At 33.5% G+C, this 63,962-nt stretch overlaps 2 protein-coding genes across 2 annotated transcripts; one reads left to right on the top strand and one right to left on the bottom strand.

Moving 5' to 3' along the window:
• Nucleotides 1–4,978: 4,978 nt before the first annotated feature.
• On the bottom strand, nt 4,979–29,124 carry LOC123556362 (uncharacterized). Its single transcript, XM_053533462.1, has 3 exons — nt 29,010–29,124; nt 28,595–28,699; nt 4,979–9,791 (listed from the first exon to the last, which is right to left on the bottom strand). The coding sequence occupies exons 1-3, from the start codon at nt 29,082–29,084 to the stop codon at nt 9,477–9,479; spliced, it is 495 nt and encodes a 164-aa protein (XP_053389437.1). The 5' UTR covers nt 29,085–29,124; the 3' UTR covers nt 4,979–9,476.
• A 26,726-nt stretch (nt 29,125–55,850) lies between these two features.
• Nucleotides 55,851–56,372, top strand: LOC128552428 (uncharacterized). The gene has a single exon (XM_053533463.1). The coding sequence runs from the start codon at nt 55,851–55,853 to the stop codon at nt 56,370–56,372; it is 522 nt and encodes a 173-aa protein (XP_053389438.1).
• The last annotated feature ends 7,590 nt before the right edge of the window (nt 56,373–63,962 follow it).

The following is a 63,962-nucleotide window of genomic DNA, read 5'->3' as shown; positions in this document are numbered from 1 at the left end:
GATCATGTTTCAGCAAAATTTGATAACCTTAAAAAAGAAATTAATTCTAAATAGATGACTTTAAAAAACAAATTCGAAATTGGATTAGTATTTTTGACAACCCCTCACAAATTTAAAATATGCAGAATTAAGTAATATTACAAAAAAAAATTTCAAGAAAAATATAATGAATTTAAAATAAAATTAAAAAAATAACAAATGATTTTGGACTCTGTAGTTGAAAAATCAGTTAAACAAGGAGAGTTAATTACTGCTAATACTGAAGCAATTTAAAATAATTAATGATAAAATTAAAAAATAACAAATGATTTGGACTCTGTAGTTAAAATATCAGATAAACAAGGAGAATCAATCACTGCTAATACCCAATAATTACTGCTAATACTAAAGCAATAACCGCTAATGTCGAAGAAATTACCACTAATGCTGAAGAAAAATTTCAAAAGTAAAAAATGTTTTCTTAAAACAAAAAACACAATTACTAGAACAAAAAATACTGTTGATAGTTATCTGCTTTGAGTTGCTACAACAAAACAGGTTGTGATTTAGCTGAAATAATTCTTAAACTTAAAAAGAAAGACAGGAAAAAAGAAAAAAGGGTAGAGGAAGTAAAACATGAAGTGTTCTCTTTGAATACTATTATAATCATACTTTTGATTACATACAAATGAAAAAAATATTTTTACCGTCGTGGTGCCTGGATACATTCAACATAATAAAAATAGGCCGATCTGAACTATTTAAATATATTGAAATAAACCCGGAATTTCCGTAGATTATAAAGATTTTATACTCATAGACCAAAATATAAAATAGTTTTACTAGATATGCTTTTTAGTGGTGTGTTTAAAAGTCGAAAAAAAATGGAACTTATATAATAGATATTTTAAAATTTTATTAAAGGGGGCGAGCTCCCGGGGGAACCGTAAAACCGACTAAAAGCCCAAAATCAAATTTAAAATTTAGGTGGCGAAAATAGACCTCAGGATGAGTTTTATTTTTTGATATATTTGATAATGTAAATAACAGCTGAGGCAGCTGAGGAATTTGACATGATAAGTTAATATCTATGTATAAGAAAAAAATTAAAATTTTCTAAAACAAGGAACAATGTTTGATTTCACCCGTTTGACGATTCAGCATCTACAGAATTAACATTTATGCTTTGATGGGTAGTTACATCAGATTCTACATATCGGACGAACCTGTATCTATGATATAAACAGACTTTTGGATTAAAAGCTTTAAATTTAAAAACTTAATTAAAAGTTTAATTAAAGTTTTAATACTATGTGTACCTGATAATATACTTACTAATGAAAATAAGATCAAAGACCATAGACCCACCTTACATTTTATTAATAAAAATAATCTGCCAAAGTTTTGCCAAAGATTCGGCCAAAGATTCGGCCAAAGTAAAAGCAAATGACAGTTTGCTGCCAACTTGGCAGAAAAATGGCAGGCTTTTGATTGGTTGAATTTGTGTTTGCCAACGTTCTGCCAAAAGTTTGTCAAGTTGGCAGACACTGTCACATTTGCTGCCACTTGGCAGGATTTTGGCAAAAATTTGACAGAAGTGTTTAATCATATTTTACTATAGGTTTTCATAAAGTACTATGAAATTTTTTTTTAAATTTGTTGAAATTGGTTAGCATTGATCGGTTTAGGTCAAGGGTTAAATGTTAAATTAGATTAAACTGCGCCAGAAGCGGTATTTATATAACTACTACTAACTGAAACAACCGCATAACATAAGTAAAGTTCTAATACTTTGGAATGTAATTTAGTAAACAACAATTTAACAATGCGACTGGTTATCTGCCAATGCTGGGAAATGTTACAGAACAATAAACTGTGATTTAACAGTAGCTGACACATAGCCTGACAATTTTAACATCAAAAATAAAAAAAAAACTACTGATTGGCGGTAAAAGCAAAACAAAACAATTGCATGAAAAGAAGGTCGTGAGGCATCATGCTTCACACTATTATCTTCCCTTGTTTATTAAGATCAACGCTATACACAGTTGTCTCCCTTCCACCATCTAACTCAATAAACAGATCAATATTGGACAAGTCAAATGGTTTATCGCGGCCAGAAATTTGTACAAACCGGACAGAAGTTGCGAAATTGTCATTTGTGGAGGAAAGAAGCCATAAAGTTTACCATAATGTCCAGTACTGGACAGGTATAGTGACCATGCACGGACACAGCCAATTTTCTCAGAGGGGGTCCGATCCCCTGCCCCTCCCCCCACCCCCCACACCCTGGAAATTTTGAAATTTAGGACTTCATTTTTTGCATTCTGGAACAGTTTTATGGACTAACCTGTTAAATTTGGGAAAATGATAAAATCAAGCTTTCTTGAAGGTTAAATTCTTAGTTTCTTTTAGATAAATAATATGAATTATGTCGGGGTCGTATGTAGCAGCAGCCACATATACTTTACATGCAGTCCTAATGTTGCCTTTTTCGAAAAACATTTTCTTTCCTTCTTGTCTTCTTTCCTTTTTTAAAGATTTTCCAGAGGGGGTCCGGACCCCCGGTCCCCCCCCCCCCCTGGATCCGCGCATGATTACATATCATGCTTTCTGTTTATGCAGGTAAACTTGTGTTTGGTTAAATTGTCTGAACAGTGTACAAACTCTTTACTGTTTTTTCAGGCAAGGGTGGAAAAAAAGTGGTAGACAATGAAAGCAGTAACATTTTTATTTAAACAAGAGGGTCATGATGACCCTGGATCGCTCACCAGAGTAATATGAGCTACATGTTTCAAATGTCAAACTGATGATTTTTAGAAATTTTTGGGAAAATTTTCCGATGTACAATCAAGTAACCCCTGGGGCGGGGCCAATTTTACCCCGGGGGTCATGATTTGAACAAAGTTTGTAGAAGTCTATTAGGCAATGTTACATATCGAATATCTAAGATCTAGGCCTTCTGGTTTATTTTAAGCAAATTTATGAAGATTTCCCTATGTACAATCAAGTAACCCCTGGGGCTGGGTCAATTTGACCCTGGGGGGGGGGGGTCAAGATTTGAACAAATTTTGTAGAGGTCCACTAGGCAATGCTACATGTCAAATATCTAAGCTCTAGGCCTTCTGGTTTATTTTTAGAAAATTTTGAAGATTTTTCTATGTACAATTAAGTAACCCCATGGGGCGGGGCCAATTTGACCCTGGGGGTCATGATTTGAAGAAATTTTGTAGAAGTCTACTAGGCAATGCTACATGCCAATATCTAAGATCTAGGCCTTCTGGTTTATTTTTAGAAATTTTTTGAAGATTTTCCTACATAAAATCAAGTGACCCCTGGGGCGGGGTCAATTTTGACCCTGGGGGTCATGATTTGAACAAATGTTGTAGAGGTCCACTAGGCAATGCTACATGTGAAATATCTAAGCTCTAGGCCTTCTGGTTTATTTTAAGAAAATTTTTGAAGATTTTCATATGTAAAATCCAGTGACACCTAGGGCAGGGTCAATTTTGACCCCGGGGTCATGATTTGAATAATTTTAGTAGAGGTCCACTAGGCAATGCTACATGTCAAATATCTAAGCTCTAGGGCTTCTGTTTTTTGAGAAGAAGATTTTTTAAGATTTTCCTATGTAAAATCAAGTGACCCCTGGGGCGGGGTCAATTTTGACCCCGGGGGTCATGATTTGAACAAATTTTGTAGAGGTCCACTAGGCAATGCTACGTGTGAAATATCTAAGCTCTAGGCCTTCTGGTTTATTTTTAGAAATTTTTTGAAGATTTTCATATGTAAAATCAAGTGACCTCTGGGGCGGGGTCAATTTTGACCCCGGGGTCATGCTTTGAACAACTTTAGTAGAGGTCCACTAGGCAATGCTACATGTCAAATATCTAAGGTCTAGGGCTTCTGGTTTTTGAGAAGAAGATTTTTTAAGATTTTTCTATGTAAAATCAAGTGACCCTGGGGCGGGGTCAATTTTGACCCCGGGGTCATGATTTGAACAAATTTGGTAGAGATCCACTAGGCAATGCTTCACACCAAATATCTAAGCTCTAGGGCTGCTGGTTTTTGAGAAGAAGATTTTTAAAGTTTTTCCTTTCGGTTGCCATGGCAACCAGAGTTCTGCATGGAATTCAATTCTTTGAACAATTTTTAAAGAGGACCATCCATGGAACATCCCTGTGAAGTTTCATCAAAATTGGCCTGGTGGTTTAGGAGGAGATGTTGTTTAAAGGAAAGTGTGGACGGACGGACGGACGACGGACGGACGGACGACGGACGGACGGACGGACGGACGGACGGACGCCGGACGGTGAGCGATCACAATATCTCACCCCGAGCACTTTGTGCTCAGGTGAGCTAAAAAAATAAACAATGAGACAAACATTTCTAGCATCTTTGGACGGTTCAAAAATCCCATGTTAAACATACGATAAAGCCCGAAACGCGTGAAAATGCTCCGAATGTAAATCGGGTGAAGTAAGCGCTCTATATATAACAGTTAGATTATGCGTCTAGATTGATTAAACTGGGCGAGTCTACTTACTTATTACTTGAGGATGAAAAAAACGTGTTTTTAAATGTTGCTCTTAAACAAGGGTGGCGGTTAAACTACTAAAAGTACAACAACAGTTAATTCACAACAAATCGTACGGTATGTTTTATAATCAGTAGAAGCTAGTCGTATTTACGCTTATGAGACCTGTTTCACCCACAAGTAAAGAATTGACAGGTCCATCATGAAATATTTTCCCCAGCGTGCAAATACTTGTCCTATTAGCAAGGAGCGCAAACATCATGCTTCGGCTATTTCCGCTTAACATCTACGGGAGGTGCCGAACAGAAAGACCTGTCAAAACCTGAGAATTGAGAATTCATTTTATACCAATATTTAGTACCGGTACAAAAACATCAAATACAGTCTTCTTTAAAATGATTTCTTTAATTCGGTTTCACAATAATATATAATACAGAACGGAAGAAAGAAGACACCGAACGATAGATTTACGTTACTTTATTTGGCATCATATATAATCAGTATATGAAATATGATCTTTATTATCTTTTTTCCTTTTGCATTAAGAAACTAAGTCATAAAAAAATCAAAATCAAAATCATATATGTTAAGCGATTCAAAACAGGTAGCGTAACATACATGTACATGAAACATATAGTACTATAATCTTGAAAAAAAAGAGAAAATAATAGAAAGCAGGAAAAGTTTATAATTTGAAAGGTGCTTACAAACCTGCTACTTCATTTTCAGAGATCATACTTTAATGTGAGTCTGTTGCGTACTTTTATTTCATTCAATAGAATTTTTAATTAATTCAAATTTAATGAATTAGATTTAACTTGTCAAAAGAAAGTTACGTAAGTAATAGCTAATTGTCAAACACAAATGAGAATAAACAGAAACAACAAACTAACAAACACACAGTGCATATGACAACAGCGCCTGTTATTAAGTCATTAATAGCAAGTGTGACCTGTTTGCCCTTGAGCCAGTCATGAAGGGTAAAGTAGATGCGAATTATGATTGACTGAATTAATAGATGTTAGATTGTTAAAACAAGCGTTTATCTCAGCATTGAAAAAGTCCAGCAAAAATTGATTTATCTTAAGGGAAATGAAGCTGTCGCATCGACATTTTCGGAATACAAGGAAATGCCAATGTTACACGATTAATTCTTTGTTACATGTTACTCTTTAACAGCCCAATAAGTTTTTCCTTTTTGTAGCGGGGAAAAAAAGGAATAATCGTTATCATCATCATTAATGTATTATATGTATAAGGATTTTTTCTTTTCTCTTAGCGCGTGCTATACCAGCTTATGATTAGCTCTGCGTATATCTCGTACTAAATCACTGTCACATTATCCTGAACTAAACGGTAATTAATACAGACTATGTATGCGTTGTGTGCACTCCTGACTCATACAGTGTATACACAGTCTAAATATTAGTGGATGTATATCAGGGTGTAAAAGGGTGGAGAAGACTATTCGAGAATGAACCTCATCCTGCAATATTTTGGCTTTTTAATACAGTTAATCCTGCATTCTGCTGAGTTTTTAAGAGAAAGTCATTTCTATCATTATCCGAAGTTTTACATGTTTTTTACTTTTTAACCTGAAGAAAAGTTTATATTTTAATGATTTTTTTATCATAAAGCTTAGAAAATATAAATACTGTTACTCACATTCTTTGATCTATATGTTTAAGGGCTGTTTTCAATGTAATGGGTATCTAATTTTGAAAAAAATGTATTATTTCTGTGTTAGCTAGACACAGGGGTCCTCCCCGTAAAATTTGCAATGTTTGCATGTCAGATCCTGAATTCTAAGGGGATTTCAACAGGCAAAGAAAAATAGCTATCAGTGTAATAGAAATCAGTACTTTCGTTAATCTGACTTGGAGCTGATTGTTTTCAGTGAGTTGGGGGTCATAATTTTATTTATCAATATGTTGGAGCCATTTTTTTTTTCAGGCCAAAACAAACATGCTTTCTCTTTCATTTTTTTCCAAGGATTTATACTCTAAAATGGTTCTAACTCTGCGAAAAGTGTTAATTTCATAGAAAACATATAAAGTCTAATATTTAAGTTCGTATAATCTCTACGATTACTTGCTGTCAAGCACCTATCTGTAAATGTATAGCAAAGGAATATAAATTTTCATTTTCCATTAAAACACTTCAGTGCAATTCTTTCTTCAAAACAACAGTAGTTGATAAAAAAACAAACGTTCTGAAAAACGTATAGTTCGAATTTCTGTGTTAGCTAGACACAGGGGTCCTCCCCGTAAAATTTGCAATGTTTGCATGTCAGATCCTGAATTCTAAGGGGATTTCAACACAGAACTTATGGTACATGATGCTTCATCATTTGATCACAGATGTATATGAATCTGGATGTAAAGAGAATTATATTACAATAAGGGAAAATGTAAAATTTATATATGAGTTTAAGACAGACTAGATTCAAATGATCGTTGGCCATCAGTCATAATATGGAGCGCCGTAGCTGTCTTACGTTTGGACATTTCATGTTATCATGACAGAGCGTGATGTTAACTTGTCAAAACAGTGTCTTGTTACATGAACCAGCCATGTTATTTTGTCAAAGTTTGGTGTTGACTTGTCGAAAAAGCGCGTTATCATTTAAAAAAGATAAATTATCACGTCAAAGTGAGCTGTAATTTTACCCAAATTGTGCCTTATTATATCATGTTGCCATATTATTATGTTAAAAAAGTGAAATTGTCTGCAGAGTGTCTTATTATGTTAAAAAGCTGTGTTTCGTGATAAATTATCGCATGATCCTATCTATAGAGCCTGTTATTATTCAGAAGAATATCAAAGCTTTTAGACCACACTTTGACATGATAATATAGATTTTGTGCCCACTCAAATGATTTTATTTGTGGGGAGGGTATTTAGAGTTGCCCTTATGCGTCAGTCCGTCCGACATTTTGTTGTGCATATCTCAAAAAGTATATACCCAGAGTCATCAAACCTCAGGGGATTGTTAATCAGCACGTGACGTTGTGCAACTGGTGTTTTCATTTGGATCGCACACAGTCAGACGAGAGTTATGACCCTTATATAAAATATGCATGAAAATGGTCTTAGTTTGTGTTACAGGTATTTCCAAAGGTATCTAAAGTATTTGACCTAGAATTATAAAACATTACAGGAATAATAGTCAGCATTGGAAGTTGTGAACCTGTGGTTTTGGTAGAGAGTACATTAATCCAGAACAGAGTTATAGCTCATGACTTAGTCAAAACTAGGCCTAAAAGTTTGTGTCGTACATATCTTAAAACGTATTTGACTTTGTTTTTGTGTGGGGTTTCTTCCCGTCAGACAATTTTATGGCCCATAACTCAAAATATAGATAAATTGCATACAAGTTTGTGTCACTTGTATCTCAAAAGGTATTTGACTTAGAGTCATTACAGGATGGTTATAAAGCATGTGAAGTTGTTAACCTGGTGTTCTGTTTGGGATTTCATCTAGCCAGATCGGAGTTATGGTCCTTGACTTAGTGAAAAATACACATAAATTGTTCAACAATTTGTGTTTCTTATATATCTTAAAAAAATTCACCTAGCGTCGTGAAATCATGTAGGAATATTATTCAGCATGTGAATTTGTGCACCTGAGATCATTTGTGTTTATTCCACTTTGCAAGATCAGAGTTGTGGCAACTTTCCCGATTTGATGGTGGAGGAAGACCCCAGGTGCCCCTCCGTGCACTCTTTCATCAAGAGCGGGCACCTGGGTAGAACCACCGATCTTTCGTTAGCCAGGATCTCAGGTCCAGGGTTCTTATGATTTTGACCGAAACCACTTTTTATACTTTCAGTCACTGTGAGAGAAATGTGAATCTCAAGTTTGAAAATTGTAGGCCAAGGGGTTTTTAAGATATTGAACAGAAACAGTTTTTGTACTAAAAGTCACTGTAAAAATGTTCCGTAAAAATTGCAAATTAAGCACAAAAAGAAAGATTACTCTTAGGTTATAGCTAGATTGATGATTCTTTCAGTGTGCATGCTAAATAAAGTTAAGTTCTATTAAAATATCTGAAATGTTAATTAAGTAAAAAAAGTTAGCTTATTCAAATACTTTTGAAGAATATCGATTATTCTTGTGCTGTACACTTTCTCTGATTACCACCTGTCATTGAGGACCATCTAAGAAGATTCCTGGTTGAAACTGAGTGAATGGTTTAGGAGATGCGATTTGAAAACAATTCAACTCTGTACTCTGGTGAGCAAATGGGGGATACTACTAGAATTATGCAAGATAAAGTTGTAGTTATTGTGATCAACACTCCGTTGCAATCGGTCATTTTATCAGGTTATTCTAAATTCCCTTCATGATGTCAAAATTATTGTCATTGCGGGACAAACAGAGAGCTTATTAAAGCCCCACAGCGAACCATACTAACTCGTTGCAAGGGCCTATGATAATGGTTCTGCTTGGACAACGAAGAAATCCCATGTAACATGTCCTTAACCTTTACCATGTAAACATGTGCAATAACAAGAAAGCATTAAACGTTATGCTATTTTCATTGATAATTCCCTCGATTCAAACTCGCATCACGTTTTCTTTCCAACAATTCAAAGAGGTTCTGCTATGCCTTTAGCCAAAAGTTCACCATCTTTACCGTTAAGAATAGGCGGCTATACAAGGAAGTCTATGGTATTTCCACAGTTATCATTCGCAACAACAAAAACGATAAAATGATGTGCATTATAGAAAGCATAAAGTGTTAATGCTGTTTCCATTCATAATTCACTTATTTCAAACTCACATCACTTTTTCTTTGTAACAATTCTTTGAGGAAATGTTACACCATTGGCCAAAAGTCCACCATCTTTACAATTAAACAACATTTAGCAACAACATTCATCATGACAAGATGTGTATTATAGAAAGCATTAAGTATTAATGCTGTTTCTATTTATAATTCACTTTCAAATGTGCATCACTTTTTCTTGATAACAGTTCTCAGAGGTTCTGCTACACCCTTAGCCAGAAGTCCACCATCTTTACCGTTAAGTAGAGGTGGCCATACAAGGAAGTCTATGGCATTTCCAGATAAAGAATAAACTGTATAGACATTTGGATCAAACTTTTCACCAGGTTTCACATCCATCTTCATGTACAATGGTGGGTCATGCACAGCCATCAGCCAACAAACCTCGGCGCATTTCTGTATGTAAGGTGCACACGCATCTATATGTTCCTTATCATATCCTTTCTTAACTTTAGTCCAGGACTTGGCCTCCGAAAGAAAACTCTAAAATGTAAATCATATTTTGTAAAAACTGTCAATTAAAACATAATAAAAAAACATTGTATTAAGAGAACTCTCTCTCCATCTCTCTCTATCTCTCTCTCTCTCTCTCTCTCCCTCTCTCTCTTGTGTTTGATAATATACTGAACAGCAAAAGAAACTATCCACAAGTATAAATGGTGTACTTTTATAGAAAAAAACTTAGATTTATCAATTTGACTTTTTTTCATTGCACATTACATGCAAGGTGGTTCACGTGTTTAATTTAGAAAAGTTAATCATTCGTGAAGTCAGTATACTCGGTTTGCACGAAATTCTGCGCGACAGTTGCATTGTAACATCCCAGTTACGCGCTCGCGCAGAATTTGATTCAGTCCTGCCATGCAACCAACAATATTTTTTAAACTTTATGCTGTTAGTAGTTTAGAAAGTAAGGCGATTAAAACAGTATGACCTCGTTTGACCCCTTGCCCGATTCTGTAAGTGCACTTTGGCCTTACCCTTAACTTTAGTAGAAACTATGTTCTGTCTTAAAATACTAACTTGGTATCCTTGATACCCTGAATATCTTTGGTTAAACCAAATGAAAACCTCCGGTTTAACCAAATGAAAAAAACATATATTTAAAAATGAAAAAACCCAGAAGAAAAATTTACATGTCCTTATTTATTAAAATAATTTATAATTGTTTGTTCATTATGTTTTACATTGTTTACTCTCAGTGTTTTATACAATAAATCATAAATGTTTATACCATTTTGTAACATTTTTATGAAAAATAAACAATAATAACCACAGAGCGTACTTGTTTTGTCTTGATATTGTATGTTGTTATACTTAACTCCGGGTATATATTTAATTACTTCTTTTGGTGGAGGAAGCCCAAATGGATCAAAGTACATGTTATTTACATAACAAACACAATCTGTTCCAGATCCAACAGAGTCGTCCAAATTTATAATTCCGCACTCGTCCTTTGCTTTTGTTTTTGGTAAACCTGGTAAATTATTTCTACTAAATACACCCCTAAAGTTTTTAATATCGAGTTGTTTAACCCATTGTTCAATTTCAAAGTTAGAAATAGGTTTGTTTATAATTTTTTTTTTTTACTATAGGAATTCGTCTGTAAGGTCTCCGTTGAGAATCAATCTGTATACCCTGACCATGTCCCTTACCACTTAACAAAGATGTAATCAAAGGTATTCCAAGACTAGCAGCCAACATGCCTAAAAACCCACCGTCTTGTTTTTGTTTTTGTGTTAATTTAATCACTCCAGATCCCACTAGTTGTTTTCTTTGATTAGGTGTAAGATATGGTGATATCATGTTTCTCTTATTATTAGCTACTGAAATCATACCATTTCCAAGTATTTTACTTACACCAGTACTGGCAAGCCCAGACAAAGCGCCGATGTCTAGAGGAGTAATATTTTTGCAACTATTTTTGCTGCCATTGGAAGAATTGTTTTTCCTAACAAACCAGCTAAAGCTCCTAAAAATCCACCATTTTGACCTTGACTGGACATTTGTTTTTTCGAAATTGTAATTTCTAATCCCTTATTATTTCTAAAAGACTTTTCAATTTGATTAATTTGTGTTTTTGTTAAAAGTAAAGGAAAGTTTCCACGTAATTGTTCATGTTTTAATCTAAAAGTATGTGGAATTTTATTATTATAAGCTTGTGCAAAATTTTTTTTCTGTCCATCTGTAAGGTTGACTTTATATTCAATATAATTTGATGCCATTATATACTTTATATTTATTTTAATTTTTACTTTATTTTAATTTAATTTTATTTTAAACGATAACAAGTTCATTTCCAATAGTATTTATTTCAGCTGTTTCTTCATACAATACAATTGCGTAAACACGAATATTAGCTGCTGGTGGAATATTTAACTTAAAGGTCCATTACTAAGGGAAAGTGAGTTGGCAATGTTTTTCATAGCCAGTGCATAGACTTCTGCAAGACACTAAATAATGAAGATTGGCAGGTCAAAATTTACAGAAGGTCTTTGGAACTCAAAGAAATGTATGTGTATTATGTTGAAATTTCAATGAATCGACAGAATGACCCCCCCCCCCCCCAGTTCTTTTTAACTTTCTTCATAATTCATAGAAAAATAATTGTACATAAAATGCGATTTATTTCGAATTTCTACATACCAACTTTCATTTTCCAATAAAATGAAATAGTTTCTGTGCTTTTTAAAAGAAATTAAAATGTTCACTTTCCTTAGTATTGGACCTTTAACTGTTAATGTAATATGCTTAGGATCCTCTGTTATTACTTCCTTTTTATATTCTAAGTTAAAATGAACAAATCCAAACAAACTTTGAAAATTAAATCTATTTAAGAGACTTCCAGTAGTTTTGTTATTTTGTTTATAATAATAATTAATTACATCATCATATATTCTTGATATACTTGTGTATTCTGTTTCTGGATACAAAACACCATTACCAACGTCAAGACGACAGGAGCTCAAAGTGCAATTATTATTTGCTGCATTAATTGTAAATGTATCTAATAAATGTGGGTTATGTTCTTGTGAATTACTTTTGTCAGGTCGTTGTAAATAAACAAATACATGTTGTGGTTTTGTTATACCAGCTGTTATTTTAAAGGTTGTATTATTTTGTTGTGTATCAGTTGATTATGTCACCATTTCCCGAAGGTATGACCATCTTGCTTTTGTAAATCTTTCAGCAATTAGATTAAGTCCAAATTCATTGAAACTAAAACGCGGAACCCATAGAATTAATTTTGTTACAATTACTCTACCAGCATCAGCAGCATTAGCTCTAAAAATTAATTCATCATCATCCGTCAGCTGCAGTGTTATTTGAATTTGACTTGGAGGTATAATATTAGTTTCTAAACCCTGAAAAAATGAATAATTATTTAACGGAATTTTAGCATTTACCTCTTTACCACCCTGGATTAATCCTTTTCTATAAGCAAAACCTTTATTATCATCAGTAAGAGCAGTAGCAGTAGTATCTAAATAAATAAATTCATTTGTTCCAGTTTTTTCTGCATAATCCTTAGATAGTTCAACTAAATCCTTACATTTATTACTTTGTATAAATTATTACAATCATGTACAATTTTTCCATTTTGTTTAACCACTAACTGATCAATTAATGAAGCTGCATTATTAATTAAAGCAATTTGATCTCCGTCAGCATAATTATTACCATGAGCAAGCTTATTTACTTTAAAACTTACTTCAAAATAACCATTAAACCAATCAAAATATGAGCTTCTATCATTAATTGTAAAGTGATATCCGTTTTTTTGTTGCTTAACATTATTTCCCAAGACAGATATTAAGGCTGTATCTAATTGAATAGGAGTTAGTTCGTATCTTTCACAATATTGTTTTGTTCTAAACATGTATATATTATATATTATTTTATTTTGTTATAAATTAATCTGTTTATATGTTTACGCCGAGCTAAAGTCCCAGAACCTGACAATAATCTATTTAATGTTATATTAATATCCTCCTCCTCATTATTTGAATTTGTTTTTTGTAATTCCTTAGCAATTAAATTACCAACTGCCGGAGCAGGTTTCTTTTTAAGTTTTTCAACAATTTTATTAGCAGCTAAATTTCCAACTTCCATTCCAACCTTTTTTGTTCCACTTTCAAGTGCTGCTTTTCCTGCTGTTTCCAGAGCTTTTTTTCCAGCTGTGCTAATTGAAGATGCAACTCCACTTGAAAACAATTTCGTTAAAGTGTCAAAGATACCTGAGCCTTGTATATTTTCTTCTCCCGTTTGAGTATCAACATAAATAAATATTCCTTTATTTTTATCATAAACTTTTTTGTACATTATATAAAACTAAAATTTATAATTTCATATTTCTTTTAAAATTAGTGTAAAACTTGTTTCAACCCCATTAAAATTAATTATTCTACCAAATATGTCTGTAATATATATTCTTATTGAATTTATAATATATTTATTAATTTCAGAATATCCAACTCTTTGTGGTTCTTTTGTAAATGGATAAGCTTTTGTTAAATCTGCAGTACTTAAAGCATAGATAATATCACTAAAATTACCATCAACAAGTGAATTATCAATAAGGTCACAATGAATGTAAATTGTATCAACAGAGTTAGTTATATTTGGTGTTGTAGTTCCCCATTCAGTATCGTTTATTTTTTTTTCTCAAATCCAAGCAATGTATGAAAATTTGATATTTCCAAATCCAACATAAATTTATCTTTAATTGAAATTAATATTTTAAAACTACTTAAATCAAATTCCAAACTTATTGGAGCAATGTCTGATTTATCAAATTCATAATCACCATTACTATTTAATGTTTCCCTTATATAATTATTAATATCTGTGTAACTGTAAGAACCATTTGTAAATATAATTTCTTTCCATTCTTTACCATTATTGTAACAAATTCTTTTATTGTCATATTCGTCACTAATATTATGCCAAGAGTAGGTCATAGTGTTAATACTATCCAAACCAACAACATAAGTTTTATTTTTATCTAAATTTAAAGAACGACTAAATCTGATTGTAAAATCACTTGGAGTATTTTTATTATCTTTAACTGTTTCAGAACTTAATATTAGTTTTTGTTCCATTTTATATATAATTAAAATTTAAATTCAAGAAAAATATTTTTTATATAAAAGTTTGTGTTGTTCTGGTAACAATTCATTCATTTTTAATAATTCATCAATTATACTAATACCTTCATTTTTTAGTTCTTCGTTATTATTTCCAGCATCAATTGAACCACAAATTAACTCCAAGTCATTAACCAATTCTTCTGGATTACATGGACAAACGTCATAGCTCTGTCCCCTAATTACTTTTTTAAATTTCATAGATCTTTTATTGATAGGTAATCCTGACTTTTCTGTTAATTCTTTGAATATTTTTCTAGAATGAATTGAATGCTTTTTATTATTATATCTTTTGACTATAAATTTTATTTAAGTTAATAATTAAATTACCATATTGTCCATTTGGTGAAACTTTATATGAATTATGATGTTTTATTCCCTTTCCAAATACTTCTGAGTCATTAATCATTTTTGATAAGCGTTCGCCATATCTTTTAAGAGTTTCTTTGTCTGTTTTTAACTCCGAAACATACTCACCTGCAGTCATAGGTTCTGCATCTGTAAATTCAATTATTTCATCTGAATTTTCTTTCTGTGTTTATTTATTTTACGAGTACATTTCTTTATCTTTCGGTAACCTCTTTTCTTGTTTCTATCCAATCATCTTTATCCTTGTTTATTGCTAACTCTGATAATACAGGTAAGTTCCAATCTGATAATACATCTTTATCGATATTTATATCTAAATTTGCCTCAGTTTCTTCAGGAAATTCTTCAGGAAATTCTTTAGTGTCTTCAAACTCATCATCTTCATCATCCAAACCCATATGATCTTTCGGCGGTAATAACGGTAGCGGTCCTTGGAATAGCTGTGGTAAACCCTGGTATGTTTGTATGTCTTTCATTTCATCACCTAGTAACGCTTATTGTTCCTTAATTCCAGGTAATGCTTTTAACTGACTTGTTAATTTTTCTTTTTGACTTTCTATTCCTTCAGTAATTGGCTTATAAATTTCATTATACATATCCCGATTTGTAGCTTTTTTAATTTTTTCTCTCATTATTTCTTCTCTAAGAGCTCTCATCTTTTGCCCGACTAAGTTTTTTCTTATTCTCATTTCATTAAGTTTTGATTGCATTTATATAATAATGTAAGATAATGTAAGATAATGTAAAATAATGTAAGATAATGTAAGATAATGTAATATTATTATATAATGGAAATTCCAAATTATGATACAAAAAGTGATAAATCTAATAACTTTAAACAAATTAAGCAATATCCTTTTATGCCAGATTCATGTTTTAGAATGTTAATATGCGGATCTTCTGGATCTGGAAAAACAAATACATTAATGCATATGATACGAAAACCTCTTATATATTATGATAAATTATACCTATATGCTAAAAACCTAGAACAATCTAAATATCAGGATTTAATAAATGACTTAAGTCAAATTGCAAAAAGAAAAATTAAAATAGATCCAAATGAAATACTTGAATATTCAGCGGATCCCAGCCAGAATATAAATCTGAACTGGAAAAGGCAGCTTCACAAAGAGGTGATGACCATGACACAGCATTAGATAACCTTTAAAAAGAGCTTAATTCTAAAATAGAAAATTTTAAGAAACAACTTCGAATTTGGATTAGTACTGTTGACACACGTCACAATTTAAAGTATGCAGACTTAAATACACTTACAGGTTTATTACAAAAAGATATGACGCAGCTTAATGCTAAAGTTGAAAAACATAAAAATGAACTGGACTTTGTAGTTGAAAAATCAGTTAAACAAGGAGAATCAATTACTGCTAATGTTAAAGCAATTAATATAATTAATGATCAGCTAGAAAATTTTAAGAAGCAACTTCGGATCTTGATTAGTACTGTTGACACACGTCACAATTTAAAGTACGCGGAATTAAGTACACTTACAGAAATATTACAGAAAGATATCAACGAATTTAATGATAAAATTAAAAAAATAATAAATGATCTGGACTCTGTCGTTGAAATATCAGCTAAACAAGGAGAATCAATTACTGCTAATACCCAAATAATTTCCACTAATGCAGAAGAAATGACAAAAGTAAAAAATGTTTTTCTAAAACAAGAAACACAATTAGCCAGAACAAAGGGTGTTGTTGACAATTTGTCTGCTTCTGAAGTTGCTACAACAAAACGACTTGATGATTCAGCTGAAGTAATTCTTGAACATGAAAATGAATACAAGAAAATAGAAGAAGAACTAAAAAAAGTAAGACGTGAAGTGTTTCTTTTTGAATACAAAAGTAATGATGATCATATAATATTACGCGGCGTTAAAAGATATACTCGCATATTAACAACAATGAGAAAGTATTATGATAACCACGGTGTCTGGATATTATCATTATATACTTTGTTGGATGTGGATTATATTGAGGGGAATGGTCTGTTTGATGTGGGCTATTTTGATTTATTTAATTTGGAATCTGGAAATATCGTAGATTATAAAGATTTTATAAACATGAACCAAGAATATAAACTAGCTGTACCGGATGTACCTTTAAAAAATGTGTTTTCAGTCAAAAAAGCCGGAATTTATATAATAGATACTAGGTTTTACTGAAAGTAGGGAAGCATGCCCAATATCACATTTAGTTTTTAGGTGGTGGCGAGAGGGTTTTATCGGTGAATTTCCCTCTGGGAGTGTAAATATAACACCCGCGGTTAGTGACATCAGTAACATCAATGACCTCAGTGGCGATGATGCGATAGTATATATGTTCAGTAACAATCCGTCAGTATCTGTGTATGAGAAAAAAATCAAAATTTATCTAACAGAAAAGACAATGTTTGACATTAATCCTTATAACGGCGATCCAACATCCTCCGATATAGGATTTCTTCTTTTGCCGGGTAGTTATGTCAAATTCTACATATTGGAGGAATATATAAATTATGAAGAAAGTAAACTTTTGAATTAAAACATTATTTAAAGTTTTAAATAATTACTGTGTTTTTATTTAACTGGAATAATTAATATAATGGGAATATTCAATAATATAAATGAAAAAGTAAATAAAATAGAAAAACAAATAATAAGAAAACCTGCATTGTTCTTAACATGTTATACCGAAGATACCGATGGTGGATTATTTCAATGGAAAACTGTAAATGCTAGTCCTGGTTTAGTTCAAAATGGTAATAATGTAACAATTAATTTTAATTGCATTTTAATTATTCTTGTTGATGCAATTAAATTAGATAAAGGAGAAGCTAAATTACAACTAAAAATAAAGAAAATGTAATTCTTCAAAGCTGCAATGTAAAAAATAACAGAAAAAATGAATCTATTTCTATTAATTATGCAAATGAATTTAAAATGAATGATGTTATTTATATTAATTCTTTAAACGTTATGAATATTCAGTTAACAATTTATGGTTCTATAATTTAAGAATAAGCTAATGTATCAATACCATTATCAAGAATATATCTTTTATCGTCATATCATGATAAAGATGTTTTATTTATAACATAACTGGAAAGATTATGTTTATCAGAACGAATAACTTTAAAGGTGTGATTACTTTGGGTTGAATTAAGCAAAGTATCTTTGTAATTTTTATGAACTATTGTTTTTTTAACAACAAGTTTTTTTAATTCCTTTACATTTTTTAACATTAACTTCATTTTGTAATAAATATGAATACATTTTACTTCTTAATCCAACAAATTCAACTATGGGAATGCCGGTGTAATGAAGTATTTAGACCCCCATAGAATAATGACCCCCCGGTCATTATTCTATAGAAAAAGTGACCCCCCGGTCATAGTATTATGACCTCCAGATCATAGTACTATGACTCCCCCACGTGAAGTAAACTGAACCTCACGAAGAATATTGACTCCCATAAAAAAAACGACCCCTGGTCAAATTTAGTGATAACTCATGTATCTAAGACCTAATTGCTGCATTTTATGCCCCCACTCGGGGGAGGGGGGCATATACATTTGCCCTTGTCCGTCCGTCCGTCCGTCCTTCCGTTTGACCATTAGCCCCAGATACCATCACTTGACACAGAAATCAGAGCATTCCGCAACGGGAAAAGGGATTCTATTTCTAGACGCTGTATCTTGGTGTATACATTTTTTTCAGGAAAATAACAGTTCACAATACGTTCACAAAACACACCAGTGTCAATAATCCCGGCAAACTTCGGTATGAAGTACTTCTTCAGAAGAAAACTGCACAAGAAACTGCTAGCATAGAACATAGTATTAAAAGAAGTTGCAATACTTAGCAGTGGCAGTAGAAAGTAGTAGTAGTAGTAGTAGTAGTAGTGGCAATTGTAGTGGCAGTGGCAGTAGCAGCAGCAGCAGCAGCAGCAGCAGCAGAGGAATAAGTGACAGCAACAACAGCAGCAGGAGAAGAAGAGGTAGATGTACAAGACGTATTAGTGGAAGCAGGTATAGTAGTATCAGTAGTTGTAGTAGTAGAAGTAGAAGTAGTAGTAGTAGTAGTAGAAGAAGAAGAAGTACATGTAGTAATAGCAATAGAAGTAGCGGCACCAGTAGTAGTAGTACAATCAAAATGTTAACCATTGGCAATGGAGGGTATTAGAGTTGTAGATCTAGTAAAATTGTCCGTTAGGTTTGTTGTGGATCAGTTTTTAATAGATATTATCGTCGAAAGTCATTTTAGGAGCCGTTGTTTTACACGGAAAGAGTAACTTTTTTAAATAGAATAATGTCCGGGAATCGATATTGTATGAGAGTTCGAATATAGTAATTTCGGCAGTGAGTATTTTACATGGAAGGAGTCACTTTTTCTATAGAATAATAACCGGGGTCGTTATTCTATGAGATTCGAAGGGAGTCATCTTTAGGGAGTCAGTATTTTACTTGGAGGGGTCAGTTTTTCTATAGAATAACGACCGGGGGGTCGTTATTCTATAGAGTTTTCAAAGGGAGTCAGTTTTTTATAAGGGGAGTCAATATTTTACAGGAAAGGAGTCACATTTTCTATAGAATAATGACCGGGGGGTCGTTATTCTATGGGGGTCGAAACACTTCATTACACCGGCAGCTTCATCTTTGAATTTTCCAATTACTTTTTTATTATTGTCGAAATAAAATTTTGAATTACTATCGTAATCACTATTATCAAATAAATATTTGTCCTTATAAAAATCCTCATATGCATCTTTGGTTTTTATTTCATAACATAATGAATCAGTGTCAGTGAATAAAAGCTTTGCTGAGTTTTTATACTTTTCCTTAATGTAATTATAATGAAAATCATACATTAAATATTTTGATAAATCTAGAATGCACATTCCAACATAACAAGGTCTGTTTAATAACAAGCTTTCTTTTATTCTATGAATACCAAACAAATTCTTGTTAAACATCGTTGAACTAACAAATGAAGGTTTGGCAATATATTTTAATAAAAGGTTTTCATCGTGAGTAAATTTAATATTAACCCTCTTGCGTAAATTCTCCATCGTCTTACCGAATACAGAGTTGTTCATTAACTTAAAAAAGTCTTTTTCAAATGAATTTTTTGCTTTAGATCTTTTTTGAGTATTAAAATCAATACGTTTTTTTAACCAAGATCTTTCGTCAAAAGTTAATATTCTATGTATTTTTGTTACTTTTAACCCTAATTGTGTATATAGTTCAAGATTTTTATAATGAACAACATAATTTGTTTTTTTCATTAAAGTTGGAACTAATTTTTTTACATTACTTTTTCCTATTTCAATTTTTTTTTAAATATTTTTACTATAATTTGAAAGCCATTCGTCCGGTATTTTGATTTTTTTAGGAGCCAAAGGATAATCATTATGTACAGCATGTAATTCTTTTGGATATTCCAGATCACATTCAATTATAGAGTTAGTTTTACCTTTGGCAATTAATTTCTTGAATTGTTTTTCGGATATAAGTTTAAAGTTTCCAGAGGGCAAAGGTCGACACATGGCCCAACCATAAAGATTATTGGCGTCGAGGTACATAATTTATTTAGATTCTAATTTAGGATCATAATCTTTCATATATTTATTGTTTGCTTTACTGTATCTGTTTGAAATAAAGCTTATTCCTCCTCCCAGTCCCTTTTCAATAAAAAGATACATATCAGTATCAGTTATTAAATCTAACTGAATTCCAGTCATTTTTAACATTGCATCTCAAGCTAAACCAGGACTACTAAAATAATGACAAGGGTCAAGTTTATTATATTCCAAACATACTTTTCTAAAATTTTCGAATACATCAGCTAAAAGTAATACGTCAGTTTTTAAATATAGATCATGATATTCTCCCATTGTTTCAATTTTAAATTTATTCCAAGCATTTTAGCATGTTCATATTCTCCATTAGATATGTGTGTTTCATTTAAAATTGAAAAAAACTCTTTTTTAGGAGGAAATTCTGTTTCTTTGAATTTTTTAAATGAATCCATGTAATCATATGAATAAATACCTTTTGTTTTTAATAAATTAAGTTTACTTTTGTCAAATTCTTGAGATAAATATTTAAATTCTGGAATATTTTTTACTAAGTTATTCAATGATTGAGACATAAATTGGAATGAATCAATAAAACTTAAATCACTTATCATAAATGCCATCTTTCTTTCCATATTGTTAGGAATAACATTAATTTCTTTTTTGAATTTCCCTATTTGTTGCATAATAAAATGGCCGTCATAACCTCTTAAATTATGAAAAATAACAGGAATTTTATGTGTAAGTCTAAAATTAATATTACATTCTGAGTGTGCACTTCCTCTGAATTTTCCTGTTATATGACAATGGTCCCGGACAGGATTTTCATTTTCCTTATATTCTTTTTCACAAATGTGACAAGATTTCTGCTTTTTAAATTCAATTTCGTCTTTTTTAGACATTCTTAATTCTTTGTTAAAGTGCTCTTTAAATATTTCTTTACAATATTCCTCTTCCTCAAGCATTTTTTCAATAAACTTATAAACTGCATTAGGACCTCTGTAAATCTGGGTTGGTTTAGTATATTTATCGTCATAACAACAAACAACTTTAGCCGTAACCAAAATCTATATGATTTTGATATGGTTCAGTAAATGAAGATTCAGGTGATGGTAAAGCAGTTAAAACTTTCTTAGTTATTGATTCAAAATCAGCATAAATTACAAAAGGTCCTGCTAAACCTTTATGATAATTTTTAAATTGTACTTTACTTCCCTCTTTTGGCATTTTTACAGCTTGAACACCATTAATAGCTAAACAATTTGGTATGTGTTCATTCAATATTCTTTCTTGAGTAAAATGCTGCAGGCAGCTTTTACAAAAAATGTTTTTATTTTTACATTTGGTTTTTGAAACATTAATCTATTAAAGTCTTTTATCCAAACATAATGTTGTCGCTGTGTTATTTCGTTCTTATTAATTAGCAACATGTCACAGTGTTCTTCGTATTGATATTTTGATATGTACAATGGATAAATACTATTTTCTTCATAACCAAATATATTAAATGAAATATCATTTAAAACTTCTATTTTAGGTATTTGATTTAATGTAACAGGAAATTTAATTCCAGTATAATCAAGATCGTTTATATGTTTTTTTATATTTTGAAACCCTATGAGGGTTTTCTTTAACAGGAAATTTGTAAGCTAAAGGACACCATCTAAAACATTCGTTATCATCATTCTTTATATTTATCAATCCTTTTCTTGGATGTTGTAATGGTTTTGGTAATTCTAAATAACTTGAAGCAGCCAGTGGTGTATATTTATATCTATTTATATAATGAGCATCAATTGATTCTATTCTCCAGCCACTTCCTTCTGAAATCCAGTTGCCAATTCTATTTATTATTTCATCAAAAGCTTGACGTAAAGTGTTTTTATTTCGTTTGTGTTAATAATTTTTAAAGCTTTTGATTGAAAATAAGCTGATTTATGTATTGTATCAGTTTTATCCATTTTTACAAAAGTTATTTTTAAAACAACGTTTATTTTTTTTATACCTTTTAAAGTTTTAAGTTCGGATTTAAGTATTTCATAAGAGTTGTTTATAGTTAAATATAATTGATTCTTTGGATATTGTCTATATTCAATCTTAATTTCAGATTTCTTATAATATTGCTTTGTAGATCTCTCAATTTCCATCTATATATTATATTTAGAAAAAAAATCACTAAGGAAAAAAGGATTAAAAAATAATAAAATAAATAAAGTTTAAGAAGAAATAAAATATTTTAATTTATATCTTTTTCCACTCGTTTTTGATATTCCACTTTTAACTTGGTTTTTTTTCCTTTGCAGCACATTGTTATTAACCCAGAATTAATATCGATGTCTTTGGATGCTGCATAAGTGCTTTTATATGTTTTTTCTTCATTAGTATCACAATCGGTTGCAATAACTTTTTTAGGATTGTTTCGAATATTATTTGGTCTGGGACAATCACATAATCTTAAATTACTTTCCTCTTCTAACATCAAACAATCACAGTCCCATTCAAATAAATCCCTTTCTAATAGATAAGGATCTATAACATTTTGTAATTTATCAATGACATGATTTTTATATTCATCGCTAACTATTTGATCAAGTTTTGATTTAATAACATTTCTTCTTTTAAGAACTTTTTTATATGAATTATTGTCTGTATTCATTATTTCTCCTAAAATGCTAGATAATTTTGGCATAATCATTCTATCTACCTTTCTATTAACCATCTATATATAAAATACTTATAGAAAAATATCTCTAAAAAACACACGTAAAATTTAATACTACTCTTCTTCTTTTTTACTTTTATATCCGTTAAGTTTAATTTCCTTCATGTGCATTTCAAGAGGCATTGAATAGTTTTTTTCTTCCTGTATTTCTAATAGTATTGTAAAAATATCCTGAATAATTTTATTTGGATCTTCTTTGCTTATGTTTCCGATCCGTGCTTTTGTTATTAGTTGTTTTATTTTGTGGTGGTGCAATTTTAAAATAGCTTTTTTGTTTTCAACTTTTAGTCTATTAATAAATATAGTAATTATTGATGGAACAGCGCCAGCAACTGCTACAAATATAGGAATAGCTGGAACAAGTGCTAATGCAGCCGAGCAACCAAAAATACCTGCTGTAATCTGTAATCCTGTATTTACTCTTCCACAAAACTTATAACTTTTTCTGTAAGCAGCAGCTAGTTTAGTTAAGTGAATAATTAATTGATCTATTGTTTCTATTCCATTATTAGAAATTAGATTTTTATTACTCATTTATATAATATATTTTTAATTTAAATTTCTTCCAATTCACTAAATGGTACCCAACTATTAAATTTTTCATTGTAACCTTTCCATTTTACTAAAGCTTGTTTTTTCTTATAGTCTCGTCTAATAACTTTTTCTATTCTAAAAACGTCTTGTGTAGTAAGTAAAAGTTCTTGTTCATAAAATGAACCCTGAATTATTTCATCATTTAAATCTTTTATAGTGTATGTTCTTGGATTTATATTATTAATTCCATAAATTATAAATATCTCCTCTGTCCAGTTTGGTGTATATCCTTTTTCAAAATGGCTTTTCAGTTTGCTTAAGCGAACCCGATCACCAATTTTAAACTTTGGTTTACTCTTTGGTATCTTTAAATTACCATATAAGTTAAAGTAAACAGTACCTTTATTTAAGTTTTTACTGGCTTCGGTTGGTGTCATTTTTATACTAGAATGTTTTGTTTTGTTATATTTATCAACCATTTCCTGTAAATTATCTAAATAAGTATAAGTATTATTTGCTGTAAAATATTTCCACATTATTCTTTTTAAACTTCTATTAAATCTTTCAATAACTACAGCTTTTCCTTCATTAAATGTATGATACATATTAATCTTATATTTATTCAAAAATGATTCAAACTTTTTATTATAAAATTCTTTTCCTTCATCTACTCATAAATTTGTTGGTGTTCTACCTTCTGAAACTATTTTATTAATTGCTTCAGTAACAGATTCTCCAGTTTTATTCTTTAATGGAATAACCCAAGCATATTTACTGAATATATCAATAACGGTTAACAAGTACTTTACTCCTTTATTATATTTTGAAGAAGCTTGCATGTCAACTAAATCAGCAGACCAAGTACCATCAATGTCATGGACAACCACTCTTCGTTTCCTAAATTTTCTTTTAATTGGTTTGTGTAATTCTTCTGCTAATTCATCACTCCAGCGGTAGCTTGGTGTAGTTATTTCGGGGGTATACTCTACCCCCTTTTTTTGACTTTCGTTTTTGCCCAAGACCAAGTTTGTATTTCGTTTTAATTGCTGGTTTTACAACTAAATGTTTTGCAATCTTTTCTCCAAATGTTTTTGATTTAGTTGATTTAAGTTGGAAAGCATTTGTTTGTCACATGTACTTTTTTTACACCGTTGTCGTAGCAAAAGTCATGGTCCATACATACTGCGTCTAGTTCATTAACAGGGGGTCCGTTATCTAAAGGATTTCCTGGCCCACAATAGTTATATCCTGGAAGTGTTAAACCTTTTTTAGGTAATAAAGGTAACATTGCTTTATGAATATCTAAATTACCTGCTGTGATAGTACTTTTAACAAACTTTGATTTCATTTTTCCACAAGATGAACAGGTAGCCATTATCATTTTTCTCCCGTTTTTTGTTGTAGCATAATGAGGGTTTATATTATCAGTAAAACTTCTTTCTTTCAAACAATATATTTTATTCTGTAAACTCGTTATATTATATGTTTTTAAATTTAATAGAACACTTATATTAAATCAGCTGTAAAACGTAAAGATTTAATAGAACACTTATATTAAATCAGCTGTAAAACATAAAGTGATCACAGGGAAGTTTTAACGGGATTGTACTACAAAGTAAACATATCGGTTATATGAATGAAAGTAAATACCAATAAAACGACACCGGTGTCGCTTTACATTGAGTCAATATTTGTTTAAACTTACAAACGATATTGATTCAGAATCTATTTTAAGAAATCGACACCGGTGTCCCTAAAAAATTTTCATTTAATACTTTTACCAAAAAAAAATTTGGTTCCGGTGGGACTCGAACCTACGCCCTCCTAAAATTGTGATTAACACAGAATAATAGTAATTGAATACTCTTTATTATGGGTTGTCTAATACCTTAACACGGTTTATTACATTGATAACATTTTCCCAATAATTATAATTTCGTCTGCTAAACAGTCTAGTGTGTATATGCTTACGATAAAATGGAGTTATAGGTTATAGAGTTAGTATATGAACGGGTAAATATATTTTTTATATTCTTTTCTTTTTATAACATATTAAAAATTTAAGACGTTGGTTTGTTTTAATTATATCTGACTGATAATAATACACGTTGAATCGCTTTTGAACAATATATTTCATTCTTAAAATCAATGTATTTTAAAGTAGAAAATTATAAAAAAGTGCAAAAGCCCCGTCTGCTACACATTACTTTTAACCCCGACATCGGGTAATATCAATTATGTGCTCGCCCGATGCCGGGGTGAACATTCAGCCGTTCTTAAGCCACCTCACCTGTTGGTTCACCTGAAGTGAAGCATTGGTTCCTCTTAAGCCGTCCCACCTGTTGGCTCACAGCAGGATCGTCTTTAACCCCATTGTTTGTTGTCTCTCGAAACCTTCGAAATTAGAGACAAGAACGAGGTAAGACAAGCCCGGTGGCTATTACAGATTATAGGAAGATATCTATTATGCGCACAACCTTCAATTTGTAATAGTCACAGCTGCTGGCATCAAGCGGGTGGAACAGACCCAATACCGAACCTCTGAATCAATCAAGCTGCCATTAAACAGACAAAGCAGGAGTCATACTAAGCCTTCCTGAACGTAGCATGTAACAGTCGCAACCTACTTAAACGTATTGAAAATTTTCCTTATATGTTTACACTGCACTTGTGCAATCCACTTATGAATAAAGTAGTAAAGCGTAAAATAACACCATGCGTAAGGACAAAACTATTATAAATGTTTTTCAGTGTATGAATATTTCTTCCGGGTTTTTTTAATTGTGTAAGTTAACCTTGGTCCTTTCAGCCTTACGTCTATCAAATCAGATGTTTTCATTTGGTTAAACCGGAGGTTTTCATTTGGTTTAACCAAAGATTTTCAGGGTATCAAGGATACCAAGTTAGTATTTTAAGACAGAACTTAGTTTCTACTAAAGTTTAGGGTAAGGCCAAAGTGCACTTATAGAATCGGGCAAGGGGTCAAGCGAGGTCATACTGTTTTAATCGCCTTACTTTCTAAACTACTGCTGTTTTTCGAGTGAGTCAATAATCAATGTTTTCAATGACAATAGAATTCCACAAAGAATATCGGTAATTACACGCGCACCTGAATTTCGTGCAAAACGCCTTTTTGTTGGACTACTGACTTCACGGCTGATTAATTGTTTTAATTTACCATGTGAATATCTTCAAGTGTAATATGGTTAAAAGAAATAAAGAAAATAAGTAAAATTTATAAAGATGTGGGGGGGGGGGGGGGGGGGGGGGGGGGAAAGATGTTCCCAGTTAGGTGTCTGCGCAAGATTTTTTTTTTATTTTCTTTATATTTTAAGACAATATACCTACATGTATTAAGTTTCATATAGCTATTTACATTTTAAGTGGGTGGGGTAATTTGACATATACCAGCCAGTACACTCTGATTAATATTGGAAGAGTGGTACACTCACAAACTGGGAAAAAGTGGGTGGGGTAATTAAACAGAAGAAGCAATCTATACAAGTGTAAGTCAAAACTGGTAACAGTAACACTTGTTAATGAAACTTAATATATGCAGGTATATTGTCATAAAATATAAAGAAAATAAACAAAAACATTTTGCGCAGACACCTAACTTGGACTCCCCTGTAAAGTTTTTATTTAACAAAAGCACAGTTATCCATATGGATAGTTTCTTTTGCTGTTCAGTATACAGTGCTTTAGGGTATAGTGGATAGCTAACTATTTTTTCCTGCATTCCAATTCAAAGAAATGTAATTTAGTACTTTTTTTCTGTATATCAGACAGAAAGCTTTTCCTTTCAAAACATTAAGCTTTTAATAGAAATTCATGTCTATTTTCTCTCCATGCCATTGTTTACATACGTGCTGATTTAGGGTGTACAAGATAGCTTTGGTCATTTTTTCCATTATTAATTTAAAATCCACATTTAAACAAACTTTCCAAGATATTTTTACTTTAAATCAGAATGATAATGTATTTTCTTTTAAAAAAACATTCAGATATTTAAATTTCTATCAAACACTTTTCATTCTCTGATGTTTTTTTACATACACACTGGTTTAGTCAGTAAAGGATAACTTCGATTTTCATTTGATGACATTTGATGAAAATAACAAAACAAGCAAACATTTAAAATGTATGTCAGAATGTATGTCTGCATGCCAGTAATAGAGTGATATACAATAATTCAAATCAAAATACAAAGTTTATCAACCTATCCTCTATACCCTAAAATCTGCTATACCCTAAAGCACTGTATGTGTATGTTTATATGCGAATTTTCTGCAAAGAGTTCTTATTATTCTTATATAAGGTTCACCAGTTAAATGATTGCCTTCTAATAAATATATCATTTCGATGAACTCATCACATATTTTCCTTCTAAAAGATTTTTACAGACAGTGATAAATTTTGAACTAAATAAGATATATGCCTGTTTTAGTTGAAAAATTTGACCTTGATTTTTGACATACAGATCAAATAAGCAGTAGGGCTCATTTAGTGACAACTAACAAGTTTGCCATTATAAGACACAACATTCTCAATATATTGACCGGGAATCGTTTTCAGTATAAAGACCTATGTGGAATTTTACTGTTGACTTCTTGACCCCGGAAATATATGTCTATGAAGTTTGACCACTGCGTTATAGATTCTTTGGTCGAACGGGAGTACTGACCGACAAACATGAGAGAAGCACTACATTCTCTTATCTGAAGCGGGGTGTAATAAATTAATTCTACGGTATAAAACATTTTCAAAACTTGCCTTCTGGATAAGATTGTTGAAATATCTGAACTTATTTCAGATTGAAAAGAAAATCTACATACATACTTCATATATTCGTTTCAAAGACATCATTAATATATTAGATAAAATAATTGACTGACTTTCATTTATAGAGCTATAATACAGTTTAAAGGGTGTCACCTGTTTAACTTCATATATCACTGAAGGACCTACGCCAATAATACGTCGTAATTCACGTAATGTCGTATCCTCCTTTGAATGAATTCTAGGTCGATCTTTCAAGCCCTGTAAAAGAATCAACCGTCTGAAGAAATACAAAAATCCAACTTAGTAAACAGCTTTTAATCAAAACATTGAAGTAATTTAATATGCAGTACAGAACAAAATCAAATTTAGTATAGACTTGCAATGAGTTTGTATGTCTAAATGAGACAAGATTAGTCTGTTATAGATGTAATATTAGTCACATTATTTGAAAGCAATGCTTTCAAGAAATCTTTTTTACATACTGTATTCAGTAGAAATGCATATTTGCGTTATAAAAACAAGCAAGCACCAATATCATCAGTGCTTACGACAATATATATGTACATACACCAACATTCTTCCATGGATTAATGTTTGCCATATTCTGAGATGGATGCAGAAACGTATTGTGCAAACTCTCCATCTGTGTTGTCAACAAAGTATTGCAAAAAGACCAGCAATCCTGAAAACCAGAATAAAGTCAACTAAATATGCATGACTTGTATTTTTGATATAAAAATGTATATATCTGGCAGAATAAGAAAATGTGAAGTTACATGAACAGTTTAAACATAGCATCATATAATCAAATACCAAGAAAATTATTTTCTGAGATAGTTGTTTTGTCACATCATACGGAACGGAATTAGGCATTTTAACTTTTGGGGTTGAACTAATTCGAACATAAACATTTTGGTGTGGAATAACTCTACTGGATGCACATGCCATTAAAAGGGTCATGAAATTGGCCTCAATTTTTTCAAACGTTTTTAACCATTAAAATTCACCCAATACGTCTTACTATATAATGGGATTTCCATGACCATAGTTTAAATGCCATACATTAAAAATGATTTTGATGGCCATGAAAAGCTTCTTAAAATAAACCATTACAATAAGTTAACAGGCTCCTTAAAACTCTATGAAAATTTTTAATTGGCATGAAATTAATGTGTCATTAAAAAGTATCCCTTAATTCCACATTAATTAGTAAGAACTAATGGGGCCATTAACTTTTTAATACTCTGTTAATGGCCGTTAATTATTAAAAAACTTGATTAATGGTCTCATTAAATATGTCAGATTCAATTTTAATGGGTTCATAATATTTTAATTGTATATCAAATTAAGGGCCATGAAAATTTGCCATCAGAATTAGACATCTTAACATAATCAACTATCAGAATAATTTGTATATTTGATATATTGACAACATAACTCATAAGCACAAATAGTGCTTGACTCCCTTTTCATGCTATCATTGCTCTAATTATCGTTGAATTACTGTTAATAAAAGGATTTGGGTCATTTATGGCTGATTTGGGTTCATTATTTGATAGCTGGATCCCAGCATCACACATTATGTCATATACAAAAGTTAAAGGGAACCAGATATTTGATAGAGCAAGTACTCGTTGTCAAACACTATGTTTAAATTTGGACCAATCAGAAACAAGTTCTAAAAATAGCACGTCTGCTGGGGTATAAATAGGTAGATGAATGATAGAGAGCTCATTCGGTATCCAGCGGTTGAAGAAGACTCATCGAAGGTTCAACTAATAATTTATCCCAGTACCTTGATAAGGAGAGTATTGCAGTTACCCTGTCAGGGCGGATAAATTATTAAAAAGAAGACTTTGGAAGTTCGTAGACTAAAGAAGAGTTGCAGAATTTCAACCAGGTTTCGAGCTATAGGGCCAACGCATGGAAGTTTTACCTTAAGGGTAGTTGAATGCTATATACGATAGCATATATAGGCTGAGCATCGGGAAGCTGAGACAGAGACCCAGAGTTTGGTAATCTACTGAGATAGTAGGAGAGTTCCAGCTTATAGACGGTTCAGCATTATTGGCAAAGTACAGCCAAGGCATCGGGGATAATACCTATATGGTAGTTGAATGCTACATATGATAGCATATAGGCGCTGAGCATCCAGGAGTCAGGGCAATCTTATAGAGTTTGAGAGGACAGAGGCCGAGCATCTATGCGATAGGACTCGTATGTTGTTGATTCAAAGACATTGTCTGACGGGAACTTCAACAAAAAGACCAGTCAAGTATAGAGTCTCCAGCCTATAGGAGTTTGAGCTAATCATTTTTGATTGGAGATTGTTAGTTTGAAACATTTAGTGATTTGTCTGATCCCTGAAATTGCGAAATCATTTACGAATCATTGGTACACGAATCATTTTGGCAAGGTAGCCAGAGGAAAATTCTATATATGAGATTTTTGGTCTCACCAGCTCTACGTTTTAACAAAGGACATTCTACATCGTTTGTCAGCTAGTCTAAGACATAGTCACCTTAACGATTGGACCCAAACCATTGTTCAAGATACCAAAGGCGTAGGCACTTCCCTGGGCATATAAATCGTATCCTGACATCAACTTCATATTAATATTTGCCCTATTGATTTAAACTACGTATTACTACACATGTAATAGTATCTATACATATGTACTGTTTTGTAAAATGCTAGAAAATTAGTTGTTTCTTCTTTTTTCTCTAATTATTTTGTAATGTAAACACATGTAACAGCCTCATTCAAACATTTGTTATATTGTATCCTTATGCTGTCATATTTTCATATAAAATGAGAAAATAAATGGATATTGTATTGTATTGAGTGGACTGAGAATGGTTTACAGGTACCGGTTTAATAGATCAAGTGACCATGTGGGTAGTTTTAACTATTCAAAATTATGATATTGACAAACATTCTTACCAAGTTTTTATTGGTACAGATATTAGGCATCAGGTGTATTCAAAAAGCAATTGTTGATGACAATGTCAGCGCACAATGGGCAATCACAATTTAGCTCTACTTCAGTTCTTTGTGCTCACGTGCATGCACTTAAACAGCTAAGAGCAAATGTTTGATCGCATCACAAGTAGCTTCTCCCATCTCCAATCAAGCGTACCACACTATTTGATTCATTGAAACGAAGAAGCGATTGATCTGCCCATGCCCCAAATAAATTTAAATCAGACTGTAAATCTTCACAATTATGTGTACTGTTCACTTCTCTATAAACCTTAGTATCTACTCAAGGATTGGAAAATTTGAAAATTTAAACTAGTCTGAACACATTTTATAATGTAAATTCCTTACCCCACCCATTTTCTTATAAAAATGCTGATTATTTGGACAAGAAAAACAAAGAACAGAAAAAGTGGCATGCATCAATACGTATTTACCCTTACCAAAATATTGTAGATTGATGTTATCAAATAAATTAATATGTTTTCATCCGACTTTCATTGAAATAAATCCGATTTTTTGTAGGAACACAATTTGGCAAAGATTTGAAAAAAAATGGCGTAACTGCATCAAGGGGAAATAACTTTAATGCAACTAAATAAAACATCTTGATATATTATAGACGATGTGTGCGTAGTATGTATTTATTGTGATTAAAGTCCATTTTAGAACAATATGAGACTGGAATTATAAGCATTCAATAGGAGAGCAAGCCAAAAACCAAAAAGAGAATATATACGAATCACATATTACAGAATGAAGGATTTAATGGGCATTACTTCGCTGTTAAGGGCCATTAAGTTTACTCTTAAATGAAATCGTACACAACCTGAACATTTAATGGGCATTAAATCAAAATTAAGGGCCATGAATAATCCTGTTAAATTCAAATATACAGAATTTCACTATTTTTTCAAAGCCATTAACTATTTTAGCTACCAAACTAAAATTTTAATGGCATGATTCATAGTCCAAAATGAGTGTTTTAATGGTATTTTAACATGTAACCTATTAATATTGTGAATCCTGTTAAATAATGTGATGCAAGAATTAATGGGGTTAATTAACGGTTTTTCCTATTTTAATGGATATTTTACAAGGTTTTAAACCACGTTTAAATGTTTAATGGTATGTGCATCCAGTACTGTAAGTAGCATGTAAGGCAATCAAACACAGACAAAGTCCTCAAAATATAATGGCACAGTTTTTTTAGAAATCGCATATGGAATTCTGAAGTAACTTCTTATACGTACTGTGTATTAAACCATACCAAAGATATAAACCGGGAGTCATCTTGTTCATTCGAAAAAAAACTTAAATAAAGTATCACTATCCATTTGGCTTTCGTCTATGTTTTATTGGAATTAAGAAAGTTCTTAAAAGATATGTGGTTAAAGACGCACGTTTCGATTTATGAAAAGCCGCACACACCATAACATTATAATGGAGGACTATAGGAAAATATTGGTGGTCTCTCACCAGGAATGCTCCCGCTCCTTACTTTTAAAATCATCCTCCTTTCTTCAATTTCGCCTGAATATCAATATCCAGTCTATAATTTTTTCCTTCATTGACAAATATAAAAACAATTTGGCACCGATGATCAGCTTAACATGATGATGTGTCGCAGGTAAGAACCATAACTCTACTTTGACATATCTTCCTACATTGAATTTATGGGTCTACTGGCAATACGCATGGCTGTCAAACCAGAGTTCATGGATTCAAATCACTTTCCAGACACTGGACATTTCTGAGATGCCCTTTGGTGTCTCCCACATAACTAAGAGGTTACAGGTTATTCCCGGGAAAGTTGGATTCGTGGGTACAGGGTATTTTAAAGAACTCTCTCTCTCTCTCTCTCTCTCTCTCTCTGTGGCTGATTTGAGGCTTTTCTCTCGCACTGCTTCTCTAGTCAAATCGCTCATGAATTTGATGCGTAGGATTGCTTCCCTAATGTAAAGCGCCTTTGAACTTGTTTATCATGAAAAGGGCACATTTATAATCTGGTTTAATATGATATGTATACTAGCAGATGATGGACTTGATGAACAGGATTTCTTCCCTAATGTTAAGTGCCTTTGAACATGTTTATCATAAAAAGGGCACTATTAAAATCTGTTTTAATATAATATGTGTACTAGTAGATGATGGACTTGATTAGCAGGATTGCTTCCCTAATGAAAAGCGCCTTTGAACATGTTTATCATAAAAAGTGCACTATTAAAATCTGGTTTAATATAATATGTGTACTAGTAGATGATGGACTTGATGAGCAGGATTGCTTCCCTAATGTAAAGCGCCTTGGAACATGTTTATAATAAAAAGGGCACATTTAAAATCTGGTTTAATATAATATGTGTACTAGTAGATAATGAACGTGATGGGCAGGATTGCTTCCCTAATGTAAAGCACCTTTGAACATGTTTATCATGAAAATGGAACTTTTTAAATCTGGTTTTGTATGATATATACATTTTTCCAGGGTATAACTCCAAAAGTACTGTAAGGAATGTATGCAAATAGAATACAGTGCCAAGGTACAATCTGAGAAAGTGCAAAGCACAAGGACCATGAATCTTCATACACTTTTTCAGTGATCTCACTTTTTGATTTGATGCAACTGAGACATTGTAGATATGCACTGATGTTTGTACTTTTAATCATGGGTTTAAGGTATTTCACCAGCAATATAAATGAAATTAAACCTGCATTCAATAAGTTTTATGTCAAGGAATAAGTTATTCAAATATTGACCGAAAGCTTAGTCAGATATTACTCGTACATATCAGGTTCCATTCAAATGAAGTAGTATGGGGGGCATGCACTTTTTCAAAAGCAGTCTCATGAAGTATATGTTTCTTGGTTTACTAGTATCATCCGAGTGCTTGTTTAAAATAAACGCACACACACAGACACACACACGCGCGCGCGGCATTGGATATCCATTTATTGTTATATTTGTGAAGTTGTATGTTTCTACTTCATTTGGGAATGCATAATTTGCTTTTAGAATTCTAGATATACTGAGTATTTTATAATCACTTTTTCTGATCTGCTTTTCTTTGGAATAAAAATCTTTGGTTATAGTTAAATTTTAGTTGAAAAGTCTATAAATGTATTATTACAAGAATTTGGATTTAATTAAGATTTTATGTAGTGGGAATTATTTCGACAGTGATTGTTTATGTTAGTGTTCATACAGAGTTTTGTGTGGATTAAACTTGAAGGAACATTACCAAAGCTATAACACCAGGATCCGTGAAGCATGAATATGACATTTTAAGGATTATATTTCATGTAAACATTCTACATAAACATAACATTCTGTAAATTGTACTGAATAAATCATGTTATTGTTAGAAGTTTGTGGCTGCCTTTTTCTTTCAAATTACGCCTGGCTCGTAACATCATGAATACAAAATGCTATAGACCTGACACAAATGACCAAACACAAATTAACTCTAAGTGTTGAATAAAAATACAATATGAAACAACCTTTTAGGTAATTTATGCTTATTTTTGAACACATCAAGGGCCATTATTCCGACCTTACTGAGTGAAATCCAAACTCACTCACAGGAGCACAACTTTACATGCTGAGTAACATTCCTATAACGTTTCATTACCCTGGGTCAATTACTTTTTGAGAAACGTTGACCGCAAACTTTTAAGCCCTTTATGCATATATTTTTGACTAATATGGAAGCATAGAATAATGGCAGATTCGGTTTAAGGTAGTTCTGCACGTTTTGATCGAAATTCTTTCTACAATGTAGAATTTCATTAAACTCTGATTTTTCAAAACTTCAGAATATACCTAGAAAATTCAACAAATAAAAAAGAAATGGTCGTGTGCTTGATTTTTTGCTAGACTGATTTGAAAAATTTGGACCTCACGCAATATTTCATAATGGGAGTCTATGGGAAAATCATAACTTTCATAACATTTTCGCGAATAGAATTTTTTCTACAATGTAGATTTTGATGAAACTTCTCACAGTTGTAGATAAACATGGGCCCTATAATTTGGTGAAATAAAATGGACAGGTCCCTGTGCTTATTTTTGAGATATTTGACCATGATTAAAGTAAACCGAACATTTCACGCTAATTTTAAGACATTATTTTGATTTTTTAACGTGTCATATGTTTTCATATCATATTTTGAGTTTAGAAATGTAGTAACAGTGCCATTGTAATAAATTTATTCACAGGTTTTGATTAAATCATAGAATTTTTTTCATTTCCGTACGCCGAATCCAGGCTTTATTCTACGTTTTCCGGATAAATGACGTTGCGCCATCACTTCCGGTTTATCAGACGTGCAGAACTACCTTAATTGAGGCTGTTCATGAGAGGTAATGAAATGTGCAACAACTCACACGTCCCCTAGCATCGGCTTAAGCGGAAATCTATTACACATAGATCTATTGAATTGACTCCTTTGAACCAAAGTACCAGGAAATATAACAACACAGAATCGAAATATGGGGAGACTTTTTAGTCAAGGACTCTGTACTTAATACTTTTTTGAGAAACGCACCATACAAATTCAGACGGACTGACATCCGGACGGACAGATCAAAGCCTCCACCTCCTAAGTATTAGGACAAAGTTTTGCTATGATTTCAACAAGTGAAGTAGTTTATAATTCTAGATGAACCCAGTTCTAACATGACATAGATTTCATAGAGACAAACAGTCTGGTCATGTTTCATATAGATCAGGAACGTAATACGGAAGCCTAATAGGGCCGTTTTGAGTTAGAAGTTAGACGAACACAATTAGAAGTTAGAAGTTATGACTTAGATCTTAGAACTTCGAGCTTAGATGTTAGAAATCTAAAAAGGCGCGATTTTACAGGAAAACACAAGAAGGAAGAGAAAGGACAAGGTAAAAATTCACTTTTTTGATATTTTTATTATTTTTATTTTAGTATATCGACCGTTTTCAACAAGTTTTCAGTCAAATACATATGTGTATGCCTACACAGTTAAACTCAGCTTACCCGGGGTTGTCTTCCACATAAAAAACTCCAGCACTAAAAGATTTCGAATTTTCGCAGGTTAACTGGTTTAGTTCAGCTGTGCACAGTTCCATCAGTTTTTAACCGATGTTTGGTCCCCTTCTTGGACATTGAGTATAACAGACCATGCAAGTGAACAGCTCTTGAAAAGGTACTGTAGGTTTCTACAAACAACCTTTCCATTAGGATTAAATGATAATATTTATCAAAAGGGAAATATTTCGAAAGATTCCGGAATTGATATATTCTCTATCTATTCCCCAAGAAGACGCAATACTCGTTCTCGTGGTGTCCGATGAAATGGGAATATCAAACGTAAACTTTGCAAAAGAATGAGTGTTGCTGATTGCCATATGATACTAAAACGTTCTGGTAGACATGCTATGCTATCGTGTTTAACCTCTTTACCTGTTTTTTCGTTGAGGCAAATTGATCAAGAAGCTGATAATATTTATATGCGTACACGTCCATTTTACGACATAGCTTACTGCTTATACAAACTTATACACAACATTTCTTAGACCTCATATTAATTCTGAATTCAATCATAAAAATAAACTTTCTAAAATTATCTTTCATAAATAAAGGAATCGAGTTTATTGATTTACCTAGTATTTTGAGAGACCAATCTGTAGTTAACTCTATTCCTAAATATTTCAAGAATTCAGAAACACCATTCTCTGTTACAAATATAATACATCAGTTAGGAACATTATATTTAATTACAATCAAATTGTCTCGGATTTAGATATAGAACTTATTGTTCCAAATAGTTGTAACTGTAAAGAATCTAAATACTGTTACCAACCAGCTGGCCATGTCATAACGGGTAATTTTAAGATTTTTAATGATAAAAGAATCAGAAATATTTTTTCCAAAGGTCCAAAATATAGAATTCCCTCGTCCATTAACTTTGAAAAATGTCTCTCTGAATAACTCAATCTGTTGATGACTATATTAAAAATGGTGTCGGAAGGAAAATGCAGATCAGAACGCTCTCACTGAATGGAAAAAGAATATATTTAAAATCATTAAAACTCGAGTTAAATTTTATGAATCAAATCCTTCCTTATTACCTCCTAAACCCAAGTTTTCACTTCGAAGTTTAAAGAAAGCTTTATCCAAGGTACATACGAATTTTTTCTTCACTCCAGCAGACAAAGCTTCTAATAATATTATTACACAGAAGTATTACAAAATGAACTGAAACATACAAAAACTTACCAGTTATCACAACTAGATGAGGAATCAAACTATTGCAAAAAGTCATGCAAATCATTGTATAAATTTTAATGTCGCACTTGACGACAGTCAAATGAAGCTCCCTACTCTTTATTGGATCCCTGAACTTCACAAAACTCCATATAAAACTCGATTCATTGCAAATTCAACCTTATGCACTACAAAAACATTTCTGTACTTTTGACTTCCTGTCTTACTACAATTAAAGACCACGTACAGAAGTATTGCTCCAAGGATTATGAGAACTGTTTTGGTCCATCAAGAACTCTGGAGATGTTATCAAAGAGCTAAAAAACAAACACTTCAAATGTTCGAAGATAAGTACTTATGATTTTTCTACTCTTTATACTTATTTATCATTTATTAAAGACAAACTAGTAGCTTTAATTGAGAAAACATTTGCAAGAGAAAACTTTTAAAAATTATCTGGCTTGCAATGAAACTAGAGCATTCTTTCTAACAGCGCATTTAAGAGATACAACCTATGGAGTTGTGATCAGGTTTAAGAAGCTCTAAAGTTTCTACTAGATAATATATTTATCAAATTTGGCAATAAAACTTAGAGACAAGTAATTGGTATCCCGATGGGAACCAACTGCGCCGCCCTCATTGCTGATTTATTCTTATACTGTTATGAATGAGATTCCATGCTTAGTTTATCCACTAAGACACAATTTGAAATCATTGAAGCTTTTAATGAACCCTCATGGTATCTTGATGATATTTTAAATATGGACAACCAATATTTTTCAAAAATGGTAAAATATATTTACCCTAAATAGTTACAGCTTAACAAGGCTAATACTTCAGATTTAGAAGCGTTATTTCTGGATCTAAATTTAAGAATTGTAAATAATAATCTAGAAACGAAAATACATTGTATATGATAAAGGGACGATTTTAATTTTGAAATTGTCAACTTTCCCCATCTTGATGGAGATGTCCCTCGAGCAACATCATACGGTGTCTATATTTCACAGCTTATTCGTTGTGCAAGAGCTTGCTCAAAGATAGATGATTTTATGACAGAAATCTTCATATCACCAATAAACTGTTACAACTGGGTTACCGTTATCATAAGCTACGGAAAGCTTTTAGTAAATTTTACTACAGATCGTCTGAACTCTTAGAAAAATACAATAGGACCCTTAAAACACTTTAAAAACTTTGACTTATACACTACTATTGAGATGTAGTTTATAAAATCGGAAAATTAAACATACCCCTTATTTTAATCAAATTTGTGTAAAATTGGTTAAAAAGTTTATCAAAAGAGGATACGATGCAAAAATCGTGAAGCACAGTGCATGTTTAGTGATTGACCACTCTACAGTTAATTGCTACGCTTTCCTATTTGATGGTGCGATGACTAAGAAAGTGTAGGACTCCATGATGCTTTTCTCCTAAATCCTACATACAACGGACGGAGGAATTGACTTTTATCTTACAGTTGTTTTCTTAATCGTGCCCTAAAAATTTAGGCTCTTGTTGCTCTGACTTCAGACAAGTTGTTGAGTACATTAGTGTAATTGCACCTTAAATTTACCTTAGTTTTATGTTTTGTTTTATTTATCTGTTACTTTTGCACTAATGTTAGAGCCTTTCTCAACGGGGATTTTATTTACAATGTGTTGTTTAACTTGTTGAAAATAGGGTAAGTGCGAGGTTGGCATGCCCTAAACGCGTTTAAACCTCCAGTTTCCTTTTTTTAGGTTACTGACCGTTCCAAGGCGGTGCCCCTGTTTTTAACAGGTTGTTTTGTCTGTCTTGTATTGTGTGTTGTGTATGTTTTCTTGTTTGTTGTAAGCGTTTTTCCTCCGCCCCACTCCCCCTTTTGTCCTCTCCTTTCCCTTGCGTTTACGCTACTTTTTGCATCCCCTCCCCCTTTACTTTTAGTAAGTTTTCGTGGCTCCCCTTTTTTTTGCAGCCGAATCCCAAGACGGTACTTGATTGTTTTTTCCTACTTGTGTGGGTGCGTTTGTATGCTTGTGAGTCTATAACGATGCCCTACTGTTTTCTTATGTGTTGCTTGTTCGTTTTTCTATGTTATTCAGTTGATCTACGTTGTGTGTTTATCTTTGGTACATGAGTGTCTGCGCTATTGTGGTTTACGTTGTAATGCGACTGTTTTTAAAGAACATGGCATTCCCTTGTATATTCGTACTTGTTCAACTTTCCCCTTCGGATTCCCCCCAACCACCCCCACCCCCGACCCCATTTCGCCCCTTACCATTTCCTTCCCCTTTATCAATATTAAGCTTAAATTAATATGTATTTGTTGGATGTTTGAAGCAACCCGTCTGAAATATTTTCCATTACAGCTTCTTTTTTGTTGTGGGCCTACTATGTAAATGCGTGGCTGTGGGGCTGTGTTTTTGGTGCTCTGTGCTTCCGAGAAATCTACCCTTACCTATTATCTTTTATTTACTTGGCACAAAAAGTAATATTGTAACTGTAATATCATACTGCAATTTCAATTCTACGAGGTATTAACACTTGGTAATACCCTTTACAGCAAACTTTTTAAAGATATCTGGTACCGTAGTGCACTTTGCATCTCGGTACGTTCATCAGGCGTGCTTCAGTTTCTTGTCATAAAATAGTAGTAGCTGCAGTAGTAGTAAACAATAATTACAAAGATATCATCTTTATGGTTTTTTTCAGTATTTATGTTTTACAGTGTTTACTAAAATGTCATTTTTATGTTGTTTTTTTTTTCTTCAGGCAATAGCCATGACGTCTTACTACACACTGAGTTTTAGAGTGCTGTTCGTTTGTGTGGCTTCCCATACAATGATATACCAGTAATGCTATACGTTTTAAATGGTATCTCAAAGGTAGTTGTCTCGGAAGCACCGAAAACAAGGCAAACAGTGAAAATTGCAGACTAAGTTTGATTGAGTCTATTCATGAGCAGTAATGGAAAATGCAACACTGCCCACGCCCCCTAGCACAGTATTCAATCTTCGAATCTAAATAAGTTGAAATCAATGATCCCAAAGGACCAGAAAATATAACCACTTAGTTTGCGTCAGCTCAATCGTATTTTAAAAGCTAATTATCTATCTAGACGTAAAAACCGTACACCAGAAGATATTGCGTAGGATCATATTCATGCAACAATCCAGCGAAGTGGTCAGTGTATGGGCTATCGATCTTTGTGGCAAAAGTTATTGAAAGGTTATCGCCTAGTGGTATCGCGAGATAAAAGCTTAAGGCTTTTGAGAGAGAAAGATCCAGACGGGATTAGCATTCGAAAAGCACTCCGGCTGAAAAGGCGAAAATACGCATCAAAAGGTCCAAATTTCGTATGGCATGTAGATGGTTGTGATAAACTTAAGCCATCTGGGTTAAGTATACTTGGGACAATTGATGGTTACAGCCGACGAGTTTTATGACTCGTGTTTAATATAAAATTCAGCATATTCCTCATGGAATGCGTAATATACTTATTTCTGTAACCTTTTCGCTGCAAACCTTCAAACACGACCATTATCGTCCAATTTTGATGAACTATGATTTTACGTCCGTCAGACTGTTTTCGTAAATCGTTCTGTTCTGTCAATAAGTATCGATCTCCTTGTTTCTCATAATATTTTCATTTAAAAATGTTTTTGAAATGGTGTATAATTTGTGGAGATTATTTTTACGTAGATATTTACGTTAAAGTGACGTCAGAGCGACAAATATGACTTTGCTTTGAATAAAATGTTTGCGTTAATCTTGTCTCATGTAAAATCCAAACGATAGAATTTGACAAAAAAAAAACTAATATGATGATAAAAACTATTTTTGTGTCGATTGCAGGAATAAAATTATGGGGTGACTGAATTCATTTTCGCGTAAAAATGCATTACGCTACCACTACCCCCAAATCACAACATAGCTTAGTTTGGCTGTTTTTCTGATATATCTGTTTTCAAATCTTGGTATTTTACATTCTCATTCATCAGTTGTTCACTACAGGCGTGGAATGAATCATGGAACATGAGAAAGAGAGTTTTCTTTTCAAAAGAGGTCTTTATAACTGTAAAATTGGCGACTTCATTGCGAAATGGTTTGAATGCAAAATGTATAACATACGCCTATACGACAACTTTGCTTAAAATACTGATCATGTTATTTTTGAAAGTCGCTTTAAATATACTTTCTATATGATAATGCTTATTTTTTTCATATTTTTTTCTTATTCAAAGTACCAGTACACATGTTTTCCGTCGTAAAACACTGCTAACATGAAGAATATTTGTATATGCAATTGTGTGTATTGTTCGGAGTTTTCACACTTGAAACACAAACAGAAAGCATCATCATGTACAATATCATTGATCAATATTATAAAACAGATTCAAATATTCTAATGTTTGTGATTTCAGACGTATGACGCTTGCTTGACTCAACCGCCCCTCCAAGGGGGTAAAGGTTGTTTATATCTTGTTTTTCTTAATATTATCCCTAGCCCGCCCTAAGTACGCACACACGCACGCATGCACGCATGCACAAGGGCTTAGATTTTTACTATTTCGTTTCACCGCCTCGGTAGCCTAGTGGTAGAGCGTCCACTTCCAGTGCGGGAAGTCGTGGGTTCGATCCCCGGCCGTGGCATACCAAAGACGTAAAAATGGTACTAGTACCTTCCTCGCTTGGAGCTCAGCATTAAGAGGGTAGTGCCAGGACTGGTCAGTATAATGTGACTGGGTGGGGTATCATGTCACGTGTCTACGGCGTGATATTCCAGTGAAGCAGCACTATAAAGTTGGGTATTGTGCTCACTGCTACAAGTGGACACCGTCGTTTATTTGACTGAAAAAATGTCGAAAAAGACGTTAAACCCGAACACACACACGCACACGCACGCACGCACGCACACACACACACACACACACACACACACTATTTCGTTTCTTACTTCACCACCCTAGTAACATCTGACCAAAAGATAAGTTGCCATGGGTTAGCTAGGTTAATTACCCACTCGCATAATTTGACGGCGGAATTTCTTTTACAGGTCAGAGTTATTTTTTCATTATTTTGAAATTTTATACCACAGACGCTATTTTAACTTCTACAAGTTCAGTATTCATGATATAAGCGAGGCTTCGTTACAGCGACTGTCAGTCACAACCGCTGTTTTCTTTCTTTTACCCCATCCGCTTAGCTCAGTAGAAGGAGCGCAGACCTATGGATCGCGAGTTCGGTCCCAGGGTAGTGCGTGACGATTTGATAGAAGGCACGTGTCCGAAATCATTCGTCCTCCACCTCTGATTTATGTGGTGAAGATAGAAGTTGTTTGTTGAGAATACAGAGTGCAGGAACACTGATTAGGTTAACTGCCCGCAGTAACGTAGAAAAACAGAGCTAAACCAAAAAAAAAAAAAAAAAAATCTTTCTTTTTTTATGTCTTAGAATATTTAGGAGAGTCTTTACTCGTATTTCCTATGAGTAGTATAGGGCTCTTTTTGGCGCCACGACTGCGCATGCGTGAGAATGACTTCATGCGCGGCAGCCATTTTATATTCTATGTTTAGAGTGACGTCATCTTTCTATTTTAAGAATGACTTGTGTGTCTTTGGGGAGGCTGCGTGTTTTGAACGTGGCTTTCCCTGTTGGATATTCTTCCTTGTTTTTCACAATGTTATAAATAGAAACGATCATTATAAATCTATTTAAAGACTTCAGACTGAAAAGGACTTTATGTTCTATGAATAGAAAATGTCTCCCAGAAGTATACGGAGCTGACAAAATACAGTTTATCATCATCCAGTAAGTATACTATGTAAATTTTTTTAATATAATATAGAGAATAGAATAGAATTAGTGACAAATTCTTTAAACATAACACTGACATCCAGTGAAGTGGAGTAAACTGAAGTATATAGTATCACAAGAAGTACTGGAATGTAGTGAGGAGGTGAGCTATTGAGTAGAACATCATGTTAGATATTAAATGTGATACAGTATAAAATGTTTCCAAATTAACCAAGAAACTCAAATTTTCTAAGTACAAAAGGGCCATAAATTTTAATAAAGTGCACATTAGAGTTATGGTTATTGGCGTATTAAGTCACCTAATGATGATAGACAAATGTACAACGTTTTAAAGCTGCAGCTTTTATAGTTTTGAGAAAAGATGGACCTAAAAAACGTGCTAAAAAGGCAAATAGTTTTCCATAATATTAGATATTAAATGTGATACAGTATAAAATGTTTCCAAAGGACAAATGCATCATTACTTAAAGATCAACCATACCGTACTATTTTCCTTCTGTTTAAAATATTAAAACACGTTTTGGCACTTAAAATACAATGTCTGTGTTTGAGAGCAAATACCCAACTTTATCAATATCAGTAAGTTTTCTGTAAAATTTGTATTAAAATTTGAAGCTGTTTGTATCAGTTCTGCTCGGAAAGAGCTATACAACGGACAATGTAATAGAACATGTATTTCATCTTCAACAGAATCTCTACAGTGAAAACAAGTTCGTTCCTCCAACAGTTTACCATTATATCGTCCTAGCTCAATACCAATTGGGACTGTGCCACTTCTGAACTTGGCTAATGCACCCCTATAAGATCTATTAAAGACTGATGTACAATATTGCTCTGCATAAAAACTTTGTTTAAATGTTTTATATAATCTAAGCTTGTTACTTCCTATTCCATTCCGTACAGTATCACGGTTAACATCTCTACTCCAATCTTGTATAAAATCATCAACAATTTTAGGTAGCATATTACTAAATACATCAACTTTATGAAATGCTGTTTCAATAATATTACAAAATATATCACAACCATACTGTTTAAACTTTTGACCGACTTTGTAGTTCCAATTCTTACATCTATTATTTGACATTCTATCTGACCAAACAAATATTTTCTTATTCAGTCTTAACTGGCTCATACTACTAAGTCTACACCAATTAGCAAGCACAGATTTTCAACAATTACAAAGAACTGGTGCCCAACCTATATCACCACAAACTGCAGCATTTGGAATGTACCTACCTACATTTAGGAAATGCCTAGCAACTCTATTTTGTACTTCAGTGATGCCTGAAAAAGTATCACACCCCCATACCGATGATGCATAAGCTATTACTGGAACAACTGTGGCTTCGTACAATTTCGTAAAAGCTTCATACGGTATGCCTCCAAATGCTGTAGTTCTGGCTATTAACATACCCAAAGCTCTATTTGCAGAATGTGCAACAGTTTGAGCAGTAATTGCAAAATCTAAATGTTGAGTTAATAATACTCCTAAGTACTTATACTATGTAACATAATTAAGAGTTGTGTCACCATTTCTAAACACAAATTCTGACTGATTCACGGACGGACTGCGAAAATGTATAATATTTGCCTTTAATGGGTTTACATTCATTACATTTGTGACACACCATAAATTCAGTACATTTAACATACACTGTAGGTCATTTTCTGAAGCTGCTATTAAAACAATATCATCAGCATACAATAATATATGTACATTTTCACCATCAATATCAAACATAACATGTAGCTTTAAGTTTTAAAGCTAGATCATTTATATAAAGGTTGAATAATAAAGGTGACAATGAACAGCCTTGTTTTAATCCAGTATTGACAGCAAACCAATCTGTATTGAAATGATTTAGTTTCACAGAATACAAAACATTTTGATAGAGTGACTTAATAGCATTAATTAATTTCGAATGAAAACCAAGTTTAGTAAATTTAGTGTACAACAGTTCTCTACTTATGGTGTCGAATGCCTTTTTAAAATCAATGAAAGCACAGAAGGTTGACAATTTACGTTGTTGTTTTTTTTGTATCAGTAATACCAGTTAAAGACTGAATGTGATCAACTGTGCTACGGCCTTTTCTAAAACCATTTTGACCCTCGTAGATGATTTTATTCTCTTCAGTCTAAGATGTTATTCTATTATTAGGCAAGGTACAATAAATTTTATAAACTACAGGTGTAATAGCTATACCACGATATGAAAGAGGGTCCCTTGGATCACTTGTAGAATACTTATAGATTGGCATTATAAAAGTCCTACTCCACAACTGTGGCAAAGAACCAGTGCAAAAACATCAATTACAAAGTTTGTGTAGAAAGCTAATTACATAGTCATTCTTTAACACTTCACCTGAAATTTCATCTACTCCAACAGCTCTATCACCTTTAATATCTAGTACTGCTTGTCGGAAATAGCGCGAAATTACATTGACGTTATGTTGACGCCAACTTGTGCGTGACGTTAGACGTCACTTACCATGTATTGTTTTGTAACGGATATAGTACAGAATGAATCAGACGCGAGTTTGTTTCATTAAATACAGAGTTTACCCGCAACCCGCAATTTTGGTGCCGTGACCAAAGCAACAATGAAGACAGAAAAATTACGATCGATCCGAGAGGGACAACGCAAAGTTATAGAAATTCAACTGCAGAAAATCGAAAATGCAAAAGATAGTTCGTCGATGTCCGAATTTCGTGCGATATTAGAATCTGTGACTGGCAAATTCGAGAATCTTGTATCATTAATTTTTGAGGCCCAAATGGGTAACCCCGTTTATTTTCCCCGTCATAGGTATAACTAGGGTCGGAGAACCATCCCTAATTAACCTTACACACAACATATTACAACATATTATAATATTGTACTTATTTTAAACATCAATATTTTCATATTACAATACTATTACAAGTATGATATAAAAAGTCATAAACGGGTACCCAAGGAACATTCTTTTTAGCAAAACCATATCAAAAAGGTGAAAAAAGAAAAAGTGGTTATACATGTATGATATATAATGATGCTGAGCGAGCTTGCACAAACTGAGGATTAGTATTACGAAGTATAATTGTATTAATATCTAATTACAAACATTTATCGATGAATAATCTTACAATTGACCAATTTTTTTTCTAAATCTTTAATGTTCAAATTCTTATAAATTTCCCATGCTAATGAAAGGCTCTTCTTAACTCCAGTAACACTTGGTATAATTCCTTTTCTTTTGCACAAATATATGTATCTTTTTATCTCCAGAAACAAAATATCATATTCAACATTCCTGGGTTTACAACTGAAGAATCCAAGTAAAAAACATTCTTTTTTCATACATTCCATATTTATATTAACATTTGCACATATGTCTTTTATTCCGCTAAGTAATTCTTGAACTATATGACAATTCCAACATAAATGTAATAAAGTTTCTTCTTCCATTCTGCAAAATGTACATAAATTATCGTTTATACAACAGAGAGTTTGTACCTAAAGTTCTATGTACTATTCTAGTTTGAAACCACTGATATATGAATCTCTTGTATTTTTGAAAGGTAAGCTATATATATATTCCCAATCTAAAAGACTAATATTAAACAAAGAGTTCCATTTTAGTTGACTTGTTGGTTTTTCATTATTTTTTATAAATATACTATAAATAGTTTTATTATTTTTCAGAATTACAGGCATTAAATAGCTACTGATACAAGGATGTACCACACTGTAATCAATACCAACGTTGTTATTTTTACTTAATATAAAACTTTTTACACTTCTTTTTAATATCTCATAATGTAAAAAGTTTATTTTACTTCCAGTAATTGTTTCCAAATACTGCAAACTAAGAAAAGAAACAGAATCTGACATAATATCACTAACAAATCGAATCCCTCTATCATAGAGTGGTTTTATAAAGATACCATTTCCACCAGAGAGAATTTCATGATTATAGAATAGTTGCATATTTAACAATTGTTCAGCTGTATCAATTGGTGTACACTCTATTAATTTAATAAAACATTTTAAAACATCAATCCAAAATTTATTTGTGAGTTTTCTTGTAGTATATTCTGCATACAGTTTACCAGTATTAAATACTTTATCTATATCAAACAAGGTTCTAACTAATCTAAAGCAATTACTCTCACTTCCATTAACACATTTCTTGAACCAAGATACTTTCAAGCTGTATGTATATGAAAATATGTTTATCATTTTCAGGCCTCCTTCTTTATATTCTTTAATGATAACTGTTTTCTTGATTTTTACTCTACCTTCCCATACAAAATCATAAAAAAATATTATTAATTTCCTGTAAGACTTGATCACTTGGGTTAAGTAACGATATCAGACAATGTGTCAATAAGGGAAGTAACAATGATTTAACAACTATAATTTTACCAATTGGAGTTTGTTTTCTTCTCTTCCAATATGATATACTTTCTACAATTTTACTGATTTTATCTTGAAAATTAAGATCTACTATTTTGTTTAAATCAACATCAAATATAATACCCAGTAGTTTAAACCTAGTTGTACCCCACAAAAGTTTCCATTTTGTTTTTATTGACCTTGTGCTATATTTAAGACAGCCTATCCAAATAACATTAGTCTTATCAAAATTAATTTTTAATCCTGAGTGAAGAGAAAAATCATGCAATAAGTCAAGTGCTGAGTTCAAAGATTTATCCGAACCATCTAATAATAATGAGGTGTCATCTGAAAATTGAGAAATCTTATATTCTGTTCCATCAATAACTATACCTTTAATATTTGAACAATTTCTAATTTTTATAGCCAGTATCTCAGCACAGAGAATAAAAATATAAGATGAGATCGGGTCACCCTGTCGGCAACCACGGCCGCAGCTGAAAAAAAATGATAAAAATCCATTTAACTGTACTGATAATTGTGTATTATTTAAGAACATTGTGATCCATTTTCTAATCATTGGACCAAAATTAAAAAAGGAAAAAGTTTTCTGTATGAAATTGAATGACAAAGTATCGAAGGCTTTTCGAAGTCGATTAACATAACTAGACCTGGGATATTATTATCTTCAGTGTACTTCTTTACATCATACAAAAGTCTGGTATTTTCCCCAATATAACGCCCTTTAACAAAACCAGTTTGATCTCTAGCAACTAGATTATCTAACGTAGATTTTATTCTGTTAGCAATACTACCTGAAGCCAGTTTATAAACAATGTTTAACAATGTAATTGGTCTCCAATTTTTCAGGAACTGTTTCGGTTTATTTTCTTTCGGAATACATGTTATTATACCTTGTTTTTGTGTAACTGAAAAACTGCTGGTGTGAAAAGCATAATTTAAAGCTCTCACTACAAATACACCTAACTTCTTCCAAAACACTTTAAAGAAATTTGTTGTAAAACCATCGGAGCCTGGACTTTTATCATTTTTCATGTTTTTCAAAGTGTTAGAGACTTCTTCATATGACAATAAACCTTTTAATGCTGAAGACAGTTCTGGTGATAGCTTAGGAACATTACATTTATCTAGATCTTCATCCATATTATAGTTGTCTAACGTATTAACTTGAGAATACAGTGTTTTGTAAAAGTTACTAGTTTCTTTCAAAATTTTCTCCTGTTTATATATATATGAACCATCTTCTGTTTCAATAAAGGGAATTACTTTACTTGAATAGTTATACTTTTCTAAATTACAAAAAAAGTTGGAAGCTTTTTCACCATCTTCAATCCAAACAGAACGTGATCTAATCATGTATCCTCTTATTTTTTCATTTCGTAGTGTATTTAATCTGTCTTGTAAATTTAAATATGTTTCTTTGTTTTCAGTTGTTAAATTATTTTCCAATTTCTTTATTTCCTCTAACAATATTTGCTCTTGTTTATTTTTATTTTTAGTTCTAAAACTGGCATATGATATTGCTTTACCACGTATTTCCATTAAAAGTGTCTCTAGAAATAATTGATCATTAATGGTAAAATGTAAGTTCTTATCATCTATGTCTGACAATTTTTCAAAATTATATATTGGTACACAGTATTGTTTCTTTACTTCTTCTATTTTATTATTTATACACTCTATTTATTTTATTTATTTTGTTGGGTTTAACGTCGCACCGACTCAATTTTAGGTCATATGGCGACTTTCCAGCTTTAATGGTGGAGGAAGACCCCAGGTGCCCCTCCGTGCATAATTTCATCACGAGCGGGCACCTGGGTAGAACCACCGACCTTCCGTAAGCCAGCTGGATGGCTTCCTCACGTGAAGAATTCTACGCCCCAAATGAGGTTTCGAACCCACATCGATGAGGGACAAATGGTTTGAAGTCAACGACTCTAACCACTCGGCCACGGAGGCCCCTATACACTCTAAGTATTCTATATCATGCAACAATGAATTGTTAAACTTCCACAGACCTTTACCATGTTTGACATCCTCAAAGCATAAAGAAGTATTTACAATAGAATGATCTGATCTGTAACTAATATAAATATCTGAACTTTTAACAAAATTCAACATATTTTCAGTAATTAGAAAAAAGTCTAGTCTGGCTTGTTGTAAAGGATTAATACGCCTCCATGTAAATCTTCTACTCTCTCCATGTAATATTCTAAAAGGATCTACCAAATTTCTGTTTTCAATATGTGTTAACAATTATATACAAATACCCCTAGCATTTGATTTGCCATGACTATAAAAACATTCCCCTTCCCAAACTGCATATATATTTTTCTCCATTTCTTTAGTAAAATGTGTGTCTTGTAAACAATAGATATCTGCATTCTGACCCTTTAATAAGTTTAAAATATCACATCTTTTTAATGTCATTTAATCCACGGCAATTGTAAGATAGAACATTTAAATTATTCATTATTACACATTAAATACTCAACAATCTCTAAGCAGCAAGTAATGAAGTAATAGACATACATGTACAAGTTCAACTCTGAATTTTTGTGAAATAGTTTATCTAAGTTATAAACAATATACCTGTATAACCTGAAAAGAAACAGGATAAAGCACATCATGTAACTAACTAAACAAACAAATAAAATTTAACATTGAAATACAATCAAAAGACAAGACTTTACTACAGAATACATCATTTTAAACCCTTAATATGCTCTTAAGTTGGACAAATACATTGTTTAAATTTAGTAGGTTAAGGGTTAAATATGTTGATAGGAAATATAATTATTACATACTCTCATTGACAATTTAAATAATCAAAAACGATTGGAGATTTTTGCATTTGACCAACACATTTATCTTTCTCTAAGACTTTAAACATTAACTGCGAAAAAAAAAGTCATCTTATTATTGAGGGATATTGTATAACATTCAAAATTGTATATCTTAGAATCATCCAATGTCTGAGTATGCATCAATACATACATAATGACAGCATCAAACATTAGATACAATGTAAAGGTCCTCAAAGACATTATAAACGCTGCATCAATATACACACCAACATCAGACACAGAATATATCTCAAAGATATTTCTACACAAATGCATCAATTTACACACCAACAACAGATACAGAATATATCTCAAAGACATTTCTACACAAATGCATCAATACACACACCAACATCAGATACAGAATATATCTCAAAGACATCTCTCAACAAATGTATTAATACATATACCACAACATCAGATACAGAATATATCTGACAAACATTTCTAAACAAATGAATCAATTTATATACACACATCAAGTATAGATGCTCCAAAGACATTTCTATACAAAAGCATCAATACACATACCAACATCAGATACAGAACACATATCAAAGTTATTTCCATATCAATGCATCAATACACATTCCAACACGGTCACCAGATATAGGATATATCTCAAAGACATTTCCCAGCATACAAACAACAGATCCAGAATATGTCCCAAAGACATTTTTATACGAACACATTAATATACATATTATAAAAATGTATCTACACACACACCAACATCAGATACAGAATATATCTCAAAGACATTTCTACACAAATGCATCAATACACACACCAACATCAGATACAGAATATATCTCAAAGACATTTCTACACAAATGCATCAATACACACACCAACATCAGATACAGAATATATCTCAAAGACATTTCTAAACAGAAATTATTTACATGTAGTTCTAGCCTCAGTCTTCTTAATTTGTAGGTCAGCTTACCGTTGGCTTCTTTTCTTATGATATTCCTTGATCACCATTAATGTCAAATCTCACTCTTTCTTCTCGAGTTGTGAGTCCATACACTGAACCATTGAAAAACCAGCCACTTTTGATCTGATCATGTAAATATAGTCTACTGATCAGTTCTTTGTTCAACTTTGTCACATCATCTACCAGTTTATAACCACAGGCTTTCATTTCCTTTCTTTTTCGCATAATGTTAGATTTAGCGTTGTTGTTTCTCAATTTAAGCAAAACAGGTTTAGTGTCACCCTTCTTCGATGTTGGTATTCTATGTATGGCAATAATTTTCTCTGGCTTCAGGACAACATCTGCACGTGCTCTAAGGATATCAGTTACTACTGTCACTAGCTTCTCTTCTGTTTCTCCTCTCTCCTCTGTGATATTCATTAGTTTGACATTGTTTTTCCGTGAATACTGTTCATTGTAATTGACTCTCTGATTGGCCTCATGACTGAGCTTGTAATTTTTTTCAATCAGCATTTCAAAGTCATTCAGTTTCAGCTTATTATTACTTTCAGTGGCGGATATTTTGTCTTTCAGTTGTTCATTCTCAAATTCAAGCCCTTCTATTCTTTCATTTAATTTCTTTGTTTTTTCTTTTACTTCTTGTGAAATTCTCTTATACATAGTATCTTCTAGTTTTTGCATGACACTTGTCACTGTATTTTTTATTAAGTCTTCAATTTCATTCTTTTTCATCATACTTTTGAGATCATCCCTCAACTCTTTCACATTTTGTGAAAGCCCTTCAAGTTCATGGTGTATACCACTTAGCTCCTCCATACTTGTATTGCTATTGTTACTAGTATCTGGTTCAAACCGTTTAGCTGGAGGCTTTGTTGAAGGTTTCTGACCACTGAATGTTATCTTTTTTTGTTCACCTTTGGTACTTTTACTGTTACTCATAATTGTATTTTAAATTTTCACATAATAATCCTTCAAGCTAAACAAATCTGAGCTATTGCATTACTATTGATGTCCATTTGAAGGTGCAATTATCCAATTATCCAGTACAGTCCAGCTTTAGTCACTAATACCCAATTTATGCAGTTGGGGATTTCTCAAAACATCCAAAAAAATCCTAAACTTAGTTTCCCTATGAATTTTTCAAACAAAGAAAAATCCTTTAGCTCCAGTTTTCTTCAAAACCACTATTGCATCTTGCACAGAATTTTCACTATAGATCCACTATATATTCATAATCAATTTTGAGTCAAAATTTTCATGTTCCTAACATTATATCTCGTATCATTAAATGACAAAATACTTGAACAGACAGATATCGGCGAGATTGAAGAAGAAATCATTAACAGTGAAGAATATTCATTAGCGATACAGATCGAACTTCATGAATTCCAAGAATTCAGTGAAAGTCGTGAAAAATCATTACAGAATCAAAGTCAGAGAAATAATTCATCAACACCTGGTGAACAGCAGACGATAATTGTACAGGATAGAAATAGTGCGAGTTCGACGCAATATTCCCGCCTTCCAAAATTCTCATTACCTACCTTCAACGGAAACATCTTAGAATGGCAAGCTTTTTGGGATTCATTCAGTTCAGCAGTGCATACAAACCAGAATGTAACGGATGTGCAAAAATTTAATTATTTACGTTCACAACTGGAGGATGAAGCAGCTCGGAAAATAGATGGATGTGCCCTAACGAACGCTAACTACAGTAAAGCAGTTGAATTATTACATGAACAATACGGACAGAAACATAAGATAGTGCATGCTTACATACAGTCTCTTCTACATCTTCCGTCGCCTAGCAACACACTTCCAAGCCTGAGAGATTATTATGACAAGCTAGAAACATACATCCGGGGACTTGAGTCACTTGATCAGCATGAGGATTCATTTGGGACGTTCTTAGTGCCTGTGATATTTGACAAACTTCCGGCAGAAATACGTAAGAACTTGGCACGTGAACATAAAGGCAGAAATCTAGAATTACATGAGATGCGCCGCGCTATCTACGACGAAATCAACGTATTAGAAGCAGGTCAGGTCAACAGTAACTTGTACTTGCATGAAACACCAGCCACGATGTCATTGTTAACTGGTTCAGGCTTTAGACCACGTACACGACAGGACAGGGATAAGAAACACGTGCATCCACATCAACGTACACAACAACAACAACAACGTTTTACAAACGCTAAGGTATGTGCATTTTGTTCAAGCAATACGCACTTTGCTAATGATTGTAACGTTATGAGGGACTACGAATCCAGAATCGCAGTGGTGAAAAACAAACGCCTATGTTTTAACTGTTTGGGAACACACCAAGTATCTAACTGTAAATCTCAGAAAAGATGCAGAAACTGTCAGAAAAGACACCATACCAGTATATGTCAGAACTCATCTCAAGTTCAACCGCCAATACAGGCGTCTTCAGCATCAGCAGTCAGTGACAACCAGCTACAACATCAGACTGCAGCGTTGCATACTTACGATCATATCACGTTTTAGCAGACGACATGTGGGCAACAAACGCCGCACGTGCTACTTAAGACAGCGATATATCCCGTAACATGCGGTATCATTTCAGCAGATACTAACATTCTTTTCGACGAGGGTTCTCAAAGATCATTTATCACGAGAGAGCATGCAGACAAACTTAGACTTACATCCAAGGGAACTGACACTTTGCACTTGGCGAGTTTTGGAAATTCGAAGAATGAAGTGCGCCACCTAGACAATGCCACAGTGTTTTTGATTACGTCCACCAAAGAAAAAAAATACCAATTAATGTGCTGATAGTACCAACTATAGCAGTACCGTTTCAGAAATACAACAAAAATGTTTCCCACTTACAGCACTTGAAAGGTCTCAAATTAGCGCATCCGCTGACAGAAGACAACGTTCGAGGTTCAACTTCTCATTGGTGCAGATTACTATTGGAGAATCGTTGAAGACGAAATCATCCCAGGTCCAGGACCTACAGCAGTCGCTTCCAAGATTGGCTATCTTCTATCCGGTCCCGTCCCTTTTCATGCGTCATCTAGCAGAGCCACGACTAGTTTAACATTGAATGTTATCACGCAGTCACCCCAAGATATTGATCTAGAAAAAATTTGGAAACTTGAGAGCCTTGGCATTCAACAGAGCGAAGTTGAAATCCCAGAGAGGAGTAGACACGTCAATTACGTTTACTGGTGACAAGTATGTAGCGAAATTACCCTGGAAATTAGACCACTAACTACGACATCGTGAAACGCCGAACTGAGACATTGGTCAGTAGATTACGTCAAGACCCTGTGCCATTGAAACATTATGGAGATATTATCAAGGATCAAGAAAGCAGAGGTTACATAAAAGAAGTTCCAGATACAGACCAACCCCACAACAGTGCCCACTACATTCCACATCACGCTGTGAAGAAAGAATCATCTACAACACCTGTACGTATTGTCTACGACTGTAGTTGTCGCATGTCACGGAATCATCCGAGTTTGAACGATTGTTTGCAGTCGACACCCCCAGAGCTCAACGATCTTACAGCCATACTAGTCAGATTCAGACTCAAACAGTACGCCGAAGTCACCGACATAGAGAAGGCTTTTCTTCACATTGGATTACACGAAAATGACCGAGACACGACGAGATTTCTTTGGCTTTCAGACCCAACCAATCCAGAGAGTGCACTAAGACATATCGGTTTAAATCTGTACTTTTTGGCGCGGTATGTTCTCCATGCATTTTGAACGCAACGCTCTTGAAACATCTACAGAGAAACGCAAATACATGGGTCAGCAATAGACTACAGAGTGACTTATATGTAGACAACTTCTTATCCAGACTTGACAAAGAAACAAATGTCATCAGTTACTTCCATCAATCACGTGATCTCATGTCAGAAGCAGGATTCACACTTAGGTCATGGAATTCTAACAGTCACAAACTGAGAGATACAGCGAGACAACTTAACATTCTAGACAAAGACGAAGTAACCAAACTATAAGGATTGCGCTGGGAACCAGAGACAGATATCATGACATACCAAAAAAAGACCAATAGAGACAACCGCAATTACGACCAAGAGATACATACTGCAGAGCACATCCCGGATTTACGATCCACTTGGTTTTCTAACCCCAATCACAGTGAAAGCCAAGATATTACTTCAAGCTATTTGGAAAAACAAGTCCGATTGGGACACAATGCTACCAAGATCCTACCAACAGAGGTGGTTACAGATAGCAACAGACTTGAACACAGCAATGATAACCCAATTCCAGAGATATTACTTTGCCGAAACAGACGACAATCAAGATACAGCAGACGACACAAGACTTCATATATTCGTCGACGCAAGTATTCAGTCCTACGGTGCAACAGCCTATATTTGCAGAAGAAATCACTCATCATTAGTAATGGCTAAGAACAGAGTCGCACCATTGAAACCCCTCACCCTACCAAAACTTGAACATATGGCGGCTGTAATAGGAGCTCGACTTTCCCAACATCTACGAAAAGCACTAGGAATAGAAAAGATAGATTACTGGTCAGATAGCCAGATAGTTTTACACTGGTTGAGTAACCCGGAAAACACCAACCGATTTATACGGAGACGGTTTGAAGAAATAAAAAATCAGACCGGAACCGGAAGTTGGCGATATTGTCCCACACAGAACAATCCCGCAGATCTACTTACCCGTGGAATATCGGCAAGCCAATACTAAGACAACAAACTATGGTTTACAGGTCCGCCTTGGTTAACCGACGAGATAAAATGGCCAAAATGTAAAGTTCGAGACACCACTGTGCTATCTACAATACAACCCGAAGATGACCAGCATACCCGTATTTCGCGACAAACAACACCCCAGATTCCAGATACGATTGACGTAAGCAGATTCAACAATCTTCAGAAGCTACTTCGAGTTACGGCCTACGTCCGGAGATTTATTGACAACTGTAGAACACAACACCAAGATAGAATGGTTGACGCTATCACTGTTACGGAGCTAAGAGAAGCAGAAATGAACTTGATTCGACAGTGTCAGTCTACAGTCTAGAATGAAGTTATTGAGAACCTTCGATCTGGAAAATCACGACTACCGCTGGTACAACAATTACGACTTTACATTGATAGAGAAGGCTACATCAGATGTGGAGGTCGTATACACAATGCACCCCTTGATGAATACACCCGAGTTCCCATCTTATTACCAGCGAAACACCCACTTACGCGACTTATCGTACTTGATGCACACCAGAAACAGCTGCATTCTGGTATCAGTGCAACTATATGCCACTTACGACAACGTTATTGGATACCGACGATACGACAATGTATCAAATCTCAGAGTAGAAAGTTCGCCACGATTTACTATCACAGGGGGCGACTACAGTGGTGTGCTGTTTGTGAAGTCAGAAACCGGAACAGAATCGAAGGCTTACGTGTGTTTGTTTACCTATCACCTACCAGAGCTATTCACCTTGAACTTGTGCATGACCTCACCGAAAATTCATTTATACAAGCCTTTAGACGCTTTGTCAGCAGACGTTCACTACCTAGAATGATCATATCAGACAACGCTGCAACATTCCACGCAGCATCTAACACATTGAAGACCATGTTCCAGTCCCAAACCTTGAGAGAGCATATAAACAGATCCGGAACCGAGTGGAAATTCATTCCAACTCGAGCATCATGGTTTGGAGGATGGTGGGAGAGAATGGTTGGGCTCGTAAAGACATCCCTAAAGAAAGTGTTAGGTCGAGCATTCGTTACCTTTGAGGCGTTACAGACGGCACTTACTGAGGTAGAAGCTATCCTCAACGATAGACCTCTCACATACGTCACATCAGAAAACACAGATCCAGAGCCGATTACCCCATCACACTTATTAACTGGACGGAGAATTACAGCGATACCAGATGCGACAGATCCTAGCACCATAATCAGCAATCAACAAATAATAACGAAACGAGTTCGAGTCCAGCGTGAGCTGATTAATCGTTGGTGGGCGAGGTGGAAGTCAGATTATCTTACATCACTACGTGAACGTCATACACAAAGTGTAGGGCAACGAGCAGACGATACGTGTTGGAGATGTCGTGCAGGTGCACGATGACAGTTCTCGATTGCTATGGAAACTGGCTGTGGTGGAGGAACTTGTACCCGGAAGAGACGGACTGATCAGGGCAGCAAAAATCCGTACCGGAAGTGGGCATACTACCAGACCAATCGTAAGACTTTACCCTTTGGAGATCTATAAAAACGAGATACTTTAAGTAAGTAAAAACTACGAGATCGATGAAAAATGAACAGTGCTTTAATTTAAGAGTGTTCTTCAATTAAGTGAAATATGTGATTTAGAGACAATGACCAGAAATTCAGGAAACGAACGTTATATATTGATAAGTGTTTTATAATTGTTTAAATATATTTAAGAAATTGAACTTTTAGTACTTTCACTTTTCGCGGGCCCCAGAATGTCGGAAATAACGCAAAATTATATTGACGTTATGCTGACGCCAACTTATGCGTGGCGTTAGACGTCACTTACCATGTATTGTTTTGTAACGGGTATAGTACACAGAATACATCTGTATGAATCAGACGTGAGTTTGTTTCATTAAATACAGAGTTTACCTGCAACCCCCCACACTGCTCGTCTTACTTCAGACAGTGTAAAATCTTGACTAGTATCACTTTTCCCTTCATTAGGCTCAACAACAATATTAACCTCAACAGAATCATGATCAATATTATAAACAGAAGTAGGATTATAAAGAGTATTAAAATCATTCTGCCACTTATCAAAAACATCATCTTTATTCTGTGCTAATTCACCATTATTATCAAGTACTTTCATAGGGATATCATTTACTCTATTATCTCTAATTCCTACTCTACCAATGGACTTCCAAAACTCTTTAGGGTTACTTTTGGCATTGGTTAACAACTCGTTCTGTATCGAAAACCAGTCACTTTTTTTTCTACTTTGAAGCTTACGGTCAAACAGCTTAGCTTACGCTTGTTAACAAAATTATGCTTTAATCTATGTTTTGAACCATTTTTACACTTGCGCCATGTCTTTTCTGATTCACACATATCATTCCATAGATCTTGAAATTCTAAATTCCACCATGGTTTACGAATACGTCTACGTTTATTTGATACACCATATTTAATAACAACAACCTTACCAGGCAAATTATCCTGCATCTCTTTATTTATAGCTGAACAAAATGCTGCATAAATGTTATCAATTGCGGACTTGTCATGCTCAGACACAAGTGTTTCTACTGTATTTAAAATATTGTTTAAATGTAGCTCACTGCAAAAATTTGGAGGAATATTACTAACATCATATTTAGTAAACCTTTTTTTAATCTTAGTGCACATATTTAATGTAAGTACATTCCCATCTATCATGCATTCAACATTAAAAAAAAACACAGGAGATAATAGAGTGATCAGGAATGAATCTTGTTTCAATACCATTTTCTATAAAATGCTTAACATCATTTATCTCTGTTGGCCTACTGACTTCAACATTTTGGTACAAATCTAGGTGTTCATATGGAACAACAATATAATCCACGACTGATTTACCACGTGTCTATACAAAGGTAAAATCATTAGTAACATAATTCCTACCATTTAAAATACAACAGTTACTATCAGTTAAAAACTTACTAAAAAATCACCATACATATTCTTACTAAACTAACTCACATTCCTGTCTTTAATGTCATCAACCCCTTCTATTAAATCAAGCATATCCCCTATACAACTATTGAAATCTCCGCAGATTACAAATTTACCAAGATTTTGAAACTCATAAATATTTGTAAGCAATTGATCAAAAAAGTCCTGAACATTTACATATCTAGACGACCCTTGTGGCGGAAGATATATGGCACATACATTGAATGTATTATATGAAGCTTTCTCTTTTAGAGATAACCATAAAATTCCCTCATAACTATCATCTAAAACAGTAACATCATATTTTTTCAACAGTTGCTTACGTATTAAAATGCACACACCACCTGATCCTGACCTTGCATTAACATGTAAAAGAGTTCTGTTGTTACCATAAAATGAAAAATTTGACAAATTTAATGACTGATTCTTTAACAAATGTGTTTCAGATACACACACAATATCTAAATTTAAACTCTCTATACATTGTTCTCTAAATTTATAATTTTCAGGCTCTATTTATTACATTTCTCCCTGTTTCTTCCGGTTTAAGTTTATTGCCATCTAGTACTTATCGAGACCTTTGGTTAGATATCCTACATGCCTAGCTTTAGTTCAATTATGAAGGTGTAAGCCGGCATTTAACGCTTGAGTGATTTTGGCTCATTACTCGGTCCCTCTTGGAAATACAATTATCAAAGTAAACATTTTCCGAATCTTCTTGACGAGACCTTTCCAACGATACCTCACTTAACCAGGTTCGAGTCTAGGAACGCGCAGAAAATACGAATTTTACGCATGATTGAATTCACTTCCGGTTTGAGTATATCAACTTATAGTACTCGTCGAGACCTTCGGTTAGATGCCCAACATGCCTAGGTTATCTTTGATAATAAAGGCATGAAGCCGGGTGTTTCCGGATGAATTATTCCGGTATTTTCCTCAATATCTGGAAAACGGATAGAGATAGACCCATAATAGTACATATTTTCCGAACCTACTTGAAAAGATCTTTCTAACGTTACGAGTCCCGAGCCTGTAGGATGACTTTGAAATTTAATGACTTCATTTCCGTTTGGCACCTAGGTTATGGTAAAGTGCACCCTATAGGCTTTTCAAAAAATGTCAGACACCAAAAATGTAAAAATGGACCCTAAAACGTCTTATTTTTGATAATGTATTAGCAACCTTCTCAAAAAGTACCTTACCGGTTCTAAAACTCTAGATTGGTCATTGAAAATGATGGCATTTTTTTTTAGAAAACTATCAAAATGTTCTTTAACATCATATTATTGATGGTTTGAAAGAGGCACTAACACCCGAGTTCCAAGTCGGTGAAAGATAACGAGTTTCCATACTTGTTCCGATAGGCATCGAGTGCATTGTCACGCGTGAATTCCAAGTCAGGAAACTTAATGAGTTTTCCGCATGTATTCAGAGAGACAGAAAGTGCACTATCACACTTCAGCGCTTTTCCGGAAAAGATAATGAGTTTTCCACATGGACTCAGAGAGGCAGAAAGTGCACTATCACGCACGAGTGCCTAATGGAGAATTTAATGACTTTTTCATCCGGTACAAAGGACATCTGACATTATGATAGGGATTTTGCCCAAAACCTTTGAATGCCATCTTATGACTTCAATAACAGATAATGTTGTGTATTGGCTTCAAATACCCGTAAATGAGTAATATGGCTACCAAACTGTCACAAAAAAATAATTTCATTTTCTATTTGTTTTGTTGAAATTCTAGCATTTTGCGAGTAAGGGTCATATTTTCCGTAAAATGTGCAATGTCTATTTTCAGTGAAATAAGCACATGAATTTAAGGTATGCCTATTATAAAATGTTTTAAAACAATAATTACATTTTTACAATGCAGATTGTCAGTTTTATTAACATTTTTAAAAAATAACTGAAAAGCAAAAAATAAAAGTGGTACAAAACTTTTGATACCACAACTGTACTTAGTCCTTTCCACCCGAGTGCCCATGATAACTGATGCATTGAGTTTGTTTTCTATACATCTACTGTTATACTGTATCGGCACATGCAGTACACATGTACAAAACTGACCGGGCATTATAGTAAGAGTTATATACTATATACATGCACTTTTATAATGGCCAGCAAAACAGATAAATGTGCTTTGTGTAACTCCAATACAAAAAAGAATAAAACAAGATATAATGGTAGGAGAACACTGAGTGGCCCAGCATATCAATGGCACAGAACCTATCTAGCTAGTATCGACATTAATGTGGACGATACTTCCATATTATGTAACTCTTGCATTTGCAAGTTATACAGAAAAAGAAAAAGGCTAGATAGTTCTGCCAGTGGCATCGGGGTTGGGATTAATGTTGGCGACATCGGCGTTAGTTGCGGTGATGTCGGGGTCACTTCTGTGGGTGCCAGTGTTAGTACTAGTGGCGTCGGTATTAGTTCTGGAGGCGCTGGGGTTAGTTCAGAAGATGCCGGAATTGGTGGAGTTGAGGATGCTAGACCAAGTATTTCTTTGGTTAGAATTAATGCACAAATTGCCCCTAAAACGCATTCCAGGTGCGTGATATGTTTTACAAAGGTTAAAAAAGACATTTGCACCATTATCCCCATAGCAGCTCGTCTAGATCTCTTGGTCAGGTTTAGGTTGTTGACACATACATCTAGTCGTATATGTCTAAGCCACTTGCTTGGTTCACGACTTGCGGCAGATGTAGTTGTCTCCAATCCTGATGAAACTGCATTGACAGACTTGGATTGTCAAGAGGCAGCAGACCTGATTGAAGATTTCATAAGATATACATCACAAGATCAGTCTGCTTTCAAGCTTGACTTTCTAAGTCCATCATTTACAGATGAGGACTGCGCTTCATGGACAGGGTGGACAAAGCAGCAGTTTAGTTCCATGATGGGATACCTGCCAAGCGTTAAGTCTAGCTGCAACCGGGACAGACACAATGCCATGCTCATTTTCTGGGTTAAGCTGAAAACCAACCTCAGTTTTCAGCAGATAGGTAATCTGGTCGTAGGACACCTAAATGACCCAGAAAATGCACGACGAGTTGCAGCTAGATCATTCAGATCTGTAGCTGAAGACCTAGATAGGCATCTAGTGCCTTTGTATCTTGGTGCAAACCATATAACCAGAGACGATGCCTTGAGTAAGCACATGACAGCATATTCTTCTGTCATATACGATAGCAAACTGTGTGTGATATGGGACGGGACATACTACATTGTATTATATCCAGAAAAGTACTGACAATAAGTTTGCACGTCAAACTTATTCTGGTCATAAAGGTAGGCCCCTGTATAAGTTCATGTCTTTGGTCTTGCCCAGTGGATATGTTCTAGACTCTGTTGGACCATACCTCGCTAACTACAAGAACAATGATGCCGGCATAACCAAGCACATTCTCTCTCTTCACAATGATCTTACTGACTGGTTCCAGGAGGGAGATGTATGCATTCTGGATCGGGGTTTCCGTGATTTTCTAGAAGTCTTTGAAGATCTCGGTCTAGAACCAAAGATGCCGGCATTTCTTAAAGCAGGTATTGCCCAGCACAGTTTGACAGACGCCAACCAGAGTCGGTTAGTGACCAAGATCAGATGGGCTGTCGAGGCATACCATGGTAGAATGAAAAAGTGGTTGTTTTTTGATCATGTGATTCACCACGATTTTCAGGATATCCTTGGTTGCCTTAACAGGGTCTTGACAGCTGCCACAAATGCATACCGCCCGCCACTCATACAGACAAATGAGGATGATGCTGAGCTTGCGAGAGAAATGCTCCGCAAAGCAGAAGCCTCTCAACATGAACTTTTTGAGAAGGTCGAGAGAGGTCATCTTTCAAGTCGTGGGCGATGGACATCTGTGGACGCTGAGGATGCTGTGCCAGACTTTCCCCAACTAACGCAACAGCAACTCCAAGCTTTGACATTTGGCTGCTACCAGTTGAAGCAAGCCAGGAGTTATACACGTGAGCATCTTTCAGATGATGGAGAGTACAATATAGATGTACACTTGTTAGCTCCTGGCATGCTTCGATCTCGTTTTCAGTCCAGACATTCCAACGCAAAAAGATACTTCTGTTGGATTAAATACGAGATAGACAAGGTCCCAGCTTGGTATTGCCAATGCAAGGCTGGAAAGAGGACAGTTGGTTGCTGTTCACACATAGCCAGTTTAATGTGGTACTTGGGATCAGTCAGACACACTGACAAAACGATAAACTTGGCCAAGAAAACTGACAGGAATGTATTGGATACACAACAAATGTAGCATTCTGTTGAATAAACTTTGAACAAAAAAAGTAGGTATAAAAAAATATAAAAAAAAAATAAAAAATATAAAACACAAAAAAAAAAAAAAAAAAAAATAACTTCCTCTGTTCTGGTGGCGTGCACGTCGCAGGGAAGGCATACTGTAAGTTAATATATGTATTTTAAGGGTAAATATCTTAATGATATATCAGCTTACTGCAACTAACAACCAGAAAAATATCTTACATCACGCACACACCATTTTTCAAATATTTTTCATTTCATAGAAACGCTGGTTTCTAAATATTTTGACATTTTGTTCATATATATATACTATAGTGTTT

Source organism: Mercenaria mercenaria, unplaced genomic scaffold (assembly GCF_021730395.1).
Source record: "Mercenaria mercenaria strain notata unplaced genomic scaffold, MADL_Memer_1 contig_2795, whole genome shotgun sequence".
NCBI classification, from domain to species: domain Eukaryota; kingdom Metazoa; phylum Mollusca; class Bivalvia; order Venerida; family Veneridae; genus Mercenaria; species Mercenaria mercenaria.
The sequence above is the reverse complement of the archived record's forward strand: the minus strand, read 5'-3'. Positions and strand labels throughout refer to the sequence as shown.

Bases quoted from the DNA above. Each gene is read 5' to 3' on its own strand.
- LOC123556362 (XM_053533462.1), bottom strand. From the start codon at position 29,084: ATGGAGAGTTTGCACAATACGTTTCTGCATCCATCTCAGAATATGGCA. The intron at 28,700-29,009 runs GTATGTACATAT...ATTCTTTTACAG, and splicing joins ATCCATGGAAGAATGTTGGT to GGCTTGAAAGATCGACCTAG. The intron at 9,792-28,594 runs GTGACACCCTTT...TTTACATTTTAG, and splicing joins TGATATATGAAGTTAAACAG to AGTTTTCTTTCGGAGGCCAA.
- LOC128552428 (XM_053533463.1), top strand. From the start codon at position 55,851: ATGCTACCAAGATCCTACCAACAGAGGTGGTTACAGATAGCAACAGAC.